We start from the raw sequence: 72,089 nt of genomic DNA on the forward strand, positions 1-72,089 counted from the left end.
ATGAGGGTGAGGGAATGGTGAGGGAAAATGTCTGTCTTTACATAAATCAGAATTATGGCAGTCTCAGGTCTGAATGCAGCTCCTAAGAACTTCATAACTATAAACAGTATGATGTTACAGTGGAATCAAATTCATTTAACTTGCTTTTCTAAGCTCTTTGGTACTGTGGTAGTAGCACAGTTAGAAATATATTGATATCAGGAAATATTCTACACTTGCTCTTTTGTGTTGTTCCATTGGAAGAATCAGACTAAATTTTGTGCACTGAAAATATGTCAGAGCATAATAGTAAACAAGAAAACATATCAAAATGTTCTTATGCTTGTAATTATAATTTTGATTTATACAGAGTTTAAGGTTTATAAACTTGCCAGTTGTGCAAACAGAAATCTATTAATGAAAATTTTCTAGACCTAGAAATGTTTACATGGTTCAGACTTTCTCTATGAACAGCAGTGATTATGACAGCAAAGAGAACAAACCAATAGGTATAAAAAGGCAAACATATGCTTTGGCTTAGCTAAACCCCAACGGCAAAAGAAAGTATGCTCTCAGCTTTTTCAAAATAGGAGATACTACATTCTGAGAACAAAAATTTCCCTTCCACTTGCTCATGGGATCTAACTATAACATGATTGTTTTGACTATTCTAAAATCCGAAATCAGAATCTCTAGGAACTCCAAACTTTCTATGTTAGCCCTCCCATAGATGTTGATTGGTCTTGGGCAAGTCATTTATTTACCTTAGTTGGTTCATCTGTAAAGTGGATAATAACTATTTTTATCTACCTCAGAAGAGTTTTGTTGGAATTAATGTTTATAAAACACTCAGAGTTCAACAGATGAAAGACAGTTTAGGATTGTAAAGGGTTATTATAAATATTTTAATACATATACATGCATGTATTAGTGAGCAAATATACATCTGAAAACCCTTACTTTTGAAGTATTATTCTAGTAGACATCCAGCTCAACAGATTTTTGATTTTGTATATATATATGTATATATATATACATATATATACATATATATGCATATATATATTTATAATCTTATGAGGGAAAGTTTCATCAATAATAATTATCTCAGGAGAATGGTCTATGTGTTGCTTGTATAAAATTAACCACAGTCAATTGTATGAGCTTTTCTCAGAAGCCCAGATTGGGCAATTCTGTGATTTTCCTAAATCTCCTTAGGCTAGCTTGATTATCAAGTAAACTCCCTAGAAAGGAGAAAAATGGAACTCTTTTCTTAGACTCATTAATGTGCCAACTTGAAAAAACAGATCCAGATGATATTACTATAAATTTTGTTGTATGTTAATACATTACATATGGTTTTAGGAAAATCTTACAGGAATAATTCAACATAATTTTGGGGATGACAAGATCCTGTCCTGTATCAATCTTCCTTTAATCAAGGACTCCCTTTCCCATTTACTAGTCACATTCTATCTACCATCTCTCCTTCTGGCACCTCATAGTGTTGTAATGATTAAAAAACAACATCAAAACTTACCTTGGAGAGAATTACAACATCTGATTTCCTAGGAGAAAATTACATAACTTGTATTTTTATGATTAAAGGGGGAAAATGTAAATGGAAGTTATGTGAGGAAGTATAAATTCCTGCTTAGCTCAGGACATAACTAAAAAGCCATTTCTAAATATGTGAATATATTATAAACAAATAGGATAATTTACCTCTCTGATCTGTGGAGAAGGAAGGAATTTGTGACCAAAGAATAACTAGAGATTATTATTTGATCACAAAATGAATAATTTTGATTATATTAAGTTAAAAAGTTTTTGTACAAATAAAACTATGCAGACAAGATTAGAAGAGAAGTAATAAACCAGGAAAACATTTTTACATTCAAAGGTTCTGATAAAGGCCTCATTTCTAAAATATATAGAGAATTGACTCAAATTTATAAGAATTCAAGCCATTCCCCAATCAATAAATGGTCAAAGGATATGAACAGACAATTTTCAGATTAAGAAATTGAAAACTATTTGTAGCTACATTTGATCACTATTGATCAAAGAAATATAAACTAAGATAACTCTGAGATACCAGTACACACCTCTCAGATTGGCTAAGATGACAGGAAAAGATAATGATGAATGTTGGAGGGGATGTGGGAAAACTGGGACACCGATACATTGTTGGTGTAGCTGTGAACGGATCCAATTATTCTGGAGAGCAATTTGGAACTATGCTCAAAAAGTTATCAAACTGTGCATACTCTTTGACCCAGCAGTGTTTCTACTGGGCTTATATCCCAAAGAGATTTTAAAGGAGGGAAAGGGACCTACATGTGCAAAAATGTTTGTGGCAGCCCTCTTTGTAGTGGAAAGAAACTGGAAACTGAATGGCTTGCCATCAATTGGAGAATGGCTTAATACATTATGGTATGTAAATGTTATGGAATATTATTGTTCTGTAAGAAACGACTAGCAGGATGATTTTAAAGAAGCCTGGAGAAACTTTCATGAACTAATACTAAGTGAAATGAGCAGAATCAGGTGGCCATTGTACATGGCAACATCAATATTAATTGACAATCAATTTTGATGAATGTGACTCTTTCCAACAATGAGATGACTAATGCCAGTTCCAATGATCCTGTGATGACATCTACACCCTTAGAAAGGACTATAGGAACTAAGTGTGGATCATAACATAACATTCTCACTCTTTTTGTTGTTCACTTGCATTTTGTTTTCTTACTCATTTACCTTCCTTTTTTGATCCGATTTTTCTTGTGCAAAAAGAGAATTGTACGAATTGTATAAATATGTTTACACATGTTGGATATTTTAACATGTGCAACATATATTGGATTGCTTACCATTTAGGGGAAGGGGCTGGGTGAAGGAGTGGATAATTTGGAACAGAAGGCTTTGCAAGGGTCAGTGTTGAAAAATTACCCATGCATATGTTGTGTAAATAAAAAGCTTTAATTAAAAAAAAGAATCCCAAGTTATTCACTTCAGGAAAATTCTGACCACCAAAAAAGTATCCCACAGAATTCTGAGTCTGATTTTTTCATATTATATTACACAATATACATATGCATATATTTATTATAATAAATGTCAAACACAGAAAAAAAGAAAAAATTAAAAGAGAGAGAGAAAGAAAGAGAGAAAGAGAGAGAGAGAGAGAGAGAGAGAGAGAGAGAGAGAGAGAGAGAGAGAGAGAGAGAGAGAGAGAGAGAGGAAGGTAGGGAGAGAGGGAGGGAGGGAGAGAGGGAAAAAGAGAGAGAGAGAAAGAGAGAATGCTTCATTCAGACATAATCAGTTTCTTTGCTGATTTTTCATCATACATCCTTCAGAGTAGTCATATTTCTACTGCTAAGAATATCAAAGTCATTTACAGCTGGTCATCTCAAAACATTGCTATTACTTTCAGTGCATTTCATTTTGCTTGAGCTCATGGAGGATTTTCCAGATTTTTTTTTCTTTTGACAGCATCCTGCTCATTACTTCCCATAGACCAATAATATTCCATCACAAATACATACCACACTTTATTGAGCCATTCCTCAACTTATGGGCAACCCCTTAATTCCCAATTTTTTTCCCTAAGAAGGGAGGTACTATAAATATTTTTTGTACATATAGTTCATTTTTCTTTTTCTTTTTTTTTTTTTTAATTCTTTTAGTACTCATTCCTACTAATAGTAGTAGTGTTGTTAGGTCAAAGGATATGTATGAATTTATAGTCCTTTTTGATCATTTTTCAATTAGGATGTGGCTTTTATTTTATTTTATTTTTATAAATTTGACTCAGTTCCCTCTATGTTTGAGTAATGAGTTCTTATCAGAGAAACTTGCTTCAAAATTATTATTTTTTTTTATAATTACTATTGCTAATTATATTTCCCCTCTCTCCATTCCTGTATATTCTCTCTTTCCTTTTAACCTGTCCCTCCTCAAAATGTTTTGCTACTGACCACTCCTTCCTCAAATATATATCCTCTCTTTTATCACGTTCCCTCCTTCCCATATCCCATTCCCTTCCTATTTTCCTGGAAGGTAAGATAGATTTGAATACCCATATTGAGTGTGATTGTTATGTTCAATTGATGAGAATAAGTAGAAGGGAATATTTGGGAGATCTCTGATGATGGGATGAGCTCTTGTCTTTTCATCTTAACTCCATTGCCTTCTCAAAATACTTTTTCAAAGGTTTTCTGCACCTATTGATATAATTATATGACTTTATTTTTATTAATGTAGTCAATGATATATATAATATCATTGAACAGCCCCAATTTCTTACTACAGAAATCCAGGGCAATACTAACATACAATCTTTGTGATATGTTCCTATGTTAATGTTTTATTTAAAACTGGTGATAAGTTTATTTATATTTTATTTAAAATATGTGATATATTGCTTTGTTAATGTTTCATCTGCAATTTTTGCTTCAGAAAACTAGGAAAAATTTTTACATCCTGCATTTCTGATAAAGAGAATTAACTCAAATTTATGAAATACAAGCCATTCCCCAACTGATGAATGGTCAAAGGATATATGAACAGATATATGATTTTCAGATGAAGAAATTAAAGCTGGGACAGCTAGGTGGCGCAGTGGATAGAACACCAGCCTTGAATTCAGGAGGACCTGAGTTCAAATGTGATCTCAGACACTTAACACTTCCTAGCTGTGTGACCCTGGGCAAGTCACTTAACCCCAGCCTCAGGGAAAAAAAAAAAAAAGAAATTAAAGCCATTTCTGGTTATATGAAAAAAGCCTCTAAATCACTATTGATTAGAAAAATGCAAATTAAGACAACTTTGAAGTACCCTAGATACAACATATATGTGCAGAACCGAATTTTGTTGTTGTTGTTGCAAAGGAAGAATTGGACTCGGAAGGTAAAAATAACCTAGGGAGAAAAAAAAATGCTAACAGTTTACACTCATTTCCCAGTGTTCCTTCTGTGGGTGTAGCTGATTCTGTTCATCATTGATCAATTGGAATTGGATTAGCTCTTCTTTATGTTGAAGATATCCACTTCCATCAGAATACATCCTCATACAGTATCATTGTTGAAGTGTATAATGATCTCCTGGTTCTGTTCATTTCACTCAGCATCAGTTCATGTAAGTCTCTCCAAGCTTCTCTGTATTCATCCTACTAGTCATTTCTTACAGAACAATAATATTCCAAAACATTCATATACCATAATTTACCCAACCATTCTCCATTTGATGGGCATCCATTCATTTTCCAGTTTCTAGCCACTACAAAAAGGGCTGCCATAAACATTTTGGCATATACAGGTCCCTTTCCCTTCTTTAGTATTTCCTTTGGATATAAACCCAGTAGTAGCACTGCTGGATCAAAGGGTATGCACAGTTTGATAACTTTTTGGGCATAATTCCAGATTGCTCTCCAGAATGGTTGGATTATTTCACAACTCCACCAACAATGCATCAGTGTCCCAGTTTTCCCACATCCCCTCCAACATTCATCATTATTTGTTCCTGTCATCTTAGCCAACTTGACAGATATGTAGTGGTATTTCAGAGTTATTTTAATTTGCATTTCTCTGATCAATAGTGATTTGGAACACTCTTTCATATGAGTGGAAATAGTTTCAATTTCATCATCTGAAAATGGTCGGTTCATATCCTTTGACCATTTATCAATTGGAGAATGGCTTGATTTCTTATAAATTAGAGCCAATTCTCTGTATATTTTGGAGATGAAGCCTTTATCAGAACCTTTTACTGTAAAAATGTTTTCCCAATTTGTTACTTCCCTTCTAATCTTGTTTGCATTAGTTTTGTTTGTACAAAAGCTTTTTAATTTGATGTAATCAAAATTTTCTATTTTGTGATCAATAATGATCTCTAGTTCTCCTTTGGTCACAAATTCCTTCCTCCTCCACAAGTCTGAGAGGTAAACTATCCTATGAGGTACAGTATATTTCAATACTATATAAACTGTTTGGAAAAAATAGGCAAAGAAGGAGTGATACCAAATTCCCTTTATGATACCTAAACAAGGAAGAGTCAAAAGAGAAAGAAAATTATAGACCAATTTGCCTAAATGCCAATGTAAAAAAATCTAAACAAAATACTAGCAAAAAGATTACAACAATATACCACAAAGATCATACAGTATGACCAAGTGGAATTTATGCTAGGAATTTAGGGCTGGTTCAATATTAGAAAAACTATCAGTATAATTGACCATAACTGTAATGTTCTTCTCTAAAATATAATGTTCTCTGGGAGCAGGTTTCTTGGGGGGCTTCTGGGAGCAGCCTTAGTTTCAGTTCAAAGAAATAATCATCTCAAATGCAGTCAGGAGTTAAAGTCCAAATCCTTTATTGTTTCCTTTTAAGTCTTGTCTCCTTCCTTGGGCCTGGTTAGCTTTCTTAGAGGCCTGTCTCTCTCCTTAGTTCTGAGAACTCTTGCCACAAGTCCTTTGTCTCTTCCATCTCCTGCCTCTAACTCCTTCTGAATCCAAAGCCTCTAGCCAGCACAAAGGTGGGAAATGGAATGAATGGGCTTGTGGGCTTCTGTGTGTGGAGAGAGCTTCTTGCTTATATGCTGTGCACTGAGTATACTCCAGTCATTACATCACTAGGAAACCATTATTTGTTGTAGGATTAAATCAATGCTAAATTAGATTTAACCATTGTCTCCTCAATTCCACTTAGTACCTTGTTTCAAGTTCTGGCCCATAACATCTCCTTGTAGGATCAGATCAATCATACTGAAACATGCTAAATTAGATAATTATTGTGTCTATCAATTCCACTTAGTACCTTGTAAGAATCATAACACATATCAATAACAAAATCAACAGAAATCATGTGATTATATCACTATAATAAGAAACCTTTGTCAAAATACAACATCCATTCCTATCAAAACACTAGAAAGCACAGGAATAAATGGAGCTTACCTAAAAATGATAATTAACATTTATCTAAAATCATCAGAAAGCATTATCTGCAATGAGGACAAACTGAAAACATTCTCAATACAATCAAGGATGAAGCAAGAATACCCATTATCACTTCTATTATTTAATATTATACCAGAAACATTAATTATAACAATAAAAGAAAAAAAAAGAAATTCAAGGAATTAGAATAGGCAATGAGGAAACACAACTCTCACTTTTTGCAGATGATATGATGTTATACTTAGAAAATCCTAGGGGAATTAACTTTAAAAACTGCTTGAAATAATTAACAACTTTAGCAAAACTGCAGGATATCAAATAAAGACACATAAATCATAGGCATTTCCTATATTACCAACAAAGTCCAATAGCAAGAAAGAGAAATTCCATTTACTATAATTGTAGACAATATGAAATACTTAGGAGTCTACCTGTCAAGACAAACCCAGGAACTATACAAACACAACTATAAAACACTTTTTGTTCAAATAAAGTCAGATCTAAACAATTGGAAAAATGTTCATTCCTCATGGGTAGGCAGAGCCAATATTATAAAAATGGCAGTGCTACCCAAATTAATCTATTTATTTATTGCCATATGAACCAAACTATCAAAAGAACTTTTAAACAGCTAAAAAATTAACAAAATTTTTAAAAAGCCCAAGAATATCAAGAGAATCCATGGAGAAAAAATACAAAAGAATGTAATTTAGTCATACCAGATCTCAAAATGTATTATAAAATATTACAAATAGAGTGGTGCGTGAATGGAATAGATTAGGTACAAATTATATTGCAGTATATGACCATAGTAATCTAACCTATAATAAACCCAAAGATCCAAGATTTTGGAACACTCATTATTTGGCAAATCTGCTGGGAAAATGGGAAAAGAGTATGGCAAAAGCTAGGTATAGACCAATGTTTCATACCATATGACAAGATGGGTTCAAAATGGGTATGTGGGTACATAAAGGGTCATATCCAAATAAATTAAGAGAGCAACTAAGATTATAAGAAAAGATTATAATAAAACTTGAAGAATGATTTGCAACAATAATCTCTGATAAAGGTCTCATTTATCAAAAATATAGAGAACTCAGACAATTTCTAAAAATACAAATCATTCCCAATTGATAATTATCAAAGGATATGAACAAGAGATTTTCAAACAAATAAAAATTATCTATATCCTTGTGAAAAAAAATCTCTAAATCACAATTAATGAAAGAAATAAAATTAAAAGAACTCTGTGGTACCACCATACACTCATCACATTATCTAATGAAACAAAAAAGGGAAAATGTTAGATGTTGGAGGGGATGTGGGAAAACTGGGCACTAGTGGAGTTATAAACTCATCCAATTATTCTGCACAGCAATTTGGTATGTTCAAAAAACTATAAAACTATGTATATCTTTTGACTTAGTAATACCACTGGCTAAGCATATATTCCATGACTTCCAAAAAAAGAAAAGGACTCATTTATACACAATTTTTTATAATTCTTTTTGTGGTGTCTAAGAATTAGAAGCAAAAGGAAGGCTCATTAATTGAGGAATGGCTAAACAAGGTATAATATATGATTGTAATAGAATATTATTGTGCTATAAGAAATGACAAGCAGGATGATTTCAGAAAAACGGGGAAAGTCTTACATGAATTGATGATGCATAGTGAAGTGAACAGAACCTGGAGAATATTGTCCATGGTCACAGCAACATTATTCAATGAATAACTGTAAATGCCTTAGCTATTCTCTGCTCTGCTCAAACCCCTTCATTGTGCAAATGGGGAAACTGAGGCCTAGAAAGGAAAATGGTTTACTTCAAATGACACAATTCATAAATTCCAGAAATGAAATTAGAATCTAGATTCCTTGGCTCCCATCCTTTATTCTTTTGTCTGCCCAAAGGACTTCTGAAGAAGCAAATATTTGCCTCCAAAGAAATTGATTGAATAGACTGATGCATACTATTTTTCACTTTCTTTCATTTTTTCTTTTACTCAAGTCTTCTTATTCAAAATGATTAATGTGGAGAATTTCTACATAATTAAAAAATTACTTCCTAGAACATAACAGTTCAAAAGCCTTTAAGATCATAATTACAAGAAAAAAAATAGAAGAAATCTGCTGAGAACTCTTGAACATAGAACAAATTGTCATTTGAAAGAATCCACAGATCATCTGTTCCCCTTCCTCAAAAAAACTGTGTGTGTCTCACCCTGTAGAGAATTAAGAGGGGAAAGGGGAAAGGAAAGAAGGTAGGCTAAATGAAGGGAGAGCAGAAGTAGAAGCAGAAAGGGATAAGAAAGGGATAAGAAAAGGTGAAGTGCTGTAAAAGGGAAGGGCTGTTTGAGGGAGGTAGTAGACAGGAGCAAAATATTGGGGAGGAGGGAAAGGAAGAAAGTAAAGAGAAAAGTATTAGTAATTTTAACTGTGAATGTGAATGGGATGAATTCTCCCATAAAATGGAAGCAAATAGCAGACTGGATTAAAAATCAGAATCTAACAATATGTTGTTTATAAGAAACACACTTAAACATAGTGATACATTCAGGGTAAAGGTAAAATGCTGGAGCAGAATCTATTAAGCTTCAACTGAAGTTAAAAAAAGCTCTGATCTCAGAGCAAGCAAAAGCAAAAATAGATATAATAGAAAAAAATAAGGAAGGAAACATCTTGCTAAAGGGTACCATAGATAATGAAGTAATGTCAATACTAAGCATATATATACCAAGTATTATAGCATCCACATTCCTAGAAAAGAACTTAAGAATGCTGCAAGAAGAGTTACACAGCAAAACTATACTAGTAGGGAGATCTCAACCTTGCTTTTTCAGTACTAGATAAATCAAATCACAAAATAAATAAGAAAGAAGTTAAAAATGTAAATAGAATTCTAGAAAATGGAGATAGGATAGAGCTTTGCAGAAAATTGAATGAATATAGAAAAGAATATACTTTATTCTCAGCAGTACCTGTAATCTACACAAAAATTGACCATATATTAGGGCATAAAAACCTAAAAATCAAATGCAGAATGGCAGAGAAAGTAAATGCACTTTTTCAGGTTATGATGCAATAAAAATTACATGCAATAAAAGACCAGGGGAAAATAGACCAAAAATCAATTGGAAACTAAATGATCTAATTTTAAAGAATGAGTGGGTGAAACAATAAATCATAGACACTATCGATAATTTTATCCAAGAGACTGACAATTGTGATGTTCTGTTCTCTAAATAGTAATCGTTCTCCCTGGGAGCAGGTTTCTTGGAGAGCTCTGGAGGCAGCCTTAGTTTCAGTTTAGTTTAAAAATCCCAAATGCAGCCAGGAGTTAAAGTCCAGATCCTTTATTGTGCTTTCAAAGTCCTGAATCTTTTCCTGGGCCTGGTTAGCTTTCTTAGAGGTCTCTCTCTCTTCTTCGTTCCTGAGAGCTCTTGTCCAAATGTCTCCAACCAGCTTCAGCCTCTCATCCTTCCAATGTCTCCAGCCAGCACAAAGGTGGAAATTGGAATGAATCTTGACTCTGAATCTCCCAAAGTCCTCCCTGGCTGAAGTCCTCTCCTGAGTTCTCCTTGGCCCTGAGAGCTTCCTGCTTATATGTTGCCCACTGTGAGTATACACTAATCATTTCATCACTAGGAAACCATTATTTGTTGTAAGATTAAATCAATGCTAAATTAGATTTAACCATTGTCTCCTCAATTCCCTGTTTCAAGTCCTGGCCCATAACGTCTCCTTGTAGGGTCAGATCAATCATATTGAACTATGTTAAATTAGATAATTATTGCCTCTATTCATTCCAGTGACTTAGCATCTTGTAAGAATCCTAACAGACAGTAATAAAACAACATACCAAAACTTGTGGAATGCTGCAACATTCTTAGGGGAAGATTTATATATCTAGATGATTACTTCCTTAAAATAGAGAAAGAAAAAAATCACTTTATTGGGCATGCAACTAAAAAAGCTAGAAAAAGAAAAAACAAATTAGAAACTCCCAATACCAAATTTGAAATTCTGAAAATAAAAGGAGAGTTAACAAAATTGGAAGTAAGAAAACTATTGAATTAATAAACAAAACCAAGATTTGGTTTTATGAAAAAACAATTTTATTTAAGAAATAAGAAATAAGAAAATCAAATTGTTAGTATCAAAAATGAAAAGGAAAAATTTTCCACCAATGAAGAGGAAATTAGAGCAATAATTAGAAATTATTTTGTCCAATTTATGTCAATAAACCTGATAATCTAAGTGAAATGGAGGAATAATTTACAAAATATAAATCGCCCAGATTAACAGAGGAGGAAACAAATTACTTAAATTGTCCCATTTTAGAAAAAAGAAATTGAGCAAGCTATTAATCAAACTCCTTAAAAAAATCTCCAGGGCCAGATGTATTTACATGGGAATTTTACTAAACATTAAAAAAAACAATGCAAATAGTATGCAAACTTTTTGGAAAAATAGGGAAAGAAAGAGTCCTACCAAATTCATTTTATGATACAAATATGATACTGATATCTAAACCAGGTAGAGTCAAAAGAGAGAAATAAAATTAATATGGTTGCAAAAATCTTAAATAAAATATTAGCAAAGTTATTAAAGCAAGTTATCTCTAGGGTAACACATCATAACCAAGTAGGATTTATACCAGGAATGTAGAGCTGATTCAATATTAGGAAAACTATTACCATAATCCACTGTATCAATAAACAAATGAACAACATCACATGCTATTTCAAGAGATGCAAAAAAAGCATTTGATAAAATCCAACACCCATTCCCATTAAAAACACTAGAGAAGTGAAATAAGACTGCCCACTATCACCATTACTTTTCAATATTGTATTAGAAATGTTAGTTTTGCAAAGAGAAGAAAAAGAGATTAAAGGAATTAGAGTAAATAATGAGGAAACCAAATTATCCCTCTGCAGATGATATAATGGTATGCTTAGAGAATCCTAGAGAATCAATTAAGAAACAACTAGAAACAATTCAAAGCTTTAGCAAAGTTGCACATCATAATTATCACATAAATCATCAGTATTTTTATATGTTATCAACAAAGTCCAGCAGCAAGAGATACAAAGAGAAATTCCCTTTAAAATAACTAGATAATATAAAATATTTGGGAGTCTACCTACCTAGGCAAAGTCAGGAATTATGTGAACAAAATTACAAAACACTTTCCACACAAATAAAGTCAGGTCTAGTCAACTGGAAGAATATCAAGTGCTCATGGTTAGGCTGAGTTAATATAATAAAAATAACAACACTACCTATATTAAACTATTTATTCAGTGCCATGCTAATCAAACTCCCAAGAAATTATTTCATAGAGCTAGAAAAAATAATAACAAAGTTCATCTGGAAAAACAAAAGGTCAAGAAATTCAAGAGAATTAATGAAAAAATGCAAATGAAGGTGGCTTAATTGTATCAGACCTAAAACTATATAATAAAGAAGTGTTCATCAAAACCATTTGTACTGGCTAAGAAATAACATAGCCAATCAGTGGAATAGCTTAGGTTCACAAGACAAAATAGTCAATGTCTAGAATAATCTAGTGTTTGACAAACCCAAAGACCTCAGCTTTTGGGATAAGAACTCACTATTTGACAAAAACTGCTGGGAAAATTAGAAATTAGTATGGCAGAAACTAGGCATTGATCCACATCTGACACCCTATGCCAAGATAAGGTCAAAATGAGGTCATGATTTAGATATAAAGAATGGCATTATAAGCAAATTAGGAGAACAAAGGATAGTTTACCTCTCAGATCTGGAGAGAAGGAAAGAATTGATGGTCAAAGAAGAACATTATTGAATACAAAATGGATAATTTGTATAATTTTGATTATATTAAGTTAAAATGTTTTTATGGAAACAAAGCCAATGCAGACAAGATTAGAAAGGAAGCAATAAACTAGGAAAAATTTTTACAGTGAAGAGTTCTGATAAAGGCCTCATTTCTAAAATATATAAAGAATTGACTCATTTATAAGAATTTAAGCCATTCTATAATTGATAAATGATCAAAGCATATCAACAATTTTCAGATGAAGAAATTAAAACCATTTCTAGTCCCATGCAAAGATGTGCAAATTAAGACAACTCTTAGGCAAGGCAAGAAGCCTTGATATCTACTAGATTTAATGAATCACTGCTCTTCTGTAAGGCAGGGTCCAGGGATGGGCATATCCCCAGTTGTCAGAGCTGCAGATCAAGATAAGAATGCAGTTTAAGCTCTTGGAAATGCTGGAAAAACTGCTCTTTTTCTTGAAGAGAGTTAGTTATTCAATAAGCAAAGATCCTGAATCTTTTCCTTCCTAGTTTCCCCACTCTTTATGGAGGAGGGGTGCACATCAGCATAGCCTACCCAGCTTACTGGCCCCTGAGGTGTTCAGGCTGTCCTGAGATAAAAGGGAAACAGGGCCAGACTTCAAATTCCTACCAGGGAGCAGGACGCTGGGGGGGTAGTTCAACCCTTGTGGTGTTCTGTGATGTTGAGAAGGCAATTCCTCCTGCTCGAATTCAGGGCAGAGATTGGGGTCTTCTAAGGCTTAAGTTTAGAAGAGATTTGCATTAAAAGAGCATCTCTGCTTCATTCTGAGTGTCTGGAGGCAGGAGTTGCCCTGAAGAGAGAACTGGGAATCTCAGGTTAATGAGATAAAGGAAACCAACAGGTGTTAGAAATCAGTTTTGGTCATACAGATCTCTATTAGTTGTCCGTTGTCCAGTAGCAGATAGACGACCAGGCTAAATGCTTATTTGCCCAAGCATTTAGGATACAATGATTACATATAAATCAGGCTAGAAACAGCAAGGTATGACATAATTGAATCACATTAACAGTTTCTATTGACTGTTGCTCTGATCTTAAAACCAATTACATGAGGAAAAAATGCAAGAACATACATTCTAAACAAATATTTATCATAACCTTATGTTGATAACAGGATGACAGGAAAAAATTATGATGAATGTTAGAGGAGATGTGGGAAAACTGGGACACTAATACATTGTTGGTGGAGTTGGGAATTGATTTAAGCATTCTGGAGAGCAATTTGGAACCATCTAACTGTGTATACCTCTAATTGATCAGTGCCTCTTGGGCTTGTGTCCCCAAAAGACCATAATGGAGGGAAAGGTACCCACATGTGCAAAAATATTTGTGGCGGCCCTTTTTGTGGTGGCAAGAAACTGGAAATTGAATGGATCCCCATCAGTTGGAGAATGGCTGAATAAGTTATGGTATATGAATGCTATGCTATATTATTGTTCTATAAGTAATAATCAGCAGGATGATTTCAAAGAGGCCTAGAGAGACTTATATGAACTGATGCTAAGTGAATTGAGCAGATCCAGAGATTATTGTACATGGCAACAGCAAGATTATATCATGATCAATTCTGATGGACATGGCTCTTTTCAACAATGAGATGATTCAGGACAGTTTCAATGATTTTGTGATGAAGAGAGCCATCTCCACCCATAAAGAAGGACTGTGGGAACTGATGTGGATCACAACATAGTATTTTCACTTTTTTGTTGTTGTTTGCTTGCATTTTTTTTTTTTTTTCCTGAGGCTGGGGTTAAGTAACTTGCCCAGGGTCACACAGCTAGGACATGTTAAGTGTCTGAGACCAGATATGAACGCAGGTCCTCCTGAATTCAAGGCTGGTGCTCTATCCACTGCGCCACCTAGCTGCCTTGCTTGCATTTTATTTTCTTTCTCATTTTTTTCCTTTTTGATCTAATTTTTCTTGTGTAATATGATAATTATGGAAATATATATAGAAGAATTGTATTTGTTTAGCATATATTGGATTACTTGCAGTCTAGGGGAGGGAGTGAAGGGAAGAGAGGGAAAAAATTTGTAACACAAGGTTTTGCAAAATTGAATGTTGAAAATTATCCATGAATATGTTTTGAAAATAAAAAGTTTTTAATAAAAGAAAATTCTGAAAGTTTGGAAATTCAATGAATGTTATGTTCTTTTTTATTTCGGATGATACTTAGTTTTTCTGGTGTGATATTTTGAATTGCAACTCTGGTTCTTTTGCTCTTTGATATATAGTTCCAAGACTTGCAATTTTAAAATGTAGTCCTTGCTAGGTCTTGTGTGATTCTAACTGTGGCTCTGCCATGTTTGAATTTATTTTTGTTCCTCATAAATTTTTATCCTTGATCTGAGGATTTCAGATTTAGTGATAATATTTCTATATATTTTCCATGTACAATCTCTTTCAATGGTGATTGGTGGACTTTTTTTCTATTTCTACTTTCCATTCTTGGTCCAATATTTCAGGACTATTCATTTTATTAGTTCTTGTATTTTTGGATCAAAATTCTTTTTTTTAATCAAAGATTTCAGGTAGCCTAATTATGTTTTCCCTTCTTAATCTGCTTTCCAACTCTGTTGTTTTCCTTGTGTCTTATATTTTCTTCTATTTTTCATTATTTATATTCTGTTTTAATTATTTCTTGTAACCTCCCACTGAGGCTACTGATTGCCAAGGCCATACATACCAATCTTCCCCGGATACACATGAAGATGAGCCAATATTAAGGTGCCAAACAGCCTTTCTTTATTGGTAATCTCAGCAGGGGTTAGCAAGAAGCAGGAGCAAATGTGCGTATGTCTCTGTGTCTCTCTGCATCCCTGAATCTCTCTACATCTCTGCCTTTCTCTCCACATCCTTCTTGCCTATGGATTCAAGGCTGGTTATTTATATTTATTCTCCTCTGGGATTACCCTGTGCCTAATCCACTCAGCACTGTGTAGGTGGATCCACAGAAAGGAGACTACCTAGAGTTAGTGCTGTGTGCTAAGAAAAGATCTAGCAAGAGGACATATCCCTTGCCATCTCAAGGAAATACCTATAAGACACAACCTCCTGCCTTAGAGGCAAAGCCTCTTTTTACCTCCTGGGTCCACAATACCAGATAATATGGTATGTATGGCAATTCTCAGAAGGAAAGTCTCTAACAATTTTTATAACTGCTGACTTTCCTTTGCTCAATTCTAGTTTCCAAAGAGTAATTTACTTCTTTAAGACTCTGGATCTCCTTTTCTAATTGTTTGATTTTTTTCATAATCTTTTTTTTTTCTTGGACTGTATTTTTCAGTTTTTTTCCCTCAGTCTCTGTCATTTGATTTTTAAAGTCTTTTTTTGAATTCTGTGAATTTTTTTTTTTGGGAGGGGGAGGTAACCATTTAACATTACTCTTTGGGGTAGGAGAGGTTTTTTTTGCTTCAAAATCCTCCTCTGAAGATAATCCCTATTCCTATATTAACTTTCTATGCTTGAGTTCTTTGCCTACTTTTTTTTTTTTTTAAATTAGAACTTGTTAGTGTAATCATATCTAGTCCTGGCATATAGGGGATTGTGTCTTTGGCTTCAGGTCCTCCTTCAGTTCTCCCCTCTGGTTTAGAATCTGAAACCAAGAATTACCTGCTCATACTCAGCAGTCTCTCTGCCCCATGCTTCTGCTGTGTGTATGTATCAGCATATATATATATATATATATATATATATATATATATATATATATATATATATATATATATATATACTGATTCTTTCTTGCCCAAGGCCATATCTCAGCAGCACAATTGGGCTTGCCTTCCTTATCAGCAGAGGTTTCCCTCAAATCTTACCCATCTCAGACCCATGATTTCCCACACTGCATAAGATATGAAAATTCTTGTGGCTGGGACCCAAGCTATCTGCCAACTCAGCTAACCTTAGGGTTTGCTGCTGGCTATTTCAATGGAATTAGTCTGAAAAATTTTGCACTTCACAGGAGCCAAATCTCTGTTCTGGTATCTTCAAATCTTTTCCAATTGTCTCAGGAGGATGATAATTTTGCCCCAATTTTTTTTGTAATTGCTCTGTATTCACCCCAAGGAATAATTTTGTCTTGTTTGTCTGGAGAGCTTTGAATTTTCTAACCTACTCCATCATCTTCCCAGAATCCTCTGCAAATTCAACAATTCTTAAATTTTTTCTCATTAAAACATTTTCCAAGTCAGTGTTTTATATTAAAATCACATTCTAACTTTTCTACCTTTTGATGTACTAATATTTCTTTTTCTATGTAGTCATTTCATTGTTTGTTCTATTTTTTCCCAGATTCACTTTTTACAGTATCATTTCCATCATTGAATCTAAGCTACATCATTGTATCCTTTATAATTTTCCCTCAAGACCTCCAATTTTATTTTTAAAATCTCTTACTTTATTTCTTTCATTCATTTTCAGAATCCTTATGGTAAAGTAATTTCTCCCCTCCCCCTGAGGCTTTTGATGGTAATTTTTTTTTTCTTCTGAGTTCATCTCTGGGAATTTTTTAAACAATAACATTTTTTGTTGAATTTGTAGTGTTCTCTTTATTTATATTTCTAGACACAATTTCTTCATGCTTATTCTAGGTGACCATTCTTGAAAATAATAATTACCTCCTTCTTCTTGTCCTATTTTCAATCTGGATGCTACTGTCCTACAACTTTCTGTCATATTACATGGTTTCTGCCTCCCCCTTCTGGTGACATGAGAACAGGATATGGCATTTGTCTTGAGCAATCACCAACTAGGAGTTCCACCCTCTGCTACAGTGAGAACAGAATCTGATCAAATGTGTTAGTTTCAATATTCCTAAAGTATCTTGTGGCTCAGGTTGTCTGGGTGTTGAGCCATCTTCTTCCCTGAGCATGGTATCAAGCAAAATTTGGTCCCATTTTGTATGGTGGCTCAAAAATCTTGATAAGTACAAAGGGTATATGTGCATGCATATATGTATGCTTGTGTGCATGTGTACACACTTATTTAAAACCTGGTCCTATGTTTCTATACATTAAGCTATTGAGGCCTAGCCCTGTTCCCTATTGTACCTCTTACAGCATAGGGACAATCTCTAACTAATTGAATTTCCCTTTCTACTGTCTCTTCTACATGAGTTTGGGCAAGCTTCAGAGCCTCCTAGAGTCTTCCCTTTGAATACTAATTGAATACTAAGGGTCATGTTATGCCATCCATTTCATCAGATGGAGGAACTCATTCTTCCAAAGGTAATTCCTTTTGGTATTATTACTCTTTTATTTTATCTATTATTGTTCTTTTATTTTAAATTTTTATTTTTTGTTTTTATATTACCTCATTTATAAATATATACAATAATTTGTTTAGCTCTCTTCCAACTGATGGAGACCCTTTCAGATACCCATTCTTTGGCATCTTGGAACAGAAATATGCACACACATATGTGTGCCATGTACACACACACACACACACACACACACACACACACACACACACACACCCAAGTCAGAAAGACCTATGTTCCAGAGTTCAAATCTAATCTCAGATACATATTAATTGTGTAACCCTGGGCAAGTCACTTAACTTTGCCTCAATTTCAAAAATGGGATGGAGAAAGAAATGGCAAACCACTCTAGTATGTCTGCCAAGAAAATCCCAAATGGGATCATGAAGAGTCATATCACTGAAAACAAGAGCAAAAATGAAATGCCTTCTTTCCTCTACCCTTCTCATATCTTCTCCCTTCTTCCCTTTCTCCATTTTTCTATTCCGTGAAATGAATTTCTGTTCTGAAGAGAGTGAAGTTCAACTATCACTAATCTCTTCTCTAACATTTCTTGTTTGTATTGTAGTTTCATTAGGTGACAGGTTTTTCTCTATTTGTGACATTGTTTTGTTATTAATTCCTTCATCCCCAATTTCAAGGCAATACAGTGTTCTATTTTGACACTTCCTTATTATTATTAAAATTATTAACTTATTATTTAAAATATTATTAAAATTATTATTATTAAAATAATAACATATCTTGGTTACCTCTGAAATCCCTTCCAAATCTTTCCATATTTTTCTAAATCTACCATTTCTCTTTTGATTAAATCTTAGTTTTAACTCTGTCTGAGATCAATGATTACTACCCCTGCTTTTTTCTAATAAATTTTACTCCTGATCATTTTGCCAGCTGATTCCTCTATTTCTATCCTCTTCCTTGCTTCACTATTGCTTAATCTCCTCTCCCTCACCAAGATCTCTCCCTTATCCTCTCTCCCCATTCTTTCCCTCCTTCTTTATCCCTTCCTTTTAATCTACACACCCCTCTGTAAACCCCCATATCTTATTCTCTCCTCCACTTATTTCTTTATATATTTAGAAAACTTTTATACATTTTAGGTCCTTCTAAATATATTGTTCAAGATATGTATTGTACCCTCTTTTACCCACTATCAATGAGAATAGAGTCCCAGAATTATCAACCCTCCTTCCCCATCTAATTCTTCTTATCAGTTCTTGCTCTTGTCCTCAATGATATAACACAATTACTCATTTTACCTCTTTCTTTATAGTTTTGCTTTTTAGAATCACATCATACTCAGCTCTACCCCAATCAGTTTTTGAACTACCCAATTACTAATAACAGTCTTAGATTGTGGTTTACACATCAATATATAAAACATAGTTTATCCTTATCAAATCCCTTGAAATTAGCCTTGTGTGATTCTAATTGCAGCTCTGCCATGTTTAAATTATTTTTTTTTCTTGTTGCACATAAAATTTTCTCCTTAATCTGAGGGTTTCAGAATTTAGTAATAATCTTTCAATATATTTTCCTTGTGGGATCTCTTTCAGCAGGTGATTCCTGGATTTTTTTTTTTTTTTCTATTTCTACTTTCCACTTTTGTTCTAATACTTCAGGATAATTACCTTTAATTATTTTTTGTATTATTGTATCAACATTTTTTTTTATCAAATATTTCAGTTAGTCTAAATATTTTTATGTTTTCTCTTCTTGATCTCTTTACTTTTGTTCTGTTTCTTTTTTATTGTAATAAGTGTATTTATTTTTAATACACATTGCTTTATGAATCATGTTGGGAGAGAAAAATCAGTGCAAAAGGGAAAAACCATGGAAGAGATTAAAAAAAACAAAAACAGAAAAAAAGAAGTGAACATACTTATGTTGATGTAGTCTCTAGATCTTTTTCTGGATGTAGATGACATTTTCTGTCCAAAGTATATTGGGATTGCTTTGGATTACCCTGAGAAGACCCAAGCCTTTCATAGTTGATCATCGTACATTCTTGTTGTTATTGTGTACAATGTATTCCTGGTTCTATTTCTTTCACTCAACATCTTTCCAGGCCTTTCTATAATCAGCTTGTTCACCATTTTTAATAGAATAATAATATTCCATTACTTCATATACCACAGCTTGTTTAGCCACTCCTTAATTTGTGGGCATCCACTCTTTTTCCAATTCTTTGCTACCACAAAAAGAGATGCTACAAATATTTTTGCACATGTGGGTCCTCCTTTATTTCTGTGGGATACAGACCCAGCTGAATTTAAGGATATGCACAGTTTTATAGCCCTTTGGGCATAGTTTCAGATTGCTCTCCAGAATGGTTGGATCATTTCACAACTCCAGCAGTTTCCCCATATACCCTCCAACATTTATCATTATTTTTTCCTGTCATCTTAGCCAATTTGAGAGGTGTGAGGTGATATTGCAGAGTTGTTTTGACATGTGTTTCTCTAATCAATAGCAGTTTAGAGCATTTTTTCATATATTATAAATGGCGCGAATTTTGTCATATGAAAATTGTCTGTTCATATCCTTTGACCATTTATCAATTGGGGAATGACTTGTCTTCTTATAAATTTGACACAGTTCTTTTTATATTTTAGAAATGAGACCTTTATCAGAAATACTGTTTGCAAAGATTTTTTTCCCAGACTTGCATTTCCCTTTTAATCTTGTTTCTGTTGGTTTTGTTTGTGCAAAAATCTTTTAATTTAATGTAATCAAAGTTGTCCATTTTGCTTTCCATAATATTCTCTAGTTCTTCTTTGGTCACAAATTCCTCTATTCTCTAAAGATCTGATAGGTAAATTATCTCTTGTTCTCCTGATTTGTTTATGGTATCATCCTTTATGACCAAATCATGTATCCATTTTGAGTATTTTGATTTGGAGTGTGAGATGTAGTTCTATATATTTTATAGTTTTCCCAGCAATTTTTGTCAAATACTAAGTTCTGATTCCAGAAGCTGGAGTTTGGGGATTTATCAAATACTAGATTGCTATTGACTGGTATATCTAATCTATTCCACTGATCCACCACTTTGTTTCTTAGCCAGTACCAAATAGTTTTGATGACTACTGCTTTATTATATAAAGTTATAGTTTTGGTACTGCTAAAGCTATTATCCTTTGTATTTTTTCCCATTAATTTCCTTATTTTATTTTATTTTATTTATTTTTTTTTTTACCATTTGTTCTTCCAGATAAATTTTGTTATTATTTTTTCTAGTTCTATAAAATAATATTTTGACAGTTTCATTGGTATGGTAGTGAACAAGTAGACCAATTCAGGCAGAATTGTCATTTTTATTATATTAGCTCAGCCTACACATGAGCCATTGATATTTTTCCAGTTGTTTAGATCTGCCTTTATTCGTGTGAGAAGCATTTTGTAATTGTAGTCATATAATTCTTGCGTTTGTCATGGCAAGTAAACACCCAAGTATTTTATTTTGTCTAATGTTATTTTAAAAGGAATTTCTCTTTCAATCTCTCGCTGACGAGCTTTGTTAGTGATATATAGAAATGCTGATGATTTGTGTGGGTTTATTTTATATCCTGCAACTCTGCTAAAGCTGTGAATTGTTTCCATTAGGTTTTTGAATGATTTTCTAGGATTCTTTAAGTATATCATCATATCATCTGCAAAGAGTGATAGTTTTATCTCCTCATTGCCTATTCTAATTCCATTAATTTCTTTTTCTTTTCTTATTGCTAAAGCCAACACTTTTAGTACTATGTTGAATAATAATGGTGATAATGGGCATCTTTGTTTCACACTGTGATCTTATTATTGGGAATGTGTCCAGCTTCTCTCATTACAAATAATGCTTGCTGTAAGTTTTAGATAGATACTGCTTATTATTTTAAGGAAAGCTCCCCTTATCCCTATGTACTCTAATGTTTTTTAATAGGAATAGGGTGCTGTATTTTGTCAAAACCTTTCTCTGTATCTATTGAGATTATCATATAATTTCTGTTGACTTTGTTATTAATATGGTCAATGATGGTAATAATTTTCCTAATACTGAACCAGCCTTCATTCCTGATATAAATCCTACTTGGTCATAGTATAGTATCCTGCTGATAAATTGCTGTAATCTCTTTGATAATATTTTATTTAAATTTTTTGTACCAATATTCATTAGGGAGATTAATCTGTAATTTTCTTTCTCTGCTTTGGCCCTTCCTAGATTAGGTATCAGTGCCATATTTGTGTCTAAGAAGGAAATTAGCAGTACTCCCTCTTTACCTATTTTTACAAAAAATTTATATAGTATTGGAATTAATTGTTCTTTAAATGTTTGATAGAATTCACTTGTGAATCCATCTGGCCCTGGAAATTTTTTCTTAGGGAGTAATTTATAATTATTTATAACAATTACTTATATCATATATAATAATAAGTATAAAATTATTATTTATAAATTTATACATATATTATTTATAATTAAAAATAATCATAATTAATTAAATATAATTTTTAAAGTAATTTATTTCCTCCTTTATTTTAGTGGGGAACTTCAACCTTCCTCTCTCAGAGTCATACAAATCTAACCACACAATAAACAAGAAAGAAATTAGGAAGTTAATTGGACTCTAGAAAACTTAGATATGATAGATTTCTGGATAAAATTGAATAGGGGCAGAAAGAAATACACAGTTTTCTCAATAGTACATGGCACCTATACAAAAAATTAACCATGCATTAGGCCATAAAAATCTCACAATCAAATGCAAAAAGGCAGCAATAGTAAATGTTTCCTTTTCAGATCCCATTGCAATAAAAATTATATCCAATAAAAGGTCAGGGAAAGATAGGCTAAAAAACAATTGGAAATTAAACAATCTAATTCTAAAGAATAAGTGAATCAAATAACAAATCACAGAAACAATCCATAATTTCATCCAAGAAAATGACAATAATGAGACAACATACCAAAATCTATGATATGCAGCCAAAGCAATTCTTAGAGGAAATTTTATATCTCTAAATAGCTACATAAAGAAATAGAAAAAGAGCAGATCAATGAAATTAGTCATGCAACTAAAAAAGCTAGAAAAAGAACAAATTAAAACCCCTCAATTAAATACCAAATTAGAAGTTTTGCAACTTAAAGGAGAGATTAATAAAATAGAGGCCAGGAAAACAACTGAACTAATAAATAAAACTAAAGGTTGGTTTCATGAAAAAAACTAACAAAATAAACTTTTGGTTAATTTGATCAGAAAAATGAAAGAAAAAAACCAACTCAAAAAATGAAAGGGATGAACTTACTACTGATGAAAAAGAAATTAAAGCAATAATTAGGAGCTATTTTGCCTAACTCTATGGCAGCAAGTCTGACAATATAATTGAAATGACTGAATGTTTATAAAAATATAAATTACTTAGACTAACAGAAATATTTAAATAGTCTCATTTTAGAAAAAAGAAATTGAACAAGTCATTAATGAACTCTGTTGTTTTTCTTATGTTATTTCATAATCTCTTCTATTTTTCTTTCTTTATATTTTGTTTTATTATTTCTTGCTCTCTTATAAATGTTGGCTTTTCCTGGCCCAATTCTAGTTCACAGAGTAATTTTCTTCCTTAAGATTTTGAGTTTTCTTTTCTAGTTGTTTGACTTTCTGTTCATAATCTTCATTTTTTGTTTTGTTTTATTTTGTTTTTGTTTTGTTTTTAGACTATTCTCTTTTTTCTTTCTTTGTTTTTTCTCAATCTTTATCATTTGATTTTTTTTTTAACTTCTTCTATTAACTCTTTTGGGGGTGGTACTTTTGGCCTCAGGTCCCTCTTCAGTTCTCCTCTCTGGCCTGAAGCTGAAACCAAGAACTTCAACTTTCTGTAAGTGCATATACCCAGCACTGCTTCTTCACTCACCAGAGTATGCTGGTTCCTTCTTGGCCTAGGTCAAATCTCAACAGTCCAGTTAGGTCTGGCCTTCCTTTTTGGTAGAGGTTCCCTCAATCTTCCCAACTCAGATGACTCCTGACTCCTCATACTATCTGAGATCTGAAAATTGCTGTAGCTGAAGAGCCTCAGTATCTTGATACAGGTCTACAGGCACTAATTAAAAGCAATAAACTTCATTTTAAAAAATCCATTAAAATGAAGGTTTTTACAAAACTTGTGACAGAACATAGTGATTTTATTATATAATTAAAAAGCACAATGGCTTTTTCATGCCAAAGTAATTTGAATGACATTTGAGCCAAAATAAGAAATTGACATTTTCTTAGTGATAAAAATAAAAATGAAATAAATTCATCTTATAATAATAATTTCATAATAAAGTTGTATTTTTTATATATTTTTGAAAACCTTTAAATCTTTTAAATAAATAAATTCAAGATTATTACATTTTTACTATAATCTAGAAAGATAAAAGAGAATCATTCATGAAAAGATTAATCTCTGGGTAATAAATTTATAAAATTATATTTTGTTATTTAATCAAAAATCATTGATTTGCTAATGAAATAAAGAAATGAAGGCATATTTTTAATCCCTTGAAAACGTTATAGATACAATTCTTATTTAATTTTAAAAATCTAGTGATTTCTACATAAACTAGATTAAAAACTCAGATAAATATGATATATTTAGTCTTATAATACTATTTTAAATAAAATTGAGAACTGAAAACATGTATTTTTTAACAGGAAATAATTCTCTGCTTTATTAAACAAAGAGAAATATTTTACTACAGTTTTATATTTTATTTGTATTTCTGTAATAACTAAAAGACCAATTTTGATTATTTATTGAAAATGAATTATGAGTAGCAGTAGCAGTAATGATGCATTTTGAAAAAATGATGCATTTGAAATAAATCCACCCATCACACTGATAATATGTTGTTTTTATTTTTATATTATAAATATATTATATTATAAATTATAAATAAATAAAATTTTATATTATAAATGTTAAAATTTTATGAAGTTACAATAACAAACAGGATTTTAAAATAATAATATACATGCATATATTATTTTAGTTTATGCCAATTGTTTATATTATTAATTATAATAAATTGTTAATTTTACTTGAATAATATTCTTTCCCCCCCCCTGAGGCTGGGGTTAAGTGACTTGCCCAGGGTCACACAGCTAGGAAGTGTTAAGTGTCTGAGATCAGATTTGAACTCGGGTCCTCCTGAATTCAGGGCTGGTGCTCTATCCATTGTGCCACCTAGCTGCTCCCTTTGAATAATATTCAAGCTAAGGAAATTAATTACAGAATTTATGTTATAAAAAGAAGGATAACTAGCAAAAATTTGAAAATAAGTAAGTCTTTTCTACATAAAATTTGGAAATCACAGGCATAATACACTCATATTACTGGAGGAATAACCTTTTGATGAATGACATGTAAATGAATGAAAACCAGATGATTTTCACTTTCCCTGATAGAATAATGAAGAGAAAGGTGCTTGGGGAAAATGTATTTGAAATTTTACTGACAAGTCCTTTGAGATGGTTAATAATCAGAGTTCATATGCCTATATTACAATCCATTATAATACAATACAATACAGTGGCAAAATGAATTTTGAAAAAAAAAAAAGCTCTGCAAAAGAAGCAGATTTTGAAGATACATTGGTTTTGGTTAAAACCTCACAAATCATATTTTATAGGTACCATATTTACACGTGGCACCAGAAGAAAGTCTTAATTCAATAAGGCTTTAAAAAGAAGCCGCAGATTACTGTAAACATTTATATTACCAGAACTATTAGTATGAATTACAACAGTTTTATTAAAAAGTTTTACCAGTATGAATTAATTACTACTATATCTGATTTACTTGCCAGAGATCACACTCATATTGTCTAATAAATAATATTATAATAAATATGATAATAAATAAGATAAAATCAGTTTTAAAAATGCTTGACAAGACATACAATAAAGCAAAGATATTCCAAAAGCATTTAAGAATGAAAATGCCAGAAGAAAAAAAGTAGAACAAGAATAGGAAAAAATTATTATAACTGAATTTTTTATCCTTGAATTCTAATATAATACTTAGAATGTACTTAAAGAAAAAGAAGGAATGACACTAAAGAGAAAAAATATAGGGAAGACTGTATTGAAAGAAAATCTATGAAAGAATTAATTGTGAGAACTTTGATGAAAATATACAAAGTGAGAGTAAAATATCAAAGATGTGTGAAAGTGGGAATCTCATAAAAATCACCCTAAAAAGCACCTTAAGGAATATCAATAATTATTACCTATACAATACTCTCACATTTATACAAAAACATCATGAAGACCAGCTATACACAAAGCACAGGTATTCTTTTAACTATAATATTCATCTTAGAATCATCATCCTTACCATATCACAATTTACTGGAAGATGTATAAAATAAATGGTCTTATTATACCTATTATTTACTGATTTGATTTAAGACCTTTGATGTGGTAGAAAATTACTCTGTTAATCAATCTTCTAATCATTAACAGCAAATGAAATACAAAACAAAGAATAACCAAAGTTATTCACTTCTCTGATAGAGAACATCCAATACAGAATTCAAAATTAAAAAGATATTCCTTGGGGATAGTGAAGTCTTCCAGATATTCTTATTTATAAATGTCATGGTAGTGACTATATCAAGCCTTAGATCAATCATTCCTTTTTAAATAAAGGAAAAATTATGTAGATAGAGAAGTAATAACAGATAAAGCAAGAAAAGTTCAATAGGGCTATCTTCTTTGGGACTTTGAATTGCAAATTTGGGTTTTAATTTAAGAAATAATGGAGTTGATGAAATTTTGAATTAGGGAATAACTTGAGCAGAACTTTAAGAAAATTAAGGATGGATAAGTTAAATGACTATTATAAAAATTCAGAAAAGAGGTGGTAAAGACAGTAATCATAGTGGTAGAAGTGGGAATAGAATAAAAGAATTTTGTATACTATGTATACTTAATCATCTATACTTAACTTATCTATAGATTGTATTATCTATACTTAATCAATATAAAAATACTCGGAAGTCTGCCTGCAAAGACAAAGCCAGGAGCAAAATGATCACAATTACAAAATACTTTTCACACAAATTTAACAAAATAAAAGCTAAACAATTGGGAAAATAGCTCATGGGTAGGCCAAGATAATATAATAAAAATGACAATTCTATCTAAATCAATCAACTTATTCAGTGCCATACCAATCAAATTGCCAAAAAATTACTTTATAGAGCTACAAAAAATAATAACAAAATTCATCTGGAAGAACAAAAGATCAAGAATATCAAGGGAATTAATGAAAAAAGATGCAAAGTAAGATGATCTAGTTGTACCAAATCTAAAGTTTTAGGTTTTTATTATATTATAATTATATGTATAATTATAATATATAATATATTATATTATAAAATGGAGGTAATCTTGATACTGGGCTAAGAAATCAATGGAAAAGTACACAAGACACATTGTAATGTTCTTAGTTCAGTTTTCTGGAGGTCTTTTCAGTAGAGTAATCACCACAAGAGTAGCCAGGGGTTAAAGTCCAAATTCTTTATTATCTCTTTCAAAGTTTTGTCTCCTTTCTTGGGGCCCAGTTAGCTTTCTCAAAGGCCTTCCAGAGTCTTCGTTTCAGTGGAGAAAATGCAGGATGACAGGTCTGCCACCATAGGGTGTGAGATGGGATAAATGAATTTGAGTCCAAGGGCTTGTGCTTCAACCTCCAGTCTGCTTGTTTTCCCTAGCTCTCTGAATCTGGCTGAGGCTCCCAGTTTATATGCTCTACCTTGAGTATAAACCAATCATTATGTCACTAAGAAACTATTATTTGTTGTAAGATTAAATCAATCATACTGAGTTTAGAGAACTATTAATCACCATGCTAAACTAAATAACCATTGCTTCATCAATTCCACTGACTTAACTTGTAAGAATCCTTATTTCAGAGTTCTGGCCCATAACAACACATTAGTCAATCACTATGGAAATCTGATGTTTTATAAAGCTAGATTCTAGTTTCTGGGATAAGAACTCACTCACTATCTGACAAAAATTACTGGGAAAATTGGAAAACAGTATGGAAAAAACTAGGCATTGACCAACATCTAACACCCTATACCAATATAAGGTCAAAATGGGTTTATGAATAAAACATAAAGGGGGATACTATAAGCAAATTAGTAAAGGGATAGTCTGACTCTCAAATCTGTGGAAAAGGGAAGAATTTATGGTCAAAGAAGAACTAAATAATATTATTAAATGCAATATGGATAATTTTTATTACATTAAATTAAAAATGTTTTGCAAAAACAAAGCCAATGCAGCCAAAATTAAGAAGGGGAGCAGAAAGCTAGGGAAAAATTTACAGCCAATGTTTCTGATAAAGGACTCATTTTAAAAATATATGGAAAATTGATTCAAATTTATAAGAATACAAGATATTTCCCAATTGATAAATAACCAAAGCTATGAATAATTTTCAAATGAAGAAATTAAAGCTATTTAATGAAAAAATGCTCTAAATCACTATTGATTAGAGAAAAGGAAAATAAGATAACTCTGAGCTACAATCTTATATCTCTCAGATTGGTTAAGATGACAGAAAAAGATAGTGATAAATGTTGGATGGGATGTGGGAAAACTGGTACACTAATACTTCTTATGATACCTAGAGCTGGACCACCATCCAAATTTCACTGTCTTCTAATGCCAAGGAGGAAAAAGAAAAGATACTGTGCCAAATTCCATCAACAAGAAATTGTGCATGAAAGGGAAAAGCAGAAAAATGTTGCGACCGTGATGAAGAATAGAGAGATGGTAAGAATAAAGATTATGAAGAAACAGATGATTAGTACAATTGCTAATTACAGAGCTGTAGAACTACTGTTGAGTTTACAAATCCCTTGAGAGAAAAGGTGACAGATGATCCAAGATTGGTCCAGGTTCTTGAGTGATGAAATGGAACACATTGATTTGAGATTGACAGCAAAGAGAAAGAAAAGGAGATGGTGGAGAAACCTCAGAAAGAAACAAAAGATGAACTCCCACAGCTATCACCTGTCTCTGCAAAAAGTTTGTATGGAACATCCGTCCCATTAGAACTGCTGTGCTCTCCCTTGAAATGTCATCCAGGCTCTTCCAAAATGGCCACAGGTGCCCCCGGCCCGTGTGTCTTGGAATGACCTCACAAGGCTCTGATGTGACCCACAGAGTCCATTCAAAGGGGGAAGCTACTCAAACTTTGTCTTCTTTCCTTGTGCCTTTTGAGCCACAGTGTTTACTGAATTCTATCCAAGAATAAAGCTTGTGAACAAAATAAACTGTTTCTGCAGCTGCATGATTTGTGTGATAGATCTGAATGATGAGCATAAAGACTACACTTATTCAGAGCAAAGTTGATTGCTCTATTATGGAATCCCAGACTACACTGCCCATGAATGATATCATCAGTAGCAAGTTGATACAGATCCTTTCCTACTTGCAGCAGGGTATCAGGAATAAGAAGTTGAAGAAAAAGAACAAAGGAAAGTTAAATGAGAAGAAACCCCTTGGAGGCTGACATGAATATTTTTGAAGTCTTAACAGCTATTTTGAGAAGTCCAAAGTGGATGGCAAGTGGATTGACAAAGAAGTTGTTAAAATCTATTGGTGAAAAGTTTATTGGTTCTGCTGATTGGGAAGTTAGGAGATTTTTTTGGCAAGTTCCAATAGTTATACAAAGCCAGTCATCCAGTTACAGTGGATGACATGGCTGTGGACAGTGATAAAGGGATGAATTATAGCAAAATGGACCAGAGTAACAAGAAAGAACCATGGAACAATGTGACTGGAAGAATATAGTGAGTATATGAACTACAAGATGGTTTTGCTTAAAGCTGCATTCCAGTATGACATCTTGATGTCAGAAGTTCAGAAAAATTACAAAGAAACAAATGACAAAACAGAGTTTGATCTACAGTGGGAAAAGATCAGTATAATTATTTAGAAGAGAAAAAAATTATATATATATAATCTGATAGGGTTGAGTTCAAGAAATCAAAATATTAGTCCTGCAATCTGATTCCTAGAAGATTACTTTTCTGAATATTTCTCAGATTTCTTTTTCTCCCCTTATATTTTCTTTAGAGAGGCTGCAGTGTTCATGTAAATGTATGCATGGACTTGCATTGTTTTGGCTACAGAAAAAAAGACATAGAAAGACTTCAGCGAATTGATACAGAGTGAAGTAAGTAGGACCAGAAGAATAACAAAATACTATTAAATGAAACAATTTTGAGAACTTTTATAAAATAATGGAGAATGGCATCAGAACTGAAAGAACAATTTATACAATAACTATATACAATAGATTGTAAATGTATATAAATATATTACTATACAATATATAATAATAACATTATATAAAAAACAAATACCTTTGAAAGATGAAAGAAATATGATCATCATAATTATCATTTCTGAGGATGGATGATGAAATGTTATTTATCCTTTGTAGAGGAAATGAATAGAGGGTATAGAATAAGGTCTTTTATGGAGAGGATGCAACTTATAAATGTTTATAATGTGAAAGTAAAACACATCAATAAATTATTTAAAGGATTTCTATGCTGAAATTTTAGAGTAATTTTAAAAATTACATTAAACATCAGTTGAATTGGACAACAAGAATCCTCTTCGCTCAAAATCAAATGCCAACTGAAAAATAAATAGACCTTAAAATAAGGGATCTGTAACATTTCTGTCAACATAAAGTGCAAATTTCAGGGCAATAATTGGGAACATTTTTTTCCCTTCACATTGTATATGAGCACAGGCTACTGTTAAAATTGATAAAAAAATGAATAGGACAGGGACAAGAGGTTCTTTTACTCTATTCACAGAAAACTGAGATGATAAGAAAATACATTTCCATGTTAAATAAACAAAAATAAGAATAATTTTTTGTTGATCAGTTGATTATGAGGAAGAGTATTCTCAAGGCAGGAAACACAAATGATATATTCAAGAAATAGCAAGTTTTAATATAATAATATATTTAAGAGACTTATAACATTTAAAAAGAAAACAATCATTAAGCACCTACTATAAATTTCTCATTTGAGCCTCTCAGCAACCTTTAAAGAGAAATGTCACCTGCATTTTACAATTGAGGAAATGGAAACAGGATAAATGACTCGTCCAGGGTCACACAGTTAGAAAGTATTTTAGGCTCGATTTGAATTTAGATCTTTCTGGACTCCAGGTCTGAAGAACTAACCCCTACATCATTCAACTGCCTCTATTTAGACAACAATTACTTTTTAAAATTCACAAACCACAAAATACCATGTCAATTCCCTCAGTGAAAATAAAGATTAAAAGAAGAAAAAAAAACTGTTGTTCCAATTAAACAACTTGCTATAAATTTGTTACGAGATTTAGGATCTCTAGTTTGCATATTAATCTCTCTACATTAGCCAATCAACATTTATTAAGTTCAAATGACATGTCAGACACTCCACCATACACTAAGAATACAAAGAAAGGCCAAAAAAACAAAACAAAACAAAACAAACAAAAACCAATCTCTGCTGTAAAAAAAAAAAAAAAAAAACTCAGTCTAATAAAGGACATGACACACAAACAACTACAAACAAACAACCTATATACAGAATCATTTGAAAATAATTAATAGCAAAAAGATATAGAATTAAGGTGGATTAGGAGAGGCTTCTTCTGGATGGTGAGATTTTTTGAAGAAAGCCAGGAAAGAGAGGAAATGAAGATGAGAGTAGGTCAGACATGGGAGACAGCTAGGGAAAATTCTTGGAGTTCAAAGATAGAATTTAATGTGGGAAAAACTTTAGAGGATATAAGATATACGAAGACTAAAAGGGGCAGGGCAGTTTTATAAAAGGCTTTACGTACCAAACATAGGGTTTTATATTAATTTTGAAAATGATAGAGAGCCATTAGACTTTATTAAAAAGACCAGGATGTTATTCTCAGACCTCCACTCTAAAAAGATTATTTTGACAACTGAATTGATTAGAGTGGGAAGAGAAATGTGGCATGAGACTAATTAATAAGATATTACATCCCCTACCAGAAGTTCAGGCATGAGAACCTGCAACAATATGGAAGCAGTGTCAGACGAAGACATATTCAAGAAATATTAGGAAGGAGAAAACTAGCAGACTTTTGCAAGACATTAGAAATATGGGCGGGGAGTGAGAGAATAAGGAGTTGAGAACAACATCTAGTTCATTAGTTTGGGTGACAGGGAGGATAAAGATACCTTCAATAGAAAGAGATAAATTAGAAACATGGGAGGGTTTGTGGGGAAAAATAATAAGTTCCATTTTGAACATGGTGAGTTTAAGATGTCTACAGGAAATCTAGAGCCCTTCTTTAACAAATAGTTAAAAGCAGAGTAACAGGTTAAAAAAAATGAGCAGACCACAGAAATAGTTTTTGACCATATAAAGTTATTATGGTGACAATCAAAACACACTCAGAAGACAATAATAAAATCAAAGCTCCTACAACCAAGAAAAATAAGAATTGGGATCAGGCCATGGAAGAGTTCTAAAGAGGAACTCTTTGAATTTGAATTTGAATTTGAAATTCAAATAAGAGAGAGGAAAATTTAGGAAAAGAATTGAGAATTGCGCAAAAGGAAATACAAAAAGCTAACAAGGAGAAGAATGCCTTAAAAAGCAAATTTAGCCAGTGGGGAAAAGAGGTACAAAAACTTACTGAAGAAAATAATGCCTTAAAAATTAGAACTGAACAAATAAACTTTATGAGAAATCAAGATACAATAAAGCAAAATCCCCAAAATGAAAAAAAATAGGGAAAAAATGAAAAGTATCTCATTGGAAAAACAAGCTGGAAAATAGATCCAGGAAAGATCATTTTAAAATTATTGATCTTCCTGAAAATCATGATCAAAAAAGAGCCTGGCCATAATTTTTCAAGAAATTATCAAGGAAAATTATCCTGATGTTCTAGAACCAGAGGTAAAATACACATTGAAAGATTGTACTAATCACCTCCTGTGAAAGAGATCCCAAAATGTAAACTTCCAGGAATATTATAGCCAAATTTTGGAACTTCCAGGTCAAGGAGGAAACATTGTGAATGTCCAGAAAGAAACCAATTAAACAAATTGGAACCACAGTTAGGATAACATAAGATATAGCAGCTTCTACAATAAAGAGGATTTGGAATATGATATTTAGGAGAGCAATGGAGCTAGAATCTAAGAATCTCTACCCAGCAAAACTGAGTATAATCCTTTAGAGGAAAAGGAAAGAGTGAGTGAACCTTATTCTCATAGAAACTGGCTCAAAGAGTAAATAACACATTCAATATAGGCATAGAAATCTATCTTACCTTACAGGAAAATAGGAAGGGAAGGGGATAAAAGAACAAGAGATGATGATAGAAGAGAGGGCATATTGAAGGAGGGATTGGTCAGAAGTAAAACACTTTTAAGGAGAAACAGGATGAAAGGAAAGAAAATAGAATAAATAGGGAGAATATCCAATTAGCAATAGTAATCATGACAAGAATTTTAAAGCATGTTTCTCTGATGAAGTCTTCATTTCTGAAAGGTATAAAGAACTGAATCAATTTTATTTTTTAAAAAGCCATTTCATAATTGATAAATGATCAAAATATATGATAGCCTAAATCATAGTCTAAAAGACTATAACATTATGCATATCCTTTAACCTTACAATTGCTACTACTAGCCATGAATCCCAAAAGATTAAAAAAAAGTAAAGGACCTATATGTACAAAAATATTTATAACAGCTCTTAAGGCAAAGAATTGGAAATTAAGGAGATGCCCATCAATTGGTAAATGGCTGATTAAATTGTCATAAGTGATTGTGAAGAAGTCATAAAAATGATGAGCAGGATGGTATCAGAAATATCTAGAAAGTCCTCCCTGAGCTCAAGCAAAGTAAAATGTACTGTGTACATAGCAATAGCAAAGTTGTGGAATATTAAGCTGTGAATGACTTTGCTATTCTCAGTAATACAATGATTTAAAACTACTCTAAAAGACTTATGATTAAAAATACTATTAATTATTATTGTTCTATAAGAAACAATCAGCAAGATGATTTCAGAGAGTCCTGGAGAGATTTACATGAACTGATATTAAATGAAGTGAGCAGAACCAGGAAATCATTGTACATAGCAACAATAAGATTATATGATAATCAATTCTGGTGAACGTGGCTCTTTTCAACAATGAGATGATTTAGGCCAGTTCCAATGATCTTGTGATGATGAGAGCCATTTACACCCAGAGAGAGGACTATGGGAACTGAGGGTGGATTACAACATAGCATTTCACTCTTTTTTGTTGTGATTTACTTAATTTTATTTTTTCTCATTTTTTTATCTGATTTTTTTTGTGCAGCAAGATAATTGTATAAACATGTATGCCTATAATTACATGCCATCTATAATATTCTCTCTAAAATGTAATGTTCTCTGTTGAGATTTTCTTGGGGTCTCTGGAGGCAGCCTTCATTTCAGTTCACTAATCACCACATTAGTAGCCAGGGGTTAAAGTCCAAATCCTTTATTGTCTCCTTCAAAATCTTGTCTCCTTCACTTGGGGATTGACTAGTTTTTCTGAAGGCTTTCTGGATCTTGGTTTCAGAAACGAAGGAGGACAGCCTGCCACCACTTCTCTGGTCTTCCCTAGTTCTCCTTCTAGCTGAGTTTATCCACACTAATATACTCTATAATCAAAGGTATGAATCTTGTAGAACATGTACTAAGTACATGTACTGAATTAGAGAATTGTTAAGCACCATTGTCTCTATCAATTCCACTGTAAGAATCCTTTGTTTCAAGTTCAGAGTTCTGCCTCATAACAGCCATCCAACAAGACTATACGGATGATCAGTTCTGATGGATATAGCTCTCTTCAACAATGAGAGGATTCAAACCAGTTCAACTTGTTCAGTGATGAAGAGAGCCATCTACATTCAGAGAGAGAACAGTGGGAACAGAGTGTGGAGCACAACATAGCATTCTCACTTTCTCTGTTGCTTGCATTTTGTTTTCTTTCTCAGTTTTTCTTTTCCTTCCTTCTTGATCTGATTTTTGTTGTGCATCAAGATAACTGTATAAATATGTATACATATATTGGATTTAACATGTATTTAAACATATTTAACATGCATTGGATTACTTGCCAGTTAGGGGAGGGAGTAGGGGGAAGGAGAGGAAAATTTGGAACAAAAGATTTTGCAAGGTTCAATGTTGGAAAAATTATCCTTGCATATGCTTTGCAAATAAAAACTAAGAAAAAATTATATGCCATTTAGGGGAGGGGATAGAGGGAAGGGAGGAAAAATTGGAACAAGGTTTTTCAAGAGTCAATGTTGAAAATGCATATGTTTTGAAAATAAAAAAACTTCAATTAAAAATACTATTCATACCCTAAAAAAGAACTGATTATGTCTGAATACAGATTGAAGAATACTTTAAAACTTTTTTTTTCTCAAAATTCTTTTTGAGGGAAGGAGATCCATGTTTTCTTTTGCAGCATGACTTTTATAGAAATGCTTTACATGGGTCTTTTCAGTGAGGGGATGTGGGAAAGAAGGGAGATTCTGGAACTCAAAATTTTAAAAACAAATGCAAAAAATTGTTTTACATGTAACAGGGAAAATAAAATATTAAAAAGAAAACTATCTTAACATGTAATTAGAAAAAATACTATTAAATGAAAAATATGGATAATTGTGTTTGCAATTAATTAAAAAGCTTTTGAACAAAAAACCAATGTAGCCAAGATTAGAAGGGAAACAGAAAGCTGCAAAACAATTTTTACAAGCCAATGTTTCTGATAAAGGCCTCATTTCTAAAAAATCTAGAAAACTGAGTCAAATGTACAAGAATACAAGTCTGGGAAAATAGAAACTAGTATGACAGAAACTAGGCATTGACCCACACATAACACCAAATACTAACATAAGGGCAAAATGGGTTCATGATCTAGACATAATGAGTGATATTATAAACAAATTAGAAGAACACAAGATTGTTTACTTCTCAGACCTGAGGAGGAGGAAGGAAAGAAGAACTAGAGATCATTATTGATCACAAAACAGATAATTTTGATTATATTAAGAAAACATTGGAAGAGAAGCAATAAACTGGGAAAAACATTTTTACATTCAAAGGTTCTGATAAAGGCTCCATTCCTTCCTTCCTTCCTTCTTCCTTCCTTCCTTCCTTCCTTCCTTCCTTCCTTCCTTCCTTCCTTCCTTCCTTCCTTCCTTCCTTCCTTCCTTCCTTCCTTCCTTCCTTCCTTCCATCTTTCTTTCTTCTTCCTTTCTTTCTTTCTTTCTTTCTTTCTTTCTCTTCTTTCTTTCTTCTTTCTTTCTTTCTTTCTTTCTTTCTTTCTTTCTTTCTTTCTTTCTTTCTTTCTTTCTTTCTTCTTCTTTCTTTCTTTCTTTCTTTCTTTCTTTCTTTCTTTCTTTCTTTCTTTCTTTCTTTCTTTCTTTCTTTCTTTCTTTCTTTCTTCTCTCTCTTCTCTCCTCTCCCTCTCACCCTTCCTTCCTTCCTTCCTTTCTTCCTTTCTTTCTTTCTTTCTTCTTCTTTCTTTCTTTCTTTCTTTCTTTCTTTCTTCTTTCTTTTCTTTCTTCTTTCTTTCTTTCTTTCTTTCTTTCTTTCTTTCTTTCTTTCTTTTCTTTCTTTCTTTCTTTCTTTCTTTCTTTCTTTCTTCTTTCTTTCTTTCTTTCTTCTTTCTTTCTTCTTCTTCTTCTTCTTCTTATAGCTTTTTATTTACAAAACATCTGCATGGGTAATTTTTCAACTTTGACCCATGCAAAACCTTCTGTCTAAACTTTTCCCCTTCTTCCACCCCCTCCCCTAGATGGCAAGTAGTCTAGTATATGTTAAATATAATATATGTATACATATTTATATAGTTATCTTGCTGTGCAAGAAAAATTGGATTTAGAAAGAAGGTAAAAATAATCTGAGAAGGAAAATAAGAATGCAAGCAGATAATAACAGAAAGAGTGGAAATGCTATGTTGTGGTCCACACACATTTCTTATAGTTTTTTTTTTTTTTTTTTGCTGGGTGTAGCTGATTCTCTTCATTACTGAACAATTGGAACTGATTTGAATCATCTCATTGTTGAAGAGAGCCACATATATAATGAAGTGTATAATATGAAGTATATAATGATCTCCTGGTTCTGCTCATTTCACTTAGCATCAGTTTGTATAAGTCTTTCTAGGCCTCTCTGAAATCATCCTGCTGGTCATTTCTTATAGAACAATTAGTCTTACTAGAACAATAATATTCCATAACATTCATATACCACAATTTATACAGCCATTCTCTGTTATGGGCCAGAACTCTGTACTTGAAACAAGGATTCTTACAAGGTATTATGTCAGTGGAATTGATAAGACAATGATTATCTAGTTTAGCATGGTGATTAATTGTTCTTTAATTCAGTACATGTATGTCGGGAGCCAAGGCTTTGGCCCAGGTGTCTCTCCCCCCTAAGTGGGCCTTACCCTTAGACAAATTGTTCCGAGAATCAGGCTGACCACAGGTGGGCAATATCCTTCCAAGAATCAGCTGACCATAGAATGTTCCAACATTGTGTATGTTCCAACATTGTGTATCCTAACTGCAAAATGTTCCTGTTCATTGAACCAGCCATTCCCATGTTCCTTTCCCAGACCCAACCCTACTTCTCTTTCTCATGCTTTTTGCTATATAGGCTGTACCCCAAGAGCAATAAACTGAGACCTTGACAAGAATCTGCTTGGTCACGCTCTTCTTTCTCGCCCGTTTCTCTTTCAGGCTGGGTCCCCCTCAACTCCTCGAATAACTGAGTCCCGCTGGACCGGGACAGGTGGCACCCAACGTGGGGTGCGAGGTACGGACCCTTGCCAGACGGACCCCCACCTGAAGAAGTTGTAGCGACCCCCCACCTGAGAAGTTGCAAGGACCGCTTTCACCACTCATGAAAGTCTTCCGTCCTTGGTGAGTAGTTTCGTCCGTCTCATAAGAATGGGCCATAAGTTATTTAAAGAGCAGGTTTTTATAAAAGACCTTAAAGCATCTCTCAGACAAAGAGGAGTTAGAGTAAAGAAAAAAGATTTGTTATAAGTTATCTAAAGAGCAGGTTTTTATAAAGGACCATTCTCCAATTGATAAGTGGTTTTCAGATGAAGAAATTGAAACTATTTTTCTAATCATATGAAAAGGTGATCCAAAAAGATCCCAAAGAGATCTTAAAGGAGGGAAAAGGACCCACATGTGCAAAAATGTTTGTGGCAGCCCTTTTTGTAGTGGCAAGAAACTGGAAACTGAATGGCTACCCGTCAATTGAAGAATTGCTTAATAAATTATGGTATATGAATGCTATGGAATATTATCATTCTATAAGAAACAACCAACAGGATGATTTCAGAAAGGCCTGGAGACACTTACATGAACTGACGCTAGGTGAAATGAGCAGAACTAGAAGATCATTATACATGGCAACAAGAAGATTATACAATGATCAATTCTGATGGATGTGGCTCTCTTGAGCAATGAGATGATTCAAAGCAGTTCCAATTATTCAATGATAAAGAGAGCCATCTACACCCAGAGAGAGGACTGTGAAAACTGAATATGAAACAGCATTTTAATTCTTTCTGTTATTGTGTGCTTGTACTTTGTTTTCTTTTCCAGGTTGTTTTTTTTTTTTCTTTTTGATCCAATTTTTCTTATGCAGCAAGATAACTGTATAAATATGTAAGCATATTTAACATGTATTGGACTACTTGCCATCTAGGGGAGGGGGTGGGGGGAAAGGAGAAAATTTGGAACAGAAGGTTTTGCAAGGGTCATTGTTGAAAAATTACCCATGCATATGTTTTGTAAATAAAAGACTTTAATAAAATTTTAAAAAACACCAAGAAAACAAATCATTTCTCAATTAATAAATGGTCAGGGGATATGAACAGTTTTCAGATAAAGAAATTAAACCATTTCTAGTCATATGAAAAGATGCTCTATATCACTATTGGTTAGAGAAATGCAAATTAACTCTGAAGTACCACCTCCCACCATTGGCTAAGATGACAAGAAAAGATAATGAGAAATATTGGAGGGGATGTGATAAAATGGAGACCAGTGTCCCCAATGTATTAGTATACATTGTTGTATACCAATACACTGTTGTATTATTAGTATACACAGTTGTGAACTGATCCAGTAATTCTGGGGAGCAATTTAAAATTATGTCCAAAGGCTATATAAAACCCTCTTATCCAGCAGTGTCACTAGTGGGTCTATATCCCAAGGACATCATAAAGGAGTAAAAAGGCCCCACATGTGCAAAAATCTTTGTAGCAGCTCTTTTTGTGGTACAAGGAATTAGAAAACGAGTAAATACTTATCAAATGGAGAAAGAATGAGTTATGGTATATGAAAGTATATGAAAGTAATGGAATATTATTGTTCTATAAAAAATGATGAACAAGATGATTTTAGAAAGTCTTGGAACACAAACTGATGCTGAGAGAAACAAGCAGAACCAGGAATTGTACATAGTAATAGCAAGATTGTTTGAAGATCAATTATGAATGACTTGAATATTCTTAGTGTTTCAGTGATCCAAGGCAAGATCAATAAACTTTGGATGGAAAATGCCATCTGCTACCAGAGAAAGAATTAATGAGACTGAAAGTGGATCAAAGCATACTATTTTCACTTTTTACTGTTGTTGTTTTTCTTGTGTTTTTTCTTTTTTATTCTGATTTTTCTTTCCCAACATGATTGTTATGATTGTTAATTACATTTTCCTCTTCTGTTCTCTTTTAAGTTCTCCAGCCTTTGTCCCTTTACAAAGAATAATGAGATGGAGAGAGAAAAGAAATTACATCATGAGTAGTCATTGAAAACCACTATAGTCTGATACTATACTTCTAAAATCCCTCTGTTCTTCCATACCAGAACCCATTATTTGTTCTTATACTTTATTTCTATCCAATTAATCTAATGAATTATAAAATCAGTACTCCAAAATTAAAGTGTGTTTTGAATAATAATGTTTCCCTCTGTAATTCTGCCTTCTTTAAATATGCTTCTCTTCCCACTTTTCTTACCTATATCATTCTTGCATGTTTTCTTTTTGAAATTTCTTCACTGTTACATTCAAGATAATATTTTTTAAGGACATAGAAGTTATAATTTTTTCATTCTTGTGCATTTTCTATTTTGAGTTTCTTTCCTGTTGAATTTAAAATATTTCTGATGAGGGGAACTCTAAACTCTTTCTCACTCTCTCTCTCAGACTTTTGGGGGAAAGCCTGGAAACTCCCTCAGAGAAGCTGTCCCCTGAGAGACCAGTCCCAGGGAATCAAGATAAAGTGTTTTCATTCTGTTATGTGGGTGGGACTAGTTGAGTCCAGGACCACTCCTACTTAGCCTGAGCTGGACAACCAGATTTTTATACAACTCTATTTAGTTGGAGATTACTCAAGGGACACTTATTCAATTCCAAGATTCTCTATTCTGATTCCAGCTCAAACTGCTCCCAGCCCCCACCAAGAACTGCCCATAAAACAAGCTTCCTTCAACTCAGATCCTTGCAGAGGACCTAACATGACATACCAAGGAAACTCTGTCTCCCCTTGGCATAGCTGCGACCCTCTGCCCACTAAAATGACATTCTCTTTAAGTGTAACTTCCTCTTTATATCTCTCACCTATTTCCCTAACAAAACCTTTTTCACCTCTTTGTTGGGATTTCTCTGCTAGAAACCTCTGCTAGAGGATTTTTCTGCTCCCAGCCCCCACCAAAAGCTGACCTCTCAGTTCTTCTTTTGCTACTTTAACTTTTCATGTTTGTAAATTCACTTACAAAGGACCTGCACCAACCAGAAGGGGGTTCCCACAACTCCCTGCCCTGTGCTGAACCTCATTATTTGGTTCCCCAACCGGGAATCAAGGGGAGACGAACCTCATAATTTCTAAACCAAACTCTTGTATTTAACTCTTCTTTGTTTGGTTCAGATAAGAACCAAGTTTCTAAGATGCCTGACCCTCAACTCCTTTCTCCGTTTTACTTTTTTTGTAGATCCCAATAATGAGTATAACTGGGTTTTGTGCATACCCATATCACTATTGAGTGCCTTCCATATTAATAAAGAGACCCCATGGTATATATCTAAGGACATGCTTCTAAAAGATAGAAGGACTGGAACCGGTATGAAGATTAGGTTTCTCTCTCTCTCTCTCTCTCTCTCTCTCTCTCTCTCTCTCTCTCTCTCTCTCTCTCTCTCTCTCTCTCTCTCTCCTTCTTTCTCTCTCTCTTTCTCTCTCTCTTTCTCTTTTCAGAAACATTCAAGGTGAAAGATGCACAGAATGAAATGATTGAGCAATCAGGGAAAGGCCTGATTTTCCCTTTTCCCAGCCCAACATCTGATGGAAAGTGTCAATCTACATAATGATGACATTTGATGTGATCAGCTTATCTTGAGGAAATCGTGATGTTACCTGGAGTCTAAAGCAAACTGAGTTGCTATGAAAAATAGAAAACTGCCTGGAAAGCTCTGAAAGATTCCACTTTAGATTCCATAAAGCAGAACCATACTACAATCAAGCACTGTTTTTCTTCTTCACTACCTCCATGAAGAACTGTTGTCCATGAAAACAAAGGAATTTTGAAAGAACACTTGACTCTTTTCTTACTGCTAGAATGCTAGCAGTTGATCTTTACTTATCTGATGCATTTATCTTATTGTTTTCTGTATTTACATCTTAAAAATTTTACTCTGCATTGTTCTTTTCATTAGGAACCTTGGAAAATTACCTATTCTATCAGAAATCCTTTTTTTTTTTTTTTTTTTTTTTTTTTTTTTTTTTTTTTTTGCCTTTTAGGATTATGCTTAAACTGTTTTTAGATTGGAAGTTTCCACTGTCAGGCTCTGACCTTTCTTCCATTAAAAGATAAGAGGGGCAAGCCTTGCCTAATCCGTTCCCTCTGTCATCTGAATAACTCTACAGTTTTAAATGAGAAGGCTAGAATCAGCTTCCCCCTCTTCAACCTGCCTTATGTGTTGATGTATGAGTCTTCTTTTGAAAACTCAATATAGTTGAGTCATGGCTTCTTTTTTCCTTTATTTCATTTCCATATGCAATTACTAAGTTGGAGTCAACAGATATTGGGAATTGTACTGTTTTGTCTCCTGCTGCGGAGTGCCAGGATTCTTGGGGAAGTCCCAGATATACACACTAGTATCTGAACACAATGCCTTTACTTGAAACTAGTTGTAAGCTAAAAACATGCAAAAAACTACAACTACAGAGCTCAAATATTGAGAAATATTTTGCATAATGAGAAAACTGAGGCCAAGAAAAGTGATTTGTTAAATAGGCAGCAAGCATCTGAGTTGGAATCTGAACTAAATGTTCTCTGAATAAAGTCCATGATATTATGCAGCTTCCCAATGTCTCCTATATGTAGTAAATTCAGCAAAGCAGAGACCTAAAGAGGGGATGACTTTTTTTTTTTTAAGGGATTAATAATACTCTTTAATTCAATAGGCTTTGGTTCTAGCAAATCACTCAATTTCCCATGATTTGGTCCACAGTCAACAACACATACAAATATAAAAGTCATTAGACAAATGATTTTTGACAGAAAGTTTTCAGGGAAAGACATGAGTATAATCCAAAAATATTTTAGAAGGTGGAGACATTCCAAACATTCCATTCCCTGACTGTGCTGTTGGAATGTGGGCACAGCACAGAAATAATAACCAAGCCTAAAGTATAACAAGGAAGTGGTTTAAGTGCATATGTATAACCTATATCTGGTTGCTGATAGAGGGAGGAAGGATGAGTAGGGAGGGAAAGAGAGATAATATTTGGAACTCAAAACTTTAAAGAAAAATGATAAAGAAAAAAAAATGACAAAAGTGAAGGAAAAAAAGAAAGGGAAAGTTGACACAGGGATTTTGTGAGAAAAGGTGGGTTTTTCCCCCTTACCATAATAAAGAGCATGAGAAAAACCATATGTATTAAAGAAAACATTGGGGAAAATTGTGATGATTTTGTAAATTAAATATGGCAAAACTGGTTAAAATGAAATTTTCAAAAAATTTTTTTAAAAAACTGCATAATTGAGAAAGATCACATATGACTTTTATATATGTGTGTGTATATGCATATCTATATAAATAGAACCCCTATATATATTCATATATGTATAAGCACGTGTGTTTGTGTGTGTATAAAACCCATATATCCAATTGATAACCTCACAATTTCAAGAAAACTTGAGCAAGGCCCCTAGTAAAATGGATAAACTCTCTGTAAAGGTGAATCTGGGGGATGACATGGATAAGATTTCCTTTGGGATAAACAAAAGAATGGATAGATTGTAATCCATATCCTTACTGGTAATATCTACATTAATGACATTCACATATATGTTACATAAATACTAAAATAAAATGCATAATATTAAAACTAAAAAATGTACATTGAATATGTGTTTACAAATTATGTGCTTTTTGGATAAAAATTATTCTTTTGTGGATTTTTGCCAAATATCCTCAAATTCAGAAATCTGTCTAAGAAGACCTAATCTATCCATCAATCAATGTATCTGGAAATAACAATGAATTTTTGTTATACTTACGTCATGGTTGTGCAGGTCTCTCTTATTCTAATCGGCAGGCCCAACTGAAAAGATGAAAAGAATCTACAAGCCAAATAACCTTAGCTCTCTCTTCCAGGTCAAGGTTAGGGACAGTGAGTACTTTCTATTTCAGTCAGAGAATAATAAATTGTTAGAATTGAAAAGGACTTTATTTAGGCGAAGAAACTAAGATCCAAAGAATTGAACTGACAGAAAAAGCAACAAATAGTATTAGCATTTGATGAATTTAGCATATTGAATTCTAAAGACATTTTTTATTTTGGTTTTAAGGGTCTGGGATTTAGTTTTTAGAAAATTACAATAAAATGGCTATATTTTAGATATCCTCAAGAAGTTTATACAAAAATAAAATGTAAAAACTTCTGCCACCATAGCTAAAATATGATAGAATTGTTTTGAAGGCAGAATCATGAGGTAGAGAGAGTCTGAAATGAATCTATGGTAAATCTTACTGATATATATGTGATGTTTTGGCACCATGGAAACATCTGGTTGCATCCTGCAAACCCTAATTTCTTCCCTAACTTCTATTTTTTTTAATATGTCACAGTTGTTAAATTTGTAGCAAATAATATCCTTGAGACTAAACTACATAGGCTGGTATGTAAAAAATGAACAATATATTTATAGCATTAAACTTAAAGGAAATTTTAAATAAACTTCTGCATACAAGTAGTTTGAGAATTATTTTTATGGAACTTATTTAATCTATGAGATAAGACTAACAGAAAAATATTCTAAATGAACTGATTAAACAATTGTTTTCTTCAATTCTTCCAAAGCATTAGGATAGGAATGAAATATCTGTGGGTTGGAAAGAAAAATATCATTCACTGAGACAGAGTGCATACATTACAACCAAAATCCCATGGAGAATGAATGCTTTAGGGTATTGAGATATTGTATAATGGTATCATAGTGGACAGGTAGAAACATGTGGTCACTTAGTTAAGGTCAAGATTCACTTCCTCTGTAGCTCTAGAAGAATTTTACATTCTAGCCTGGAACACCTGCATAAAAAAATCCCAATACATGAACATGTTATTATACTAATATTGTTTCAATACAATTCAGTACAGTATAGTACAATTTGGTAAATTGCTTTCAGTACAAGGAAATATTGTGTAAAGGATACACAATGGGAGAAAATTAGAATTATGCATTACTTCTTCAATAATTCAATTAGAAAATGTTACTGTGTTGGTATGTGACTTAGCCAGTTATTTGAAAAAAAGTTACTTTTTAGTTTGACATATTAAGCCTTTTCTCACTTGTACAAGACACTATATTAAAAATATTTTTTCCAGTGATAGGAAATCCCTAAAGGAATCATATTGTGTTTAACATGATTCAGAGATTTTTGTCAGCCATTAAAATAGTTTTAAAAGAGGGTTAGTAACCTTTGGATTAATTCACCCTTAAAATAAAGACAGATAGTTCTTAGGAGAATAAATTACTTTTCATTGTAGATTCTACTATTTATTGGTGACAGTGATTACTTTGCCCCACTGCTTAAAGACCAGGTATGTTATATTTCATACTTGATCCATGCTTCTTTGGTATCCTTTGAGGTATCTAGGCTTTCTGCAAATGGCTCAAGCTCCCACTGGTATGTCCCCACCAAGTGTAGAAGGATATTTACAAAAAGAATATTTACTTCAAAGAGACAATGACAAATATACAAATTTACTATCCACATGTATATGGGGACATAATTGCCACACCCTCCACAGCTTCTATTGTTTGAGAAGGATATTAGGCTTTTACCTTACCTCCATTCCTAGAGATCAAAGTTCCAAATTCCAAGACTTGAATCCCAGGCATCCTGATGTCTTCAATTTCTCTGCTGGGCTAGCTGATTGCAAGCAGCCCTTCAATAATACTAGCTCTAAGTTCAGGATAATTTGAACTCTGAATCTGGTGGACATCTCCACCAGTAGCTGAATTTGAGAGGCACAGTCAAAACCATACAATAAATAGCTCCCAGGCCCCTATCTCAGAAGGAGAGGAAGGGGAGAAGGTATCCCTGCTCCTACTTCAGTTCATGGTACTCATGTTACTATAAGTAAACTGTAATCTTTAACAGCCATAGTAGCATAAAAGAAGCACCAAAAAGGAGCAAGACAGAAAGGAGAATGAGCAGTGAGCAGTGTTTTAATCTGCCCAGATTTTTAAAAATTTATAAATAAAAGAATATACTTTAATTGACCAAGTTCATTCATAATTCTCGGGGAACCATGGAGAAACGTTTATGATAGTCATTCTAAAATGAAAATGAAGGTCTTTTTTTCCCTCAAGTTATTTACTCAAGATTTATTCATGTAGCTTCTGGTTCCTAATCTTTTTTTTTTTTTTTTTTTGGTACTTTATATTTTATTAATTTTATAATTATAACTTTTTTTGACAGTACAGATGTTTCTTAGATCTCCTTTGTTTTGAGATTTTTTTCTCCTTTTCTGTCTCTCTCCAGATGCTTGTTGCCACCCATCTGTTTCCTTCTCTGTCTGTAAAAATACAAGCAAACCCTTTCTCCCAGGCAGTTAACCTCTCTAATTTCCTTCTATTTATCACTTTCTAAATCTCTTCTCATCATCTGGCAATTACATTGGAGCTATTTGCACTGGACACTGCCCTGTTGGTTTTAAAAGCCTGTCTTCTCCCCAGTTGCAATACATTTCTGCTATCTGATTGCTTTTTAAAATTGTCTTTAATTCTTTTTTTTTAATTAATTTTATAACTATAACTTTTTTTTTTACACTACATATGCATGGGTAATTTTTTACAACATTATCCCTTGCACTCCCTTCTGTTCCGAATTTTCCCCTCCTTCCCTCCACCCCCTCCCCTAGATGGCAGGCAGTCCCATACATGTTAAATGTGTTATAGTATGTAAAGGGCTAGAACTGAGCAATGCACTTGGATAATGAAGCACATGAGACTAATTGCCAATTGGACAGTTCCTTATTAACTTGTTTGAAGGTTGACCCTCCCCAGCTGTTCTGTGCTGACTTGATTGGTGGGACAAAGAGGGGGAAGTGATGTGTGGAAGGAGTAGGAGTAGGAAGAGAAATTGAAAGGCAGAAGCTGACTCAGTCTCTCCGGGCATTTAAGAGAGGAAGGTGTGTGTGAGGTTGCTAAGCCTAACCCCCTGACCATAAAAGATCAAGAATAAAGACATTTAGTGATCCTGACTCCAGCTGATTTCTGGGAAGACAGAGTTCCAGCAATAGCATATCCTAGATATAATATATGTGTGCAGAACCAAATTTCTTGTTGCACAGGAAAAATTGGATTCAGAAGGTAAAAATAACCTGGGAAGAAAAACAAAAATGCAAACAGTTTACATTCATTTCCCATTGTTCCTTCTCTAGGTGTAGCTGATTCTGTCCATCATTGATCAATTAGAACTGAATTAGATCTTCTCTTTGTGGAAGATATCCACTTGCATCAGAATACATCCTCTTACAGTATTGTTGTTGAAGTGTATAATGATCTCCTGGTTCTGCTCATTTCACTCAGCATCAGTTCATGTAAGTCTCTCCAATCCTCTCTGTATTCATCCTGCTAGTCATTTCTTACAGAGCAATAATATTCCATAACATTCATATACCATAATTTACCCAACCATTCTCCAACTGATGGGCATCCATTCATTTTCCAGTTTCTAGCCACTACAAAAAGGGTTGCCACAAACGTTTTGGGACATACAGGTCCCTTTCCCTTCTTTAATATTTCTTTGGGATATAATCCCAGTAGTAGCACTGCTGGATCAAAGGGTATGCACAGTTTGATAACTTTTTGAGCATAATTCCAGATTGCTCTCCAGAATGGTTGGATTCTTTCACAATTCCACCAACAATGTATCAGCATCTCAGTTTTCCCACAGTCCCTCCAACATTCATCATTATTTGTTCCTGTCATCTTAGCCAATCTGACAGGTGTGTAGTGATATCTCAGAGTTGAGTCTGACTAGTTTTAAAGATGCCAAATGTTCCAGCCAAAAAGTGAAACAAAGAAGACACATGATGAGATAATACAAGACACATAGTCTCCATATTAAAAGAACTAGGCAGGCCTAGAGCGAGCCCCTCACATATGTGTGTGTGTATGTGTGTGTGTGTGTGTGTGTGTGTGTGTATAGTCAATACCTTTGTTGTTACCTTACTACCAAATTAATATCTTGATCAACCTTCAGAGTCGATTTCATGTCTTTATTTCAATGTATGCACAAATACAAAACTTTTTTTTAATTAAAACTTCTCCCTGAGTGAATCTGGCCTATTATGGAATTTTTCTATTCCAAGCTCCCAAATTAAATTTTGGAAAGATCCTCTACCTTGAGAAATGGTATAACCATGTAACTCAGGAAATCCTATCCATTTTGCAGATAATTTAAGCGTTACAGGGACCTACTTGATAGTAGCAATGTTCATCCTTTTTTATGTTATGCCTGCCATGCAAGTATGAATAATATCTGTACTATAAAAACAAAAACAAATTTTTTTAAAAGTAAAAATAGTATGCATTGATTTGCTTTTAGTCTTCAAAGTTTTTTCTCTAGTTGTGGATGGAATTTTCCATCACAAATTTTTTTGGAACTATCTTGGATCCCTGCATTGCTGAGAAGAGCTATATATATCATACCTGATCACCACACTATGTTGTTGTCATTGTGGTGCAATGTTCTCTTGGTTCTGCTCACTTCACCTAGCATCAGCATATAAGTCTTTCCAGATTTTTCTGAAATCAGCCTGCTCCTAATTTTTTATAGAATAGTAGTATTCCATTACATTCATAAACCAAAACAGCTTGTTCAACCATTCCTCAATTGATGGGAATTCCCTTGGTGTCTAATTCTTTGTCACCACAAAGAAATCTGCTATAAATATTTTGTATGTGTGAGTCCTTTCTCCTTTTTTGTGATCTCTTTGGGATATTGACCTAATAGTGGTATTCCTGCATCCAAAGATATGCTCAGTTTTATAGCCCCTGTGGAATAGTTCCAAATTGCTCTCAAGAATGATTGCATCCATTCACAACTCCACCAACAAAACATAAGTATCTCAGTTTTCCCACACCTTTCCAATATATATAATTTTCTTTTTCTGTCATCTTAACAATTTGATAAGTGTGAAGTGGTTTCTCAGAGTTATTTTAATTTGCATTTCTACTATCAATAGCAATTTAGAGTATTATTTCAGATGACAATAAATAGCTTAATTTCTTCATCTGAAAATTGCCTGTTTATATCCTTTGACTAATTTATCAATTGGGAAATGATTTGTATTCATATTGAATTGGACTCAGTTCTGTCTATGAAGTTCTATGAGTTCTGTCTTTATCAAAAACAATCACTGTAAAAATTGTTTACCAGCTTTCTGCTTCTCTTCTAATCTTGACTACATTGGTTTTGTTTGTACAAAAGCTTTTTAATTTAATATAATCAGAATTATCCATTTTGCATTTCATAATGTTCTTTATTTCTTGCTTGGTAATATTTTCCTCCTTTCTCCAAACATCTGATAGACAAATTGTTCTTTGTTCCCCTAATTTGCTTATAGTATTATCTTTTATGCCTAAATAAAGAACCCATTTTGGCCATATCTTGGTATAAGGTGAGATGCCTATTTTCTGCCATACTATTTTCCAAATTTTCCCAGAAATGTTTGTGAAACAGTGAGTTCTTATTACAGAAGCTGAAGTCACTGGTTTTATCAAATAGTAGATTATTATCATCATTGACTGACTATTGTGTCTTGTGTACCAAACCTATTCCACTGATCTACCATTCTATTTTGTAGTCAGTACCAAATGGTTTTGATCACTGCTACTTTATAATATAGTTTTAGACTTTTCTGGCTATACTACCATCCTTTTCTTTTTTCTCTATTAAGTTAATATTTTTTTTAGCTCTATAAAGTAATTTCTTGGCAGTTTGATTGGTATGGCACTGAATTAAATTAATTAAAGCCAAATTATCATTTTTATTATATTAACTCAGCTTAGCCAAGAGCAATTGATATTTTTTCATTTGTTTATATCTCACTTTATTGATGTGAAAAGTGTTTTATAATTATGTTTATGTAGTTCCTGGATTATGTTGGCAGATAGATTCCCAGATATTTTATATTGTCTACAGGTATTTTAAATAGGATTACTCTTTCATTTCTTGCTGCTGTGTTCTATATATTTGGTAATATATAGAAATGCCTATAATTTAAGTGGATTTATCCTGCAACTTTGCTAACATTGTTAATAGTTTTGTAAGGGATAGTTTTGCTTCCTCATTGATCATACTTATTTCTTCGATTTCTTTTTGCTTATTTTTTCTTATTGCTAAAATTAACATTTCTAGTACAACACTGATAATAGTAATGATAATGGTCCTCATTGTTTCACTCTTGATCTTAATGGAAATGCTTCTAGTTTTCTCCCCACTACATATAACGCTTGCTATTGGTTTTAAATAGATACTGTTTATCATTTTAAGGAAAACTCCAGTTATCCCTCTGCTTTCTTGTGTTTTTTAATAGGAAAGTGCATTGTATTTTGTCAAATGCCTTTTCTGCATCCATTGAGATAATCCTATGATTTCAGTTAGCTTTGTGATCAATATAGTCACTTATGCTGATAAGTTTTCTGAAACTGAACCAGCCCTGCATTTCTGGTATAAATCCTACTTGGTCATAGTATATTATCCTGGTGATAAATTGCTGTAATCTCTTTGCTAATATTTTATTTAAAATTCTTACAGCAATCAGGAAACTGGTCTATAATATTCTTTCTCTGTTTTGGCTCTTCCTGTTTAGGTAACAGCACCATATTTGCATCAAAAAAGGTATTTTGCAGAACTCCTCCTTCACCTATTTTCCCAAATAGTTTACATAATATTGGAATTAATTTTTTTTAAATGTTTGGTAGTATTTTTTTTTTTAAGAAACTCCATTGATGGCTTAATTCCTTTAATGGAGTTATTTGAGGTTTTTATTTCCTCTTTTGTTAATGTGGGCAATTTATATTTTTGTAAATATTCATTGATTTTACTTAGATTGTTACATTTATTGGCATAGAGTTGGGCAAAATAGTTCCTAAATGATTACTTTGAATTGCTCTTCCTTGGTCCTAAATTCGCCCTTTTTATTTTGTATATTGGTAATTTGGTTTTATTCTTTCTTTTTTGAACTAAAACTTTTTATTTTCATAATGTATACATGGATAATTTTCAAAATTCACCATTACAAAACCTTATGTTCTAATTATTTCCTCCCTTTCTCCCTTCCCCTCCACTAGATGGCAAGTAATACAATATATGTTAAACATGTGCAATTCATCCATAAATATTTTCACAAATATCATGCTGCATAAGAAAAATCAGATCAAAAAAGAAAAAAAAATAGAAAGGAAGCAAAATGCAAGTAAACAGCAATAAAACAAATGAAAATACAATGTTGTGGTCCACATTCAGTTCCCATTGTCCTCTGTCTGGGTGCAGATGGCTTTCTTCATCACAAGGCCATGGGAAGTGGCCTGAATCATCTCTCTTTCTTTTTTTCTAAGCAAATTAACCAAGGCTTTATAAATAAAGCTTTTTAATTTTATTGTAATTTTTTTCATAAAACCAACTTTTAGTTTTATTTATTAGTTCAACAGTTTTCCTGCTTTCAATTTTATTAATTTCTCTTTTGATTGTTAGAATTTATAATTTGGTATTTAATTGGGTTTTTAAAATTTGTTCTTTTTCTAGGTTTTTTAGTTGCCTACACAATTCACTTGATCCCCTTTTTTCTATTTTATTCATGTAAACATTTAGATATATAAAGTTTCCCCTAATAATTGCTTTGAGTGCAATCCATAAGTTTTGGTATGTTATCCCATTATTGTCATTCCCTTGGATGAAATTATTGATTGTTCCTAGGATTTGTTGTTTGACCCACCCATTCTTTAGGATTAGATTACTTAGTTTCCAATTAATTTTTGGTTTATCTTTCCATGTGCCATTATTACACATCATTTTTATTGCATCAGGGTCTGAAAATGATGCACTTAATGTTTCTGCCTTTCTGCATGTGATTATGAGGTTTTTGTATACTAATATATGGTCAATTTTTGTGTAGATGCCATGTACTACTGAGAAAAGGTATATTCCTTTCTATTCCCATTGAATTTTCTCCAGAGGTTCTATATCAAACTTTTCTAAAATTCTCTCTACCTCCTTAACTTTTTTTCTCATTTATTTGTGGCTAGATTTATCTAGTTCTAAGAAGCTGAGATCCCTCACTAGTTTAGTTATGCTGTCTATTCTTGTAACTCACTTAACTTTCCCTCTAGAAATTTGGATGCTATACTGTAGCGAGCTGTCGTCTCCAGAAGCTGCTGGATCGCTCTCTGGGAAGAGATCTGCTGTGTCTACTCAAATCTCTCAGACAGATTCTTCTTCCTGTAACGAACCGTTGTCTCCAGGCAGTTGCTGTTAACTCTTGTCCAAAGAAGTGACTTCCCTTCCTGCAGAGAGCCCCGTCAAGCCTGATACAATTCAGAGTCTTCCTCTTGAATCCTGGCTCTGAATCTCCTCCAACTCTTATCCTTCTTCAGGCCGATCTCCTCTCCAGGCCCACTGTTCTCTCTTTTATTCTCCCAGAGAATGGGCGTGGGATAATGCAAGGGCTTCTGGGAAGAACCACCTCAGCCAATGAGCCTGCTCCTTCCATCAAGTCAACCTGAGTTCTCACCTTGTAATTGTCCAACCTGAATTCTCACCTTGTCACTATCCAGACAACCCGAGTTCTCACTTAGTAATCCTAACATCTCCCCCTTTCTTTTGATTTAGAACATAGGACAGTCATGACCTTGAAACACAAATCCATCAATATGGGAAGTATTACAGATAATTACATAAATGACCTTGAAACATAAATCCATCAATATGGGAAGTATTACAGATAATTACATAAATTACATAAGCACATAGTAACATAACACATGCTAGAAGTATATAACATAATCATAAATTGAAAATTTATAAATGTCCATAAGTCCATTGTCCATTAGTCTCATCTTGTGTGAGGAATTCCAATGATTCCTGCTGGTTTTAAAGTTCTTTAACAGTCTTCTTATTATCCATGCTCTTTCAGTGTCAGATGTTTCTTAGATCTCCTTTATTTTGAGGTCTTTCTCTTTTTCTGTCTCTCTCTGATGGACAAGGCGAATATGACTCGTTGGCACCCATCTGATTCCTTCTCCTGCTGAAGAAATACAAGCAAACCCTCTCCCCCAGGCAGTTAACCTATCTGGTCCCTTCCATTCACCACTTTCTGGATCTCTCCACATCACCTGGCGATTATCTAAGGACAGTGGAGATGCTCGCACTGGACACTGCCCTTCTGGTGGGTTATAAAACCTGTCTGCTGGAGCCAGTGCATCTTTGTCAAAAATTAGAAAATTAATGGTATAGAGAACTAAATTTAGAAGTTCCCTAGGGCTACCTGTGGTTCCCCCTTTCTTTTGTTTTTGGAGGAGTGTCTTAATATCTCTGTTTCTTCTCTCTACTATTGCCTGCCCTTGAGGATTAAAGGGTATGCCCGTGGTATGTAAAATCTTATACTGTGCACAAAAGTGTGTAAAATGTTTGGACGTATATGCAGGTCCATTGTCTGTTTTTATTGCTTGTGGCACACCCATAATTGCAAAAGCTTGTATAAGGAATTCAGTGACCACTCGGGCTGTCTCTTTTGCTGCTGGCATTGCAAATGTGAATCCTGAAAAGGTGTCTACCACAACATGAATAAAAGATAGACGACCAAAAGATTTATAATGGGTCACATCCATTTGCCAGATTTCATTGGGTCTCAAACCACGAGGATTCTTCCCTGGAGGGAGTGTAGGAGCATGGAAAGGAAGACAAGCTGTACAGCTTTTTACTATGCTCCTAGCTTCCTCTCTTGTGATTCCAAATTGTAAACGTAAAGCTCGAGCAGCCTGATGATATTTAGAATGAGATTCTTGCGCTTCCTGAAATAAAGGACTACTGGCTAACATGGTTAGAAGGCTATCTGCCATTGAATTTCCATCAAAAATAGGACCTGGGAGTCCACTATGTGAGTGGACATGCAAGATATAAATCTTGCCTGGATGTTTTCTCACTTGCTCTTGAAGTTCCTTAAAGAGCTGATAAATATTGGAGGCTGCAAATTTTATTTGGGCTGTGGCAATTCTTTGTACTACACCTACTGAATAGGCTGAATCAGTAATTATATTTACGTCTCCTGGGTAATAAGTGAGAGCTAGCATGATAGCAAATAATTCATTCTGTTGAGTGGATTGAAAAGGAGTCCTGATTACTCTCTTTATGGTTAAATCATGAGAGTATATGGCACAAATATTTTCTTTGGAGGCATCTGTAAAGATTGTTGGTCCTTTAAGAGGAACCTTAGAAACCTTTTCTTCAAAAATCCATCGCCAATTATGTAGTAGCCGGGTAATCTTTAATGGAGATCCATGTGCAAAATTTGGAGCGGTGGCCAATAAAATTTGCCATTCTGGGATGTTCTCACAGCATACATTAATCTGTGCGTTAGTATAGAATGTGTATATTTTTTCAGGACTTATCCCAGATAATTGTGTTACTCTCTTAATAGCCTTTAATAAAATCCTAGCCACAAGCACTGGGTAAGGTGTAAGGCTTTGTTCTGGTTGTGCTGGGAGGTTCACCCACTCAATCACTCTGTCTCCTTGATGAAGGACTGCTGTGGGTGCCTCTTTTGTAGCAAAAACTGATATTTCCAAGGGTTTTTGAGTGACTCTTTCAACCACATTGGATAAAGCCAGTTCAACTTCTCTCAAAGCCTTTTGTGCTTCTTTTGTAAGCTGGCGTGGTGAATTTAAAGCACTGTCTCCCCTTAAAATATCATATAGTGGTTGCAATTGACAGGTAGTCAAGCCTAGCACGGGACGCATCCATTGGATATCTCCTATCAATTTCTGGAAGTCATTTAAGGTGTTTAGCTTCTCTGTTCTTAAGGAGAGTTTTTGTACTGTAAGCACCTTAGGATATACTTCATATCCTAAATATTGAAAAGGAGCATGTCTTTGAATTTTTTCTGTAGCTATATGCAGTTTGTAGTACTTTAATGTTTCCATGGTCCTTTGTAGACATGCCTCTAACATTTGTTCCTCAGGTGCACATCCCAAAATATCATCCATATAATGTAACAATATTACTTTTGGAAAGGCTTTTCTTACTGGAGCAAGAGCAGCTGCAACATACATTTGGCACATAGTAGGGCTGTTTTTCATTCCCTGTGGCAAAACTGTCCATTCATATCTTTTATAAGGCTCAGCCAAATTAACACTAGGCACTGAAAAAGCAAATCTTTTCATATCCTCCTTATCTAGAGGAATAGAATAGAAACAATCCTTAATGTCTATAACCCATAGAGGCCATTCTCTTGGCAACTGAGTAGGAGATGGAAGTCCAGGCTGAAGAGTTCCCATAGTTTCCATCTGTTCATTTACTCTTCTTAGATCAGTTATCATCCTCCATTTTCCAGATTTCTTTTTCACCACAAATACTGGGGAATTCCAAGGACTTAGAGAAGGCCGCAAGTGTCCTTGGTCAAGTTGTTCTTGCACTATGTCTAATAAGGCCTGAATTTTATCACTTCTTAAGGGCCACTGTTCTACCCACACTGGTGAATCAGTCTTCCACTGAATAGGAACTGGTGAAAGTGCAGGTTGGCCTTCAACAGCAGCCCTGCCTAAAAAGCCGAAGTGCTTATTTGTAATCCTATCTGCTGTAAAATGTCTCTTCCCCACAGATTGATGGGGATTTTTTCAACCACAAAAGGAGTAAAAGCTCCTGTTTCTCCTTCAAATACCCATCTCAAAGGCCTAGCACTAACCTCTGCTGCTATTGATCCTCCCACCCCAGACATATAGGTGTCTGCTTTAATCTTTGGCCAGTGACCGGGCCAATTGGCACCTCTAATAACTGTACGATCTGCACCCGTGTCTACCAATCCTTCAAATGGTATTCCGTTTATATAAATAGTAAGCATAGGTCGGTCAGCTGTCACAGCTGCTGTCCAATATATTCCTGGATTTTGTTCATTGGAGTCAAAATCTAGGCGACTATCACTAGGTTGCTTATTAGGGGTCCGTAACAATAAGCCTGATGCTACTACTTCTCCTGGTTGATAAATCACACGTTGTCTGCCTGTGTTAGTGACTGGGATATTAGATACACGTTCTCCAGTCTCCCACATCAGTGTATGGATGGACACTGTTTTGTAGGCACTCTCAGAAGGTGAAATGGTCAAGCCTACTGTGCCTGGAGGCAAAGGATCCATAGGCTCAACAGGAACAGATTTCACTTCTCCAGGGAGTATCTCGGTAGTCTCTACTGCACACAACTCTATTTTTCCTAATTTCAATCCCTTTCTTCCATCTGATTGCCTTTTGGCTGATTGATCGTGTCTTAATATTCTCTGGATGTAACCTCGGCTGCCATCATGCCCCACTTGGGGGGCTGAAGCTGGGCCCCACCTGTCATTTCCCTGTGTCAATCTACATTCGGAGGCCCAGTGGAGGCCCTTGTGACATTTTGGACATGGAGTTTTAGGTCTTCTCTCACCCTGTCTTCTCACTGTATCTCCATATCTACACTGAGCTCTTAGATGCCCAATTTTTCCACATTGAAAACATTGCCGAGTTTCTCTAGAAGGCCCTTGCCATGAGGGACCCTGTCTTTCCACATTCATCATTGTCCGGGTGTAAAAAGCATTTGTTCCCACTGTAGCACAGCGTCTTATGATCTCCTCTAAAGGAGCATCTTTGTCTAATCCCCATATAATTCTTTTGCAAATCTCATTGGCATTTTCCTTAGCCAGATGTCTGGTCATTATTTCTGTAGCTGAATTTTCTCCAATAGTTCTTTTGACAGCAGTTTGCAAACGTCCCACAAAATCTGCAAAAGGTTCATTGGGACCTTGCTGTATTTTAGTGAAAGCCTCTCCACGATCTTTCTGTCCAGGAAGGACACCCCAAGCTTTTATTGCAGCCTTAGCAATTTGTTCATATATTGTCATGGTATAATTAATCTGTTCCGAATTCTCTCCATATTGACCTTCACCAGCTAAGTGCTCAAAAGTGAATTGTGTGTTAACTCCTATTTCCAAATTGCATCTGACTTGAATTTTACATAATTCATGAAATTCCGCAAGCCATAATAAATTTTCTCCAGGCTCCAGACATGTCCTTGCTATGGATTTCCAATCATTCGGGGTTAGGACTTCATAAGACAAACCATCTAGTAACATTTTGACATAAGCTGATGTAGCCCCATAAAGGGTACAACCTTTTTTCAAATCCTTAATTGTATTCAAATCTAAAGGTGCATATCTTCTCCTTTTTTTACCTACAGAGTCAGTATTTTCAATCACAGGATATGCATGTATAAAATCACTTATATCCTGTCCTTCTCTCTTAGCTTTAACCAATGCTTTTTCTAATCTTGTCATAGGCTTAGGCTTCTTCACAGGCAATTCTGTTTGTGTTTCTGCCTCTTCCCCTCTTTCTTCCTCCATCTCTGAAGGTGGGGTTGATGTGGGCCTGTCAATAATCTGTTCTCTAGGCAGGGTTGAAGCTTCTTCAAGAGAATCATACCATAATTCTTCATTTAAATCCTCTTGCTCTAGGGAAAGATCTTGATCTTTCCTTTTTTCCTCACACTTCCTCCTCTGTTCATTTTTAGAACTTTTCCTTCTCCTACAACTTGCTTGATAGTTTAAGGCTAATTGAACTATGTTGTAGATATAAAATACTTCTGCAGAAATTGAACGAGGCCCATTTTTTGCTTGAAATTCTTTCATTTCATATCCCACTAGCTTCCATTTATCTACATCTATCTTTTCTTCCTCTAAGAACCAAGGGGATGTGCGTCTTAATGCAGCCAAGAGTTTAGCAATCTGTACCCAGGTTACAAGTAAACTCTGCTCCTCAATTATGTTGATTATACTCTCTATAGTACCACTCCTGAATGGAGCTGAGGTTGCGTCTGGGGCTGAGGTTGAGTCGGCTGAGGTCCAGGGATTGAATATAGCTAACATCTGCCCCATTTCAGCTATAAGAGATTCCTGGTTTAGCCCTTAACAAGTTAAGTTCCTTATTTATCTATTAGCACGCTCACTTAATCTTTAACAAAGTTTCCTCGTTACTCACGGTTCTGGGTCAGAGAGACTGAGATCTAGATTGGAAGCTTTTCCACTGGAATCAGGACTGTGTCTGTCCCTGTTCAGGCGCCAAATTGCGAAGGTCTGGTCTAGCTCCTCTTGTCAGGATAAGCAAAAGTCCTTGCCCCACGTGTGGACGCCAAATGTAGCGAGCTGTCGTCTCCAGAAGCTGCTGGATCGCTCTCTGGGAAGAGATCTGCTGTGTCTACTCAAATCTCTCAGACAGATTCTTCTTCCTGTAACGAACCGTTGTCTCCAGGCAGTTGCTGTTAACTCTTGTCCAAAGAAGTGACTTCCCTTCCTGCAGAGAGCCCCGTCAAGCCTGATGCAATTCAGAGTCTTCCTCTTGAATCCTGGCTCTGAATCTCCTCCAACTCTTATCCTTCTTCAGGCCGATCTCCTCTCCAGGCCCACTGTTCTCTCTTTTATTCTCCCAGAGAATGGGCGTGGGATAATGCAAGGGCTTCTGGGAAGAACCACCTCAGCCAATGAGCCTGCTCCTTCCATCAAGTCAACCTGAGTTCTCACCTTGTAATTGTCCAACCTGAATTCTCACCTTGTCACTATCCAGACAACCCGAGTTCTCACTTAGTAATCCTAACACTATACTACTTGGTATATATAAGTATAATGATATTATTTCTTTGTCTATGGTACCTTCTTAGTAAGATGTAATTTCCTTTCTTATCTCTTTTAATTAGATCTATTTTTGCTTTGTATGAGATCAGAAATGTTACATCTGTTTTGTTTTTTTTTAACTTCAGTTGAAGCATAATATATTTTGCTCCAGCCTTTTACTTTTGTTCTATTTGTATCTTTCCACTTCATGTGTTTCTTATAAACAACATTTGCAGGATTCTGGCTTTTAATTCACTCTACTATCCACATCCATTTTGTGGGAGTGTTCATCTTATTCAAATTCATAGTTCTTATTGTAACCATATATTTCCCTCTGTCCTATTTTCCCCCATTTGTATTCCTTTCACCTTATCCCTCCTCAGTGTTTTGCTTTTGATTCCCATTTTTCTCAATCTGTCCTCCTTTCTCTCAGACTCCTCTCTTTCTTTTTTTCCCCTCTTCTGCCCTTACTTCTACCAGCCTCCCACCTTCCCTTTTTTGTCCTTTTCCCCTCCTACTTCCCTATTAGGGAAAGATAAATATTTATGTCCAAATAAGTGTGTAGATTATTTCCTCTTTGAAGCAAATCTGATGAAAGTTAGATTCAAGCAATGCTCACTTACTCTTTCCCTTTTTTGAAATAAATTTTTTGTGTCTCTTCATGTGACATGATTTACCCTATTTTGCCTGCCCATTTCCTCTTTTTCTAGAACAATCTTTTTTTCACCCCTTAATTTATGTACATATATTGTCAATTCAAAGTCAACTTTTACACTCATTTTTTGTCTATCTAACTGCCCATAGTAGAGATAAGGGTATCATCTTCCTGGGTGATGATGTAAAAAATTTAATCTTATCAAATAATATTTTGCCCCTCTCTTATTTACCTTGAGATTTATATTTGAAAATAAAAGTTTTCTGTTCAGCTTTGGTCTTTTCATCAGAAAAATGTAAAAGCCCCCTATTTCATTGAATATCCATCTTTCCTTAGAAAGATCATGCTCAAATTTTCTGGGTAGTTGATTGCTGGTTGCTCCTTTATCTTCCAGAATATCATATTCCACACTTTCCAATCCTTTAATGTAGAATCTGCTAGATGGCTCCCTAATTCTTCTTTCAAATACTTCTTTCTAGCTATCTGCAGTATTCTTTCCTTGACCTGATAATTCTGGAATTTGGAGTTTTCATTTTGGACTCTCTTTCAGAAGACAATTCAGTGGATTCTTTCAATTACTCTTTTGCTCTCTAGTTCTAGAAAATCAGGGTATTTTTTCTTGATAATCTCTATTCAGCCTCATTTTTGTTTTTTAGATAGTCCAATAACTCTTAAATTCTCTCTACTGAATCTATTTTACAAGTCAGTTGTTTTACACCTGTCATATTGTTTAAGATGACAGGAAAAGATAATGACCAATGTTGGAGAGGATATGGGAAAACTGGGACATTGATGCAACTATTCTGGAGAGCAATTTGAAACTATACTCAAAAAGTTATCAAACTGTGCATACCCTTTGATCCAACAATGTTATTACTGGGTTTATATCCCAAAGAGATATTAAAGAAGGAAAAGGGACCCATATGTGCAAAAATGTTTGTGGCAGCCCTTTTTGTTGTGGCTAGAAACTGGAAATTGAATGGATGTTCAGCAATTGGAGAATGGCTGAATAAATTGTTGTGTATGAATGTTATGGAATATTATTGTTCTATAAGAAATGACCAGCAGGATGAATACAGAGAGGCTTGGAGAGACATTCATGAACTGATGCCAAGTTGTAATGTTCTTCTCTAAAATATAATTTTCTCTGTGAGCAGCTTTCTTGGGGAGCTTTTGGAGGCAGCCTTAGTTTCAGTGCAATTCAATAATCACCTCAAATTCAGCCAGGAGTTAAAAGTCCAGATCCTTTATTGTCTCCTTCAAAATAGCCTGGTTAGCTTTCTTAGAGGACTATCTTTCTCTTTGGTTCTGAAAGCCCTTGCTTGCTAGTCCTTTGTCTCTTCCAGCTTCAGCCTCTAGCTCCCTCTGAATCCAAAGCCTCCAGCCAGAATAAAGGTGAAAAATGGAATGAATCTGCCTCTGCCTCTGAGAATGGGCTTGTGGGCTTCTGTGTCTGGCCCTGAGAGCTTCTTGCTTATAGTTCTGCCTAACTTGTGAATCTCCTCAACCTGTGAATCTCCTTGACTGAATCTTGGGTCTGAATCTCCTGAAGTGCCCACACAGCACAAATGTGGAAGTTGGAATGAATCTGACTCCTCCAAGAGTGGGCTTGTGGGCTTCTGATTTGTGAATCTCCCGAAGTCAATCCTAGTTGAGGCTCCTAGCTTATATATGTTCTCTAATGTGTGAACTCATGTGTGAATTTTCTTAAAGGAGTGAACTCTAAAGGTGTGAACCAATCTCTATCAATTCCAGTGACTTAGCACCTTATTTCAAGTTCTGGTCCATAACGTCTCCCGCTTTCTTTTGATTTAGAACCTAAGATGATCATGACCTTCCTGACTTCTCAAGGAGGTGAGACCCCCAAAAAGAAGGTGATCATGTCTTCCCTGATTGCTCAAAAAAGGAGTGAAAACATCATAAATAGGAGGTGGTCACACCCTCCCTGACATCTTAGGAAGGGAGATGAAAACACCAAAGGAAATGGGAAGTCAAATAAGATTAGCAGGTTTCTGAAGGGGCTCACTTGAAACAGGTATACATAAATCCATCAATATGGGAAGTATTACACATAATTACATAAATTACATAAGCACATAGTAACACAACACAGGCTAGTCATGATGTAACAAAAAACATGAATCAACATGAGGAATTATACATGTCCATTTAAGTCCTAGAAATAGTCCAAAAGGAATCCATTATCCATTAGTTCAGGAATCCAATAATTCTTGCAAGTTTTGAAGTCCTGCAATAGTCTAATCTTGTGTTAGGGAATCCAATGATTCCTGCTAGTTTTCAAGTCCTGCAATAGTCTCATTATTAGCCATGCTCTTTCAGTGTCAGATATTTCTTAAATATTCTCCTTTGTTTTGAGGTTTTTCTCTTTTTTCTGTCTCTCTCCAGGTGCTTGTTGCCATCCATCTGTTTCCTTCTCTGTTTGTAGAAATACAAGCAAACCCTGTCTTCCAGGCAGTTAACCTATCTAGTCCCTTCTATTTACCACTTTCTAGATCTCTCCTTTTCACCTGGCAATTGCATTGGAGCTATTTGACTGGACACTGCCCTGTTGGTTTAAAAAAGCCTGTAATACTCCCCAATTGTAATCCCTTTCTGCTATCTGATTGCTTTTTGGCTGATAGCTCACATCAGAGTCCCGACCTTGTAAAGACTCTCTGGGTATAAACTCAACTGCCATCATGCTCCACATGTCTTTTGTATGATATCTTGGAGCTGGACCCCACCTTTCATTTTTCTTGGTCAATCTACATTCTGAGGCCCAGTGGAAGCCCTTGTGGCATTTTGGACTTAGGGTTTTAGGTCTTCTCTCACCTGTTTTCTCACTCTATCTCTATATCTACACTGAGCTCTCAGATGTCCTATTTTTTCCACACTGAAGACATTAAACGAGTTTCTCTAGAAGTCCCTTGCCAAGAGGGACCCTGTCTTCCCATGTTCATCATAGTCTGGGCATAATCGGCCGTTGTGCCCACTGTGGCACAGTGTCTTATGATCTCCTCTAAAGGAGCATCTTTGTGTAGTCCCCATATAATTCTTTTGCAAACCTCATTGACATTTTCCTTAGCCAGATGTCTGGTCATTATTTCTGCAGCTGCCTTTTCTCCAATGGTTCTTGTGACAGCTATTTGCAAACGTCCTACAAAATCAGCAAAAGGTTCATTGGGACCTTGCTCTATTTTTGTGAAGGCTTTACCTTCATCTTTTTCTTGGAGAGAACCCCCAAGCTTTTATTGCAGTAGTTGCAATCTGTTCATAAACTGTTGTGGGGTAATTAATCTGTTCTGAATTCTCTCTATACTGACCTTCACCTGCTAGTTGGTCAAAAGTGACTTGTACCTTAACTCCCGTTTGCCTATTGCATTGGGCTTGAATCCTACATAATTCATGATACTCTGAAAGCCACAACAAGTTTTGTCTAGATTCTAAACTTGTCCTTGCTATGGATTTCCAATGACTGGGGGTTAGGATTTCATAACACAAATTATCTAGTAACATCTTAACAAAGGACGATGTAGCCCCATAAAGAGTGCAAACCTTTTTCAAATCCTTAATTTTTTCCACATCAAAAGGAGTGTATCTTCTCATTTTTTGACTTGAAGAGTCAAGCTCTTCAATCACAGGGTATGCATTTATAAAATTAGACACATCCTGTCCTTCATTTTTTGCCTTGACCAGTGCTTTTTGTAATCTTGTCATAAGCTGCTTCATAGAAGATGCTGATTGTGTTTCTGCCTCTCCCCCTCCTTCTTCTCCCTCAACCTATTAAGAGTTAATTGAATGAGGTAGGTAGGGAGATGGGAAATGACTTCATTTCTCCTGTTGTGAAGTATTACACTCAAAATTGTACTGAACTACATTCTTATCTGATTCTTTATCCTTTTTACTTAATTTAGTTGGCACCTCCCCCTCCTGCTCTTTCTTCTTTTTCCTTATTCTATAACTTATATAATTTCCTAAAGCCAGTTGTATTAAATTATATGTATTAAGTGTGTCTTTGGAAATTGAGTCAGGTCCATTTTTATTGTAGAATTGACAAAGTTGCTCTCCTACTAATTTCCATTCCTCTAGATCCAATTAGTTTTCCATAGAGAACCAAGGAGATATGTACTGTACAGTTTCTAAAAGTTCAGTGATCTATTTATTCCTAAATTATAATCAAACCTTGACTTTTCATAACCCTGACAATTCTCTCTACACATTTTCCTTGAAGAAAAACAGAAAATATCTGCCCCATTTCAGCTGAAATACTATTTTAGCCCCATAACAAAGTTTCCTTGTTGTACTCGCCCTAATTTCTGGGTCACAGATGAAAGTTCTTGGTCCCATGTTCAGGCGCCAAAATGTAATGTTCTCTTCTCTAAATATGTAATTTTCTCTGGTAGCAGGTGTCTTGGGGAGCTTCTGGAGGCAGCCTTAGTTTCAGTTCAGTTCAATAATCACCTCAAATTCAGCCAGGAGTTAAAATCCAAATCCTTTATTGTGTCCTTCAAAGTCTTGAATCTTTTCTTGGGGCCCAGTAGCTTTAATAGAGGCCTATCTCTCTCCTTGGTTCTGAGAGCTCTTGCCACTAGTCCTTTGTCTCTGCCAGCTTCAGCCTCTTGTCCTCCCAATATCTCCAGCCAGCACAAAGATGGAAGTTGGAATGAATCTGACTCCGCCTCCAAGAGAGTAGGCTTGTGGGATTCTGTGGACTTGTGAATCTCCCACAGTCAATCCTAGTTGAGGCTCCTAGCTTGTATATGTTCTCTAAAGGTGTGAACTCTAAAGGTGTGAACTAACTGAGTATATAAGCATTGTCTCTAACAATTCCAGTGACTTAGCACCTTGTTTCAAGTTCTGGCTCATAATACCAAATGAAATGAGCAGAACCAGGAGATCATTATACACTTAGTACTACATGATGATCAATTTATGATACAATAGTACTACATGATGATCAATTCTGATGGACATGGCTCTCTTCAACAATGAGAGGATCCAATTGATATGTAATGAACAGAATAAGCTACACCCAGTGAAAGAACACTATGAAATGAGTATGGACCCCAACATAACATTTCCACTCTTTCTTTTATTGTTTGCTTGTATTTTTGTTTTTTATTCTCAGGTTATTTTTACATTCTTTCTAAATCTGATCTTTCTTGTGCACAAGATAGCTATAAATATGTATACATATATTGTATTTAACATATACTTTAACATATTTAACATGTATGGGACTACCTGCCACCTAGGGGAGGGGGTTGAGGGAAAGAGAGTGTAACGTGCTCTCCTGGCAGTTACAATTACTAGTCTGTCCTAGACCCACCAGAGTACCTTTGACCACTGTCCTTTGCAGTGTGAACTCTACCTGGCTCGCCTCCTCTGAGGCCTTCAAAGGTCTCTGGCCACAATCTCTTGAATCTATAGCTTAATAACCGGTAGCGCACTCAAGAACAACCACGTGTAATCTTAAAAGCCTTTATTATACCTACTCACATAATGCCCTAACTGATGCCCTGACTTGTTGGTTCCCAAGTGAACACCTGGTCAGAAGACCCATGTGTTCACTACCAAAACCCTTACCTCTTTTGGCTATCCATCTTGGCTTGGCCACCCAGGCTGGGAAGCCAGGGTGAAGAACGCCAGGTTAAAGAGACCGCCTGCTGCCTGCAGTGGGCTTACATAGGGCCTGTGAGGTCACACACACAGCCAATCAGCGAGAGAGTCACCCATTATGAAGCTATCTCAATATGGCCAGGATCCCGCCCAAGGGCAGTCCTAATATCCACAGAAATTACTTCCGGGCCTCAATCTCCCGATTTGCTGTGGCACCCATTTAAAGGCCCCTTACAAGAGAGGAAAAGTTGAAAGAGAAGTTTTTGCAAGGGTAAGTGTTGAAAAATTACCCATGCATATATGTTTTGTATATAAAAAGCTATAATTTAAAAAAAAATTCATTTGTTTTTCCAATGATTTTTTTTACATTTTCTTCTATTTTTGTTTCAATTTTTTGATTCGTTCCTGATGTATCATAAAGTCATTAGCTTCTACTTGCCCAATTCAAATTTTTTTTAAATTTTAATAGTTTTTATTTACCAGATATATGCATGGGTAAATTTTATAACATTGACAATTGCCAAACCTTTTGTTCTAATTTTTCCCCTCCTTCCCCCCCCCCCCCCCCCGATGGCAGGTTAACCAATACATGTTAAATATGATAGAGTATAAATTAAATACAATATATTTATACATGTCCAAACAGTTGTTTTGCTGTACAAAAAGAATCAGACTTTTAAATAGTGTACAATTAGCCTGTGAAGGAAATCCAAAATGCAGGCGGATAAAATCCCTCTATAGAGGGATTGGAAATTCTATGTAGTGGTTCATAATCATCTCCTAGAGTTCTTTTGCTGGGTGTAGCTGGTTCAGTTCATTACTGCTCTATTGGAACTGATTTGGTTCATCTCATTGCTGAAAATGGCCACGTCCATCAGAATTGATCCTCATATAGTATTGTTGTTGAAATATACAACGATTTCCTGGTCCTGCTCATTTTACTCAGCATCAGTTCATGCAAAGTCTCTCCAGGCCTTTCTGAAATCATCCTGTTGGTCATTTCTTACAGAACAATAATATTCTATAACATTCATATACCACAATTTATTCAGCCAATCTCCAATTGATGGGCATCCATGTAGTTTCCAGTTTCTGGCCACCACAAAGAGGGCTGGCACAAACATTCTTGCACATACAGGCCCCTTTCCCTTCTTTAATATATCTTTGAGATATAAGCCCAATAGTAACACTGCTTGGTTAAAAGGTATGCACAGTTTGACAACTTTTTGAGCATAGTTCCAAATTGCTCTCCAGAATGCTGGAAACTATTCACAATTCCACCAACGATGTATCAGTGTCCTTGTTTTCCCACATCCCTTCCAACATTGCACATTATCTTTCCCTGTCATTCTAGCCAATTTGACAGGTATGTAGTGGTATCTCAGAGTTGTCTTAATTTGCATTTCTCTGATTAATAATGACTTGGAGCATCTTTTCATAGGCTAGAAATATAGTTTCAATTTCTTCATCTGAGAATTGTCTGTTCATAATCTTTGACCATTTATCAATTGGAGATTGGCTTGATTTCTTATAGAGTCAATTCTCTATATATTTTGAAAATGATTGCCACAAACATGCACATATGGGTTCCTTTTCTTTCTTTGGGATATAAGCTCAGTAGAAACACTGCTGGGTGAAAGGGCATGCACAATTTTATAACTTTTTGAGCATAGTTCCAAATTGCTCTCCAGAATGGTTGGATGCATTCACAATTCCACCAACAATGTATCAGTGTCCCAGTTTTCCCACATTCCCTCCAATATTCATCATTATCTTTTCCTGTCATTCTAGCCAGTCTGAGAGGTGTGTATCTCAGAGATGTCTTAATTTGCATTTCTCTCATCAACAATGATTTGGAATATCTTTTCATATGGCTAGAAATAGTTTCAATTTCATCATCTAAAAATTTTGTGTTCATAGCTTTTGACCATTTATCAATTGGAGAATGGCTTGATTTCTTATGCATTAGAGTCAATTCTCTATATATTTTGGAAATGAGGCCTTTATCATAACCTTTGACTGTAAAAATGTTTTCCCAGTTTATTCTAACTAGATTTTAAAAATCCTTTTTGAGCTCTTTTAAGAGAACTTTTTGAAGTTGAGACCAATTCATATTCCTCTGAAACTTCACATGTAGTTAATTTACCATTACTGTCCTATTCTGAATTTATGTATTGATCTTTCTTGTCATCACAGTAGCTTTTTATGATCAGTGCTCCTTTTGTTTTTTTCTATTTATAAAAGTTGAGCTTTGTTTCTAAGGCACAGGGGCATAGTCCCAACCTTCTTTTTCTGAGGAACAAGGGTTTGTTCACTGGATTTCCATATTGGAGTGCTGGCAGTTTTGCTCACTGTATTGGGATGGCCTGGTCTACTTAAGGTTGTTGTGCCATGGCTCTTGGGCTCATAATTTGTCTTCTGAACTGGCCTACTGTTCCACTGGCCCAGTGATCCAAAACAAAAGGATTTTTGCTGCTAATTTGTGCTGAGACTAAGAGCATCCTGCTAGATTGCTTGCATTGAACCTCTACTGGACTAAACTCTCCTTTAACTCAAGTGAAAGACTTTTCCTGAAGTCCTTCTAAATTTTTTTTAAGGTGAAAAATCATTTTATTCTGTCTTTTTATGGGTTCTGTCACTCCAGAATCCAGTTAGAGTCTTGATTTAGCACTGTTTCTGATGGAAACTGAAGAAAGCTCAGGCAACTTCCTGCTCCTCTCCACTATCTTGGCTCTAATAACCCAACGCCATCTTTCAGTTTTGTCAAGAGAAGTTTCTTGAATAGGAATCACAAGAGTGAAAAAATTAATTATACTTTCAAAAGTATTTAATTCAAAATTAACCTTGGAATCTAGCTTTGGAAAGTACCTTAAATATCACCTATTCCAACTCACTTATTCTACCAATAAAGAAAATAGGGTCCAGAGAGTTTCAAAAATGAACTTCAAAGACCAAGCTTACATGGTCCATGGCAGATAGAGAACTAGAATGCCATTCTACAAATTTCTAGCATAAGATTTAGTAAAAATATTATATAACATTTTAAGTTTTAGAGATGACTTTCATCATAAAACCCTAGGAGTTAAGTGTCACAAATATTATTGTTCTCATTTGATAGTTGAGGCTTTCCAAAGTTAAATGATTGAGATCCACAGATTTATAGCCAGAAAGGAATTTAGTATTCATCTCAACCAAAGAGGAAATTGAGATTATAGAATTTGATGATTTGCCGCAGGTCATATAAAGAATATAGTTGAAATTTCAACCCAAAGCTCTTTTCTATTATATCTTCTCTAACTCAGTTACACAAGTAACTAGTCTGAACTACATAGCCAGGAAGTGACACAGCTGGAACTCAAACCCATATTTTCTGACTCCAAAATAATTTCTCTTTCCATTATGCAATCCTGACTTTCTGGGGATTGTTAACTGAAATATAATCTAATCAATATTGGGGCAAGCCCTTACTTAAGGTGATTGATATTTTAAGAGATAACAGGAAAAGTCTAAAGCAACTTATACAACTTATAAAGGGTCAAATAAAACAGTTTATTCTGTCTTGTTAATAATAAAATGCTCTTTTGTGAGTTATTTTTTTTTACATCTTTTAATTACAACTCTTTTAAGCAATTACAAATACACATGAATCCATTTAATATGATTACAGTAATGATTCGTGAATGTATTCAACACTTATTAAGTATCTTATATATGTGGAACTCTGCATTCGGTGCTAAGAGAAATGTACATATTAAGAAATCATTTACCATTTTCATGAAAATTATATTTTAAATAGAGGAATGGCACAATATTATATAACTAATGCATTAGATCAGGGAAAAATTGTGCTATATGAGGTTTGGTATGAGGAAAAGTGAGAGAATCAAGAGAGGTTTTTTTCTGGTGATATTTGAAGTGGGCTTAAAGAAAAACATATCTAGCAATTTAAATGTCTATATATCCAAAGGGGGAAAATCAGGATGAAATCATAATAAATACATTGTGAATGACCAAAAAAGAAAAAAAGAAAGAAAAGAGAGTAGGGTACATACTGATAAGACTGACCTTTATTGTGGCAGTAGTAATTAGCATAGTATGGAATGCCTTGAGGAGCATCACATATCTCCTCTTACAGCCTACTACCCCTGATTCAAAAAGTCCATTGTTAAAAACATATTATTTTAGGTTAGAAAGAAATATCTTGAAGGAATAGAATATGTTAAATTTTAGTTACTCATCAGAGTAATCAAATCTTAGGAAAGATATACCAATCCTAGTTTATCATAGTGAGACACTTCAGAAACAAGCAAACAAACAAAAAAATCACAACATTTCCTTTCCAACCCCCCAACATTTTTATACAGGTAAATTTAATTTAAATTAATATAAAGGGAATTTAGGATAGAAGGTAAGAAGAAGTATTCATATTTCTATATTCCTAATTCTGATTATTGATATATTTTTCATTAACAAATGAATCAAATCAATTTCAAACAAATATTTCCTAAAATGCAAATCAAACATATAATAGTCATGTATTATTTCTTCAATAATCCTCAGTTATAACTGAGGATATCACTAAGTCATGTATTCTTCACATGTATGTGGGAAAAGTGGACACATCCCAGGATCATAGAGCACACATGTAGAGAGTACATGTAGCTAGGGCTATTCACAATAATGGAAGTACAAATTTCAGTGCCGTCTTTTTGTCTCAGGATATTCATAAAAGTTCTTTGATAAGTTCATTGTTGAACAGATGCTCCCATGGCTAAGTAGATTTGATTCATATTGTGCTTGACTAACATTGGGCATAAATCATAGCCAAAATAGTCAGTCTACCTGCTCTTATGTTCTCTTCCCAGCTGTTCCTCAGCTCAGCTGAACTGAGTCAGTCAACCAACAAGCATTTATGAAGTGCTTAACTACAATGCCAGGCACTGTGTCAAATGATGAAAATACAAAGAAAGTTAAAAACAGCTCCCTAAACTCAAAGAGCTCACATCCTAATGGTATAGAAAATGAGAAAGCAACTATGTATATGTAAATCATTTACAGAGTAGATGTAAGGTAAACTTTAAGGGAAAGTAGTTTAGGGGATAGAAACGGGTTGAATTCTAAAGAAAGTCAGGAGGTGAAGAAGAGGAGAGCTTCTACCCATGGGGAAATAGCCAGTGAAAAGACACAGCAGGAGATGAAGGGCTATAAGCATAGAACAGGAAAAAAAATCATTGTTACCAGATTATTTAGTACATGAAAGGGAGCCAGGGAGTCAAAAATTCAAAGCCAATAAATGTTCATTAAGGACTGCCTGTGAGCCAGGCACTGTGCTTAGTATTAGGAACAAAAAGAAAGGTTTAGACAGTTCTTGCCTCAAGTGGCTTGAAACTTAATGGAGAAGACAACACAAGAAGATGGGAAATTGGGGTAGGAGAGTGGGGCAGAAAGAGTACCACGCACAGGCACATTATGAAGTCATGCAACCAATTTGAGTTGATTGAGATGATAGGCTTCTGGAGATAATGAAGTCAAGGAAAGTGGAGGGAATATAGTATAAAAGGACTAGAAAAATAGAAAAGGGCTCCTCAACAACAACTGTCATATCCGTCACTTCTAGCTACTGCTGAAGTATCATCATCATCATTAGGAACAAGCAACGACATACTGAAATTGGCAAAAGCTTCTCCAACTCTGCTCCTTTGAAAGATTTTTCCTTTTTACCTCTCAGTGACAGCTGATAATGCAGAGAAGCATTTCACAGAATTTCCTTCTGGTTTCTTTCAATCTAACTTCTTTTCTTTGTATTATAAAATCATAATATTCTTTTTTATCACCTCAGCACACAATCATAATAGACAGCAGAGTATAATTTTTCTAATCCTTCTTATTTTCCACAGCAGTGGCAACAGTAGAGAATATTCCAGTCACTCATCAGCCAACCAATCTTTCTGGGTATAATTGTTCAGAGGGTGTGCCTTTGACACAATACTGAAATCTGTTCTTTCACCTGTTTTCACTTTAACCTTTCTTTGTTCAAGAGCTGAATTCTTTTAATGAATGACATTTTCTTAATGTTGAGTAACAAAATTCTCATCTTTTAACTATAATCAAGTAAATTTTATTCATGCCATTATCCTAAAACAGTTTTAATGCCCCCATTCCCACAGCAATTAACCTAGAATTCTCCAATTTTCATAAGCAAACCATAAGCAAACACTACTTTTCCCATTTATTTAAATATCTATATGTATTTTAGAACTTTAAAACAGATCTATATTCTCAGACAAGTGAATTATTAAGGCAGACATCAATCATTTCTTTTAGAATATAACAGAGACAAACCTTGGCAAGAGAAATATTGACTCCCTTACTAAGGGAAATGAATCTTAGATTTTATTCTAGCCCCTGTTGAACCTATTTCTCCCACAATACTTCAGACCCAGGTATCTTCCTAAATTGCTTCAGGAACAGCCAACCCAGTTTAGTTCCTCAAGTGATCTCAACTTCATTCATCACAAATTTTTTAATTAATTTGAATCAGTTATAGGAATGACACAGGAAACAAATAAGGATATGTGACATAGCGCAGTACTCCATCTTCAATAAGTCATTAATTTTCTTAGAGACTTGCTTTCCTTAGCTGTAAAATTAAGGGTGACTTCTAGATGGCCTCCAAGACCTCTTCCAGCTCTTTGATCCTATGAATCATAGAGAGTTGTATGAAGAAATTAATTCAATTCCTAGATATCTTCCAGGAAAGATAAATCTGGGGGAATACATACAATTTGAAGTAGTAGAAACAACAATAACAATTGTGTGTGTGTGTGTGTGTGTGTGTGTGTGTGTGTGTGTGTGTGTGTGTGTGTGGTGTTTGTATATTTCAAAGTTTACAAAGTACTTGACATTTTCTCATTACGTTCTCTTAATAACAAGTTAGGTGACAATATTAGCTATAATTGTGTCAGCAACAATTACTGGACAAGAAGAAGCTATCTTGTCATAAATCATTACCTATACAGAATGGTGACCACAAAACCACAGAAGGAAGTTTCTCTAAACTGATAACTGTCCCTAAGCTAGTACCTTTGGATGAAATAAGGATGTGGTGGGGTTTATTATAATACCATTACATTTCCAAGTGGACTTTTCTGTATGCATTTTGGGTAGCTCTGTGCACAGACATTACCAGACAACTGTGGTGTGTACTAGATC

At 34.4% G+C, this 72,089-nt stretch overlaps 1 pseudogene; it reads left to right on the plus strand.

The window, feature by feature from the left end:
• The first annotated feature begins 28,765 nt into the window (after nucleotides 1-28,765).
• On the plus strand, nucleotides 28,766-38,021 carry LOC141552825 (protein Red pseudogene; annotated as a pseudogene).
• The last annotated feature ends 34,068 nt before the right edge of the window (nucleotides 38,022-72,089 follow it).

This window comes from Sminthopsis crassicaudata, chromosome 2 (genome assembly GCF_048593235.1).
Source record: "Sminthopsis crassicaudata isolate SCR6 chromosome 2, ASM4859323v1, whole genome shotgun sequence".
Taxonomy (NCBI): Eukaryota; Metazoa; Chordata; class Mammalia; order Dasyuromorphia; family Dasyuridae; genus Sminthopsis; species Sminthopsis crassicaudata.